Here is a 71,111-nt window from a genome sequence, read left to right as displayed (position 1 = left end):
GAGTCCAATTTTTGAATCCATAAACTTTAAGGTCAATGTTGGACAATAACAGATTTTAACTAAAAATTTTGGAGGGATCCAAATATTATATTCAAAATTATATATTTAATCATTATATTAAAGTAATAAAATTACATAATTTAATATTTAAATCTATTTGGATATTTATTTTTTAAATTTTAACTCTTCAATTTATTGGATATTTCTTTCCATATTTGATTATGTTTTTTTATTATGATACAAATAATTAATATTTTTTTATTATGATACAAATAATTAATATTAAATTTCTCACTTGGTCAAATTTAAAGAAATGATTCTCCTACTGAAATCATTAGATTATTATTATCATGCTTACAAATATACAAAGAATTGAATCTATTTTATTTTCATCTTCAAATATGTAAATTTAGTTTTATCACTTTTAACAAATAATATATTTCTTTATTCTTTATTAATATACCTCTTTCTAAAAAATAAAATTAAAAATAATTTATAATATTTATCTATTTGGTCCTATGTAAAAAGATAAGAAATTGAATCACTTAAATGATTGAGCTGTTTGTTTGGGTCTATCTGGAGTTTTGAAATTATTATAAGCAAGTCATAAGCAAAGGGCTGAGAAACAAATTTATTTGTGTTTGTTTGAGCTTTGATAGTAAATATGAAGTTTTGAAATTATTATAAATCTTACATTTAACTAACAATTCTAAATAGTAAAATTTAGTGGTTAAAATATTTCAATATAAGAAAATATTATATTAATTTTCAAATACATAAAAGAAATGTTTTTTATTTATATATAATTTTTTTTATTAAAAAAAATGGGAAGCCAAGGTTCCTAGAATTTAAATTAAGTCAGGTTGGACCTCGATGACCATACAAAAACTTACTTAAAATAATTAATTTAAGAATAAAAACAATCAAATAATACGTATTTAATAAATAATACGTATTTAATGAATAATAATTTTTAGATATAGCCATGTCAGCTTTACATTTAATTTTCCCTTTAAAATGTTATTTCTAAAATATATTGTAGTAAAATATATTAATTAGATTTAATTAATGTTCCTACATAAATTGAAATTAACGTTAATTACACTCTACTATTTCCTTAAAATAGATGCGACTTTTCTGCAATGAGCAATAATCATATACCAGTTAATTAGTAATGGATATCTACATGATTACTACCTGGTAACTAATCGTTTATCTACATGATTTAACCTTAGAAAACTACACGGTGTTTCGAGAGTTGTATTTTAAGACTCTAGGAACACATGTATTATTTAAATATCCAACTTTGTACGATCACAAATGAAATTTAATACTTTATTCAACATCTTCAAGGAATCATCTGTTGCTTAATCATTTCCCCTTTCTCAAATGTCAACCCATTCATCAACCTAACAACATAATTTACCCACTCAGAGGCACCACTATTTAATATTGATAGAAAAATTAAGGAGAGATTAAAAATAAAAATGTGAAATAATTATAGAGAAAAACTTATTTAATTAATTAATTAATTTATTTATTTATTTATTTATCGCGAGCATAGTTAGTGGGAGGTATGAGGGAGAAACGTTAACAGCGGGACAAGAAAAAATAGCAGAAATAAACAAATGAAAAGAAGAGCATGATGGGACATTTTCTGATTCATTACGATTAAGAAGAAAAAGAAGCCTAAACGACGACGTTCGGAATCCCCTCCGTAGGCAGAGACCGCGCTAGTGAGAGCCAAAAGGGGAGGGAAACGGACCAGTGACCGGTTCATACCCATCGGATCCGAACATACCGACAACCCGGTCACTATCACCCCTCCCCCGAAACGATGTCGTTCGCTCACCACCGTCGAACCCAATCGGAGATGCTTTTCCGGATCAACGACGACTTTGACCTCGAGGTCGATCTCTCTCCTCCGCATTTCCAAGATCCCACCCCGCCCAACCAATCCGGACCCAAACCCGAATCTCCGCCGCATGAGACCGCCCGCTCGGGTCACCGGAGGAGTAATTCCGCGGACACCTCTTCCTCCTCGCAGCTCGAAGGCATTGAGGCCAAGAAGGCCTTGTCCCCCGATAAGCTCGCCGAACTCTGGACCGTTGATCCCAAACGTGCCAAGAGGTTCCTTTCTCTCCTTCACATTGTGATGTCGTTTCGATTTCAATTCCTGGTTTCAATTGTCACTTTCTTGCGTTGTGACTTAAGGGAATGGGGCATGTGATGCAGGATTCTCGCTAACCGTCAATCCGCGGCGCGCTCCAAAGAGAGGAAAGCTTGTTACGTGTCGGAGCTTGAAAGGAAATTTCAATCCCTTCAAACGGAAGCAACCACTCTCTCTGCTCAATTAAGTCTTTTCCAGGTTCCTCTTCCTCTTAAATTTTAAATCTGCATTGCTTCATTCATAAGTAACCACGTTGGATAGATCTTGTCATCTGGATTATGTCCAATTTAGGTTGTGTGTTTGTTTGGGGATACAGCATAGTTAAAACACTTACAGTTCAATTCATATTTGCTATGGTTAAGTATAACATTTTGTGTTCGAATATACTCTATGGTCACGTCATCTTTTTCATTAACGTGATGTGACATTACCTGAATTTTCTTTTTCGAAACATATTGAAAAATCAATTCACTTATCAGGCATATCAAATAAACTTTTAAGTATGTATGGAAAATATTTATTGAGAGATGTCAAAAAAACCTTAAATGAATCTCATTGTATCAAAAATTTAGTCCTTTGTTCCAGTTGGGAATACCTAGATTCAGCTAAAAGGTACATTTGACCAAAGATATAATCTAATTTTGATAAGCTAAACCATCAAGCTTACCGAAATAAGTTAAAAGGAAACTATGATACTCTTAACTATTTTCATAAGCTCAGATAAACTTTCCATAAGTTCTTCAAAATGCCCCCTTAGTTGTTTCTAGTAATGCATGTTCTTTTCAGTTGTCCTTGTGTTTTGCAGCCAGAATTTATTGTATTTTAAGTTATGAAAGTGATTATGCGTAGAAGTAACTCTTACGTATTTGCATGAGAAGTGTTTTTATACACAGTCACTCGTATATAACATAGTCAACCAACAAGTAATGCTTTAAATATTAGACTCCCTTTCTTTAAAGTCGGGGAGGGAGAATCGATGCATATGATTACTGATAACTCTGTCATAAGAAATGCTAGTGACGCTTTCTCCCATGCACCCGAGTGAAATTCATGCGGGATCAATCTTTGAAAAGTGTGCATTTAGCATTCTTCTCGTGTTATTTATTATTCCAGTATCCAACATTTAGTTGCACACATGACACATAAATCACATTAGCATCTACACAGTACTTAGCTAGTCATACACAGTTTGATCGCTTCGTGCAGTAATTCAATCGCTTTCGCTCCAAACAAACTGCATGTGGTGCAGTTTGCATTTCGACAATTTAGATTTGATTAAATATAGTTGAGATTGTTTATAGATGTAAAATGAATGATTTGGATGAACGGCACTATGTCTAGTGTAAACACTGCTAATGATATTGATCCCTTCGCACATATGTAAGCCATTGTGTCCAGTTTTAATGATCACCAAGCATTGTTCTGTGTATGTCTATATTTAAGGAATGCTAGTAATACATTCTTTATGCTTTTTTTACACTACTTTTTGGGAGAAATCTTGCATGGGTAAAAGGAGTGTTGCTAATATTTCTTATATATGTAAAATACCTTTTTTTTTTCAAATTGAAAGACGGGGCTTTTAGATGTCTGTTCTGAATCATTGTCTCTGTGACATGATGATCAGGTGCTATGATAGGATTCATTTCCTGTTGGATTTGCTTTATTTGCTTTTTTAAATTTTGAGTAGGCTGCTTTGTCAATGTCAGGCATGAATAGTAACTTACCCCAATGTTAGGTGATTTTGTCTTCGCTTATTAATTTGCTTTTGTTTCCTTTACTGCACTTTATTTCAAATTCATTAAACTCAATTTAATGTTATGGTGGCTTTCATGTTATGCCACCTGAGACTAGTTCTTTCTAAAACATCTTTTTCAGAGAGATACAACTGGTCTGAGTTCTGAAAATACGGAGTTGAAGCTTAGGTTACAAGCCATGGAACAACAAGCTAAGTTGTGTGATGGTACGTTTCATCCATACAAAAGCTATCCTGTTTCCACTTGCTACTCGGTAGTCACTGTACACGTTTATATTTGAAATGTGTTACATATATCTTGGTTATCTTTGATATCCCACTGATAGTGTTTGTGTTATGTTAAATTTTCAGCTAATACTGTTATTTATAACTCACATTCCTGCTTCCAAAAATTGTAAAATGCACAGCTCTAAATGAAGCACTGAAGAAAGAACTTGATAGGCTGAGGATTGCAACTGGAGAGATAGCAATGCCCGCTGATAACTATGGCTTGGGAATGCATCAGCTTACATATTCTCAAGGACCGTTTTTCTCACATCAGCCACAACATGGGCAGAGTGCATTTCAGGCCACGCAAATGCCGCAGATGCATTCACTCTCATCTAATGTGTCTACTTCCAATGAGCCTCTGTTTGATCTAGACATTCCCTATGATATGTCCGAAATGTTGTCGAATGAATCTATCGGACAGTTTCAGGGGCTGGACATAGGCAACGGGGTTTCTCAGGTTCTGATCCCAGATTATCCCTCCAATTTCTGTTAATAAAAATCAGCAATGCCTTTTGGCTCAAAATGACTGACCAACATGTCACCAGCCTTTTTATTGGAGTGGTCATAGACTGGCTTGAGTGGGATCTAAAGGTATTAATTTTTTTTTTCTATTTAATTATTTATTTTTTATTTATTATGTGTTTGGGTTAGTTTATCTTCAAAAAATAATCACCCTTTTGTTTTTCAATTTTAGAACGAAAAACGTAATTGTTTTCCTAAAGTAAGTTAAAACAATAAATATCAGTGTTGCCTCCCCCCCATTCCAATTAGGCTCAATTTATAGAGATCAAAATTCTGAGATTTTTTTTTTTGAAGTTATATGATTCATTCTAGTCTCTCCTTTCATTTTTTTTTACATTAATTTGTATATGGGAAAAATTGTATTTACTTGCACCTTCCCGACAATGTATACACGTTTTTTCGCTTAGCAGAGAGTAGGTGTTTGTGAGAGTTTTCATTTTCTACCATGTTGCAGAAAGAAGCATTTGTCATAAATTTTAATTGGGACTATTCATACATGGATGGACCATCTTGTTTATATTTTTGTGGAAACATAAGTTAGACATGTTTTGTTGGTTTACTCTACTGCCAATTTTAAAGAAGCTATTTGAATGAGCGCCTCAAGTGTCCACATAATTTTTGCTTTTGGTATTGTGTTAGGCACGAAATAAATGGCAAGCCCTTTTTTTTATCATAAAGGTGATGCTCCCTTTTATCTTTTATCTTCTCTGTTGTCTTCGTTCGTTTTTTCATTAAATTTTCCCCTTCTCAGGCATTTTATGTGGCACGTTTGCTGATATTTGCAGAAAGAGTTGTATTGTTAAAATCATTGACATTCTCAAAATTGGACTGGTAATAGAATCGATTAGTTCATTACTTTGATCTTAGTTGAACTATTGGCAGTTAAAAATAAATATCCTAAAAGTTGCATTACATTGAGTGATGAAATGCGATAAATGTCTGGTAAAATTTTAAATGAATTTAAAATGGTCAGATTATACATTAAGTATGCTAAAAAGGAAGCCAAATAATAAGTAGTTGAATAATTTGTAAATGAACTTCCGTATAGTAGACCTTTCTTTCTTGACTCTGGGTCTTTTATTGACTGAAAAATATTTTTTAAATGAAAAATTAGTGAACTAGAACACTTAGTTTCCCTCGTTAATTTTGCAATAGTTTTCATCAGATTCAAAACCAACCTTCTTTTTTTCGGGTTAAGTATATGGAACGTCTTATTAGTTCATCAATTTTTCTGGCATAATAATTGGCTGACCGGATTCAAGTTTTCAAAAAAAAAAAAAAATATATATATATATATATATATATATATATATATTACTTTTAACTTGTGAATAAGCTAATTTTAGTTAATGAAAAAAATTATTTTTATTTTCCATTTTTTTTTTCAAATGAGCGTTTAGGGGAACTCGAATCAGATGGTCTTTCAGAGGCTGTTAATTTTATCACATACTTTATTGAAAAGAACTGAATGAGTAAATATAAACAAGTAGTTTTTAAAACATGTATTGAACTAAATGCACTCTTTTACATAATGTTATTCTTTATTTTAGGATAATGGTTAATTGGCGCTGAGATATTCTCAATTTAGTCATTAAAATAATTTGATCGAGCTAACATGTGTAAGATGTGATCTTTGAATATGATAATTTATTGACAAAATTATCATTAAAGTATTGTTTTGAATTAAAAAGTAAATAAAAGAAATCATCAAAAAAAATTGAGTTGTATTAACAGAGTCTTCGGTCACAAATGATCAGAGATAAAATTGGTGGTGTGTTGATGGTTGACAGAGATGCCTTCAAACTATTAGTCTCCTTGCTAAGACTGTCAGAGAATTTAAAATTTAAAGTAATAATATATTTTTTGGGTTAAACATGTTTTTGGTTTTTTAAATTTTATTAAAAATTAAAATTAGTTAAATGTGAGACTGTTGGACATGATAGAAACATATGTAATTAATTTTTTTCTCTTCAAAAAATTATGGTGCTATGTTTACTCAATAACAGGAAAAGGTTTGTCTAGTAATAAATTTTCTGTCATTTTCACTGAGTTAACGAGTATCTTGGATTGGTAATAAGAATTTTGTAGAAGTTCAGTAGCATTTCATCACATCCAATCAGCAAAATTAATGCATCTATTCTTTTTTACCTAACTTGAACTTCACAACAACCTATACCTAACCGATTGAGCTCTGGAGCTACGTGCAACTAATATGATCCAAAGCAGTTAACCCTACATCAGATTCTATCATCTAAGAAACCTTGTGCTGCATATAATTTCAATGGAGATACCTAACTTGCAGTTTTGTGACCAAATAGTTTCACCTCTTATGGTTATGAATGGCCTACTGTGCTTCAGCCACCAGAACCAAAAATTAAATGCACATGGTGGGGTTTGGAACATGTTTTCAACATATGTGCAATTTGAACAACACAGGAAACTAACCATTTCAAACACTCTTCATATCTTCCACATATGACCATTGCAGTTATTAGTTAACTACCACTGGAAAGAGACCCTTCAAAACCTTTGTTAGTGGATCAACTTCAATCCATTTTCTGTGTTTTGCATTTTGTCCAAGTGGAATTAGGGGACAGCCCTTGTGGAGGACGCTTTCATATGGCCTAGACAAACATGTATGGATCTCATTTCTACTTTCATTAACACAAGATTCTTTCAATTTTCTTTGCTTTCAAGAATTCACAACAATTTCATATTGATATTCTCATTATTTGTCTTTGAAGGTTTATAAAGAATAAACCCATCATTATAATTATCCTTCTTTTGCTCTTTAGATAGACTTAGTTTTAAGACATGGTGGAATGTTGCGTGGTCATAAATTCTCAAGCAAGGAACTTTATTGTTTTCCCTTTTGGTCTTTTGCTTTTTGGACACAAGTTTTTGCAGTCCTCTATCAAAGACCAACACTGGTTTTTCTTGGCATGCCCTTTTGATGTTACCTTCTACTTTTTTTTTGTTTTGTGGGAAGGCCATTGATACCCAAAATCGGTGCACTCAAATGACATTGCTTCTTTTTTGCTTTTAATTTTTGGTTAATTGCTTTTACATTTACATCTACGGAAACTACCCTGAAAGGACAATAATGAGAAAGGCTAAAAGGTAACAAAAAACCTTCACGGGGGGGCCTCATTAATTCATCAAAACCATATATTATTTCATCTTTAACCAGACAAATTAGCTGGCTTCATCAAAAGATGTTCCTACGGTGATTTAAAAGGGACGTTTAATTATAAAAGATTGTCACAATGGAACCTTAAGATTTGATATCTTACATTTTACTTTTCCAAATACTTATTTGTGTTATAAATATTCCATATATGCAATGTTTATTTATATCAGACAATATAAGCCTCGAACTAATCAATCCTTAGTGAAGTAAAATAAAACCGAAGCACCATATCTCAGTCTGATTCCTCTCTGACTCAGATTAAACATGTTCTTGGCGTATATTTTTCTGATGTCCACAACAAAAACATGTTCTTAAAGTTCATATTTTTCATACAAATTTTCCACCCCATATAATAATCAAAGTAGCTTCCAGTTGTAAGCAAACTAAATAACAAAAATATATATATAGTCTGCGTCTCATAACTGATATAGATGATTAATTCATTTGTTTATTTATACAAGTCATTATCCAAATTTCTTGTAATTGCTTTTCAGTTTTCTTTCGTGGATATCCACAGAACAAAACCACCCAATTTTATTTCTTTCTTTTTTCCCTGAAAATGACAGTTGAATGAATTGGGCCGTAAAGAACGGGACGGGCATGTGGTGGTAACGTGGTAGGGCCAAGATGAGATCTTCCCACTGCTTTTTTCCCACAACACCGTCAAAATTAACGTACACAAAAAAGTAGCACCGTAAAATGGTGGTTGGAAGCATCGAAAGCTTAGTTTCATATATAACGTTAAACGAAAAATTAACCTTCCTCATTATCTTTGTTTAAACTTAAAAGTCCTTTCATTAAATGCTTTGAAATAGTTTACTATGTGTTTTTTTGTTTAAGCCGCAACAAGGTCTTTGATTAAACGCAACCACGCTTCCTTTTGGCATGTTCCAAATGGTATACTAGGTTAACTGTGTCCCTGTAATGCTTATATATCAGTTTAATTAACACCAACACTAAGTTGTTGTTGTTATTCTTGATGTAGCCTTCTAACCTCAGAGATTGAATCTCTTCTTACCAAACTTGCTTTTTCATCTGAGCAAGGTGATGTAGTTTTATCCCAACCATGCTTTAAGTTAGTAAAAGTGATTTATCAGTGAGAAATTTATTGGAAAAAAAGATTGTGTGACTAGGGTATTTGCCTCCTAATATGGAATGTGATGCTAGTGATTCAAGGAAATTAAAATCTTCATGATAAGAAAAAGTATCCCTTTAATAAGATTAGGAAAATGGTTGGGTAAAACTTTTGCAACACTTGATGTTGCAGAAAAATGGTACACGACAAAATGTTTAGCTATACTTACTTACCACTTAGACAAAAATTTCCCAGATTTCATTGAACTGTTAAAATAAAACTACACATGTCACTAGCATATGCAACTAATTGAACTAACGTGAGGAAGTGCTCTTCCATGCTTAAGATGTTTCGTCATTTTGCAAAACCCACGATGGATTAACAGGTGAAAGAAGAAATAAATTTCCTAAAAAACAGTTTTAAAAATAGTTTTGCATATTATAACGTTAAATATACTGACTTAATTGATGACTTTAGTGTGTATCATGGAAGGCTAGATATAGACTCAGATGATATATGAAAGTGAAGATGTTAACTTATTAATGTATATAATTTAAATTTATGAGTGCAGTGTAGTAGAAAGAGTGGGTTACTAAACTTTGATTTTACCATATAAGTGGGATTAGGGTAATTAATTTTGATTGTGGTTAAATCATAGTACAGTTTTGCTTAATTAGGGCATGACTTGTCATTGTGGCCGACGAATAAAATATAGGATTCTTTACAAGTATTAGTCATCTGAAGTGACTAATATATGACAGGATTGTAATTAAAAAAGTTAGGCAACAGAAAGAAAATGACAGAAAATGTGTAGTTCTCTTCTTTTTAGTCTTTGTTATGATTGCAAAATTCAAGCACAATCGATTTTTCAAATCTCGTTAACTTGAGCATGCCACACGTGTAATCAAAATACTTGAGCTCTTGCTTTTGGTGAAATGCTACAGTTTCATGTCGGTTATTTGCTCAGATCCTCTCTAATATTATATCCTTTTGTAAAAACTTGTTTGTCCTTTTCATATGTATTAAGTTAAGACAGAACCCAAACCTAACTTAGAAAGAGCAAGTATCTCTCTACAGAACCACTCATTTAGAACCCTATCAGTAATCTTAATATCACAAACAAATTTTTTTTGTTTTTCCTCTAACAAAACCAAAGTTGGACACAAAAAATATAAAACCATGATTCTCCTTGTATAGTAATGTTTAGTCTTTTTTTCACTACATGTATATCCTCTTTGTATAGAATTACATTACATCAAAGACTGAATAGTAGGACCTAAAATGATATGAAGCTTAGGGTACCAAACCTCTTGCATTAGATGAAGCCCAATATTGTTAAATAAAGTAAGAATGAGAAGTGAAAAAGGGGTTATAGCAGTGGCAGTGTAGGGTACCCTAACAAAGGTCATTAATTCTACTCGGTTTGGTGCGGCTCTCAGCAGCAGCACACCATGTTGGACGTATCTGAAAGGGTAGATGACCCAAAAATGGTGGCCGTGATTCAAGGGAAAATTTAAGAAGAGAATACCACACTTTCATACGTAACGACCGCATGAAATATATATAAACATAAAATTACAAGAGAACAGTTGAGAAATGCATGTGCCAAGTGGGTCCGTAGATTAAGAAGTTGGTAGTGTAACCGAAACATTTGCATGTGCGCCTTGATTCTTGTTCGACGTTGTTTTTTTTGGCTTTGTCTCTCTCTTTAGACCTCACAAAGGCTATGTTGTCTGATTCGGGCATGGACCCCATTTCTCACTCTTTCCTCCCTCTCCACCTTTTCCTATATAAACCAAACCACCCTTAGCTAACCATTAAGCACCAACAACAAAACTTCTCCTATCTTAAATCCTCTGCACCACACAATGGCCATTGCAGCAACCTCTACCATCTCTCTTCTCTTCTTTCTTCTTAATCTATGCCTCCAAGGCACTTTTGCTGACTATGGAGGTGGATGGCAAGGTGGTCATGCCACATTCTATGGTGGGGGAGATGCCTCAGGCACAATGGGTATGTTCAAACTTTTTGCTTTAGTTTTAGTCTCACATGGTGTATATGCTTAAGAATTAGAGTCTAACTTAACCTTAAAAGTTGAGATGCAACATTTATGTACTAAACTCAGTTCCAAGAAATGTATTGCCTTTTTGGCACATATGAGGAGTTAAAAGGGAAAAGCATAAACTTTGTGGTATTGTGGTGCCCCCACATAAGCTTGTGTCACGGGCACTTACATGTACATTACATTTTCGCACAGAAAATGTGTGGTTATTGATGAATTTGTATTTTGACAGGAGGGGCTTGTGGTTATGGCAATCTGTACAGCCAAGGTTATGGTACTAACACTGCAGCACTGAGCACTGCTCTGTTCAACAATGGGTTGAGTTGTGGGTCTTGCTATGAGATGAGATGTGACAGTGACCCCAGATGGTGCCTCCCTGGTAGCATAATAGTCACTGCCACAAACTTCTGCCCCCCTAACTTTGCATTGGCTAATAACAATGGTGGCTGGTGCAACCCTCCTTTGCAACACTTTGATCTTGCCGAGCCTGCTTTCTTACAAATTGCTCAATACAAAGCTGGAATTGTCCCTGTTTCCTTCAGAAGGTAAATCAAAAATATCAAACTTCTTTGTGGTTTCCATAATAAACTACGACAACATACATTAACACAGGTTTCTTGTTTTTGGCTTAAAACAGAGTGTCCTGTGTGAAGAAAGGAGGGATCAGGTTCACCATCAATGGTCACTCATACTTCAACTTGGTTCTGGTGACAAATGTCGGTGGAGCTGGTGATGTTCATTCTGTGTCCATCAAGGGGTCTAAGACTGGGTGGCAAACCATGTCTAGAAACTGGGGACAGAATTGGCAGAGCAACTCTTACCTGAATGGTCAAAGCCTCTCTTTTCAGGTGACCACAAGTGATGGTAGAACTCTCACCAGCAACAACATTGTGCCTGCTAACTGGGCATTTGGTCAAACATTTGAAGGGCAACAGTTTTAGGAACCTTAAAAAGGTTGAGAATTTGTGTGTAATATATGATGCCATTTTTCATTGTTGGTTTGGTTTGTTATAGTTGGAAAGGGTTGGGGAAGAGAAAAAGAAAAAGGTAGATTAGAAGGAGGAGTTGTGGCCAACATGGCCCCTAATGCTGTGGTGGCTATATGGCACCCGCTAGGACTAATATAATATAAAAGTCTTCTATTTTCAGAGACATCATATTGATCAACACCTTTTCATCAACCAAAAGGTGTTCATCATCTCAATTACTTTGTATATCTGATCCCCACTATGGTACAAAACCAATTTCGGGGCCGATTAATATCAATTTCATCATGCTTTTTTTTGTTGCAAGTCTTTTCCAACTTTTGCATCTTCTGTCACTAAATTAGATTTCACCACTTACTAATAAATCCAGAAGGTAATACAGAAAATTGCACCGACTATTTCAGTATGTGTCACACATGTGAAAAACTAAACAAGTTTTTTTTTCTTCCATAAATTCATATTTAATATTGAATGAGGTTGGTGCCTCTGTGTATACAAAGACTACATTTATGATTCTTAAAATGAAGAATTTGGAGAAGTAGAAACATTTCTTTTTGCACTGGGAAGAGGGCACTGGGTTGACTTGGACCAACTATAAATAATAGAAATGCAACGTTTTTCCCATCCAAAAAGGTAAAGAACCGAAGAGAATATGTAGTATCAAACAGAGTTGAAGGTTATGTACAATCTCAAACACTTTGATTCCAACAACCTCAACTAATTTACAATAAATATGAAAATCATCAAACATGATCGAAGACCTACATAAATTTTTAAATTGAGAAATTTAGTTTTAACTTCTTGAAAATCTGAGATTGGGAAAGTATGTTTTTAACGTTTGGTTTACCTTTAAAACATAAAATTCCAAAGAAATCAATTTTTTTTTCTGAAAAGGTTTTTAGCAAGTTTCCAAGAAATAATTATCCGATGAGAATATTATGTTATACATCATGGATCTACGTGATAAAAAAAAAAAAGTGCTAAGTTATATGGAATAAATACTTTTAAAAACTGTAAACTAATTATAAAAAAGAAAGAAAAAAAAACATTTGAAATGACTCTCGAAAGGCCCATTCTATTATTGCTTGATTTTAACTAGTTTGACCAGCTCTTTACTTCATCAATTTTTTGTGATGTTTGAACCAGGTTTAAACTACCCAACTCAACAAACTTTTTAACACTGATAAATCAATAATAAAAACAATTCAATCAAAATATATTGATATTTAGGAATATGCAGCTTCTTTGCATTAATATGTAATTACATATTATAGATGGCCATGTGGGATAATATTATTAAAATTTATAATTACTTCGAAAGTCGTGTTTAAAATAATTTTCAAATGATTCTCTCAGTATAAACAAAAATGCAGGTAGCGTGCAAAAATAAAAGTTATAGAAAATCATGAGTGTGGTGTTAATTTTAGTAAAGTAAATATAAAAAGTGATTAAAATAATGAATAGTCGCCGAAGGGAGTTTAGAACATAGTATAATAGGGTATGGTGAGAGATTAAACATAAATATTTGTAATGTGCACAGGCTTTTTTTATCCTATCATCTAATTATAAAATAACATATGATAAAATTGATTGACTTTCAATATTAGTACTTATATATGAAACAATTTCTCGTTGACACAGTAAAACATTATATTATTCATAACATATGATATTTAAATCATTATTATTATTATATAGTTAGTGATCGTGACGATGGTGGTGTTGGTGGCGTCTAAATGGCTGTGCTTAATTTTTTTAATGGCGAGGAACTGTTGTAGAACATGGCATGTGCATAGAGACGTTCAAGGTCAAAATTTGATACCATTTAAAAGTTTAGTGATGCTTTGAAATGAAGCCCTAGTTTTAAATCAAATCTAAGCCAAAAATAATGATTTGTAACTACTACCAATGATTGAATTTGATTATAAGATCTTAAATTCATTTCTAAGATAAAGCTTTAAATTGCTTTTCTTAGCTCTCATTTTGACTCTTTCACAAGATTCTTCTAATTTCATAGTTGAACGGTCGATACCAAAATGTTTTTTTTAAGACCGTCATATTATACATTACTTTTCTAGGTAGGATGACGGTTTAAATTTTTTAATTTCTGTATTAGCTATTTTAATTTAGTAATGTTCGCAAATTTTAATTTTTGCATTTATTTTGCAAAATTGAATAGCTAATTTGTATTAGCTGGTTGTGAAAAATAATTACCATACATAAGTAAACATTATGAAAATATTTGTTAAAATTCATAGAAATGTATAACATGGTTTTGTCTAAAATCATTCCAAGTTTTTAATATAATTTTCTCCTAATTAATAGTTTAAAAATTAATTTACCTCATAACAATTATAAATTATATATTTTGTGGTGAACAAACAAAATAATGCATAAATGGTGAGAATCTCTATTTATTCAAAACAATCATTTTCTCTCTAAAATCAATTTTCTCTTATCGTCTCTTTTCTTGAATTTCTAATTCAATTTTTCTTTTTTGAAGAACTAATTTCAAAGGAGTGATTTATCTCAAGGACTCCACAAAGACCCTTAATCATTACTCTTTTAAGTGAGTTTGAATTTATGTTTTCTTTCACATGCAAACTTTATTTGTGATTGCATATTGCTTCCTTCGTTGATGAAATTTCCTTTGGGTGAGACCTTAAGATTGTATCTTGATCTTCATTTGGACTTTTTGTTATGTAAATAAAGTGCTTCAACGTATGGAGTTATTTAGGGGGAAAATAGTCTCTAAGGCAAAAAAAGCTAATTTCTTCGAAAACTTTAATGTGTTATAGTAGAATTTAGAAGAAAAAAAATTTATGGTACAAATGGTGTGGCTTCGTGTTTATTTAAAGCTAAGAATTTTTGTGGGATGAGTGAGTTTAAATAATAGTGTGATAATATTTTACGAATAGAGAAGGTTATAAAAATTTAAGTAAATGTATTTTATCTCAACACTGGAAGTATAAATATGTGGTGGTGGGAAACTATTAAGTAGAGAAACTAGTTGTGAAAGAAAGATTGGATAATGAAATCGTACAAAGGGGTTATAAAAGAACTGGTATATACCAAAAGTGAGGAATGGTTGTGACATTGATGATGTTATAGTGAAGTTATTGCTGGTGTTTGAAGGATGGAATGTATTTGATGTGTTATTGTGATTCTTTTAAAACCTGTTTGATTAATGAATTAATTAGGAACATGCTTAAACCGTTAATCCTTGAAGCGTATAAAGAGTAGACATGGAAAAATGCATTGAATAATGTAGTATTGAATGTGGCATGACTTTTACATTTTAAAAGAATGTATTATGTTTATGTGAGTGTCATAACATGTGAATTACAATTGGTTTATACATTGCTAAATAATTTTACTTGTGTGTTATATGATGTTTCACTTGAGGTACCGTTGTAGAGAAGGAGGAGAGAATGAGTAGTATGACAAGTCATGAGCCTGATGAGTTGACCAATTCCTCTACCCCGATTTCTCCCTCTTGAAACTGAAAACATATAAATTAGCAAATGACCACATTGAACACCAATCCAATCTCGAAGAGAGTCAGTAAACAAAACTACATATTCATGATCTATATGTCGTGATATGAACAACGACTTTCAATGAGACTTAGTTTGATGATCGAACATTTTTTCATAACACAATTATGTTTTTTCATCGATATAAGAAAGACAAATAAAAAATTTAGAAATTTTCCTATTTTATTTTTAAGATTTTGGTAAAAGTTATAATATCTTTCAATTGAGGATTATCTTCATGATAATTAGCTCACCCTTATATTTTGTTTCTTTTATTCTTATAATGATCATATATTATATAAGAACATAAGACTAGAGTTAGAGACTAATGGAGATAGTAACACTGGAAGTGGAGAAATACTTTAGATGATGTATGTTAATCTTTTGTAAAATTGTATTAAATTCTTAATCATATTTTGAAATAACTTATGAATTGTATTAATTATATTTTGAGATATAATGCTTTCTATTAAGAACGTAAATCTAACCCAATTTAATTATAATTATTAAGGCTATTAATAAGTTATAATATTATTTATAAATAACTATTAATGCTACTAATAAGTTATAATATTATTTATAAGTATTATAATATTATTTATAACAAAATTGTACTTTAATTTAAGCTCATTGTTTACTCTCTTTTCCCTAATCCCAACCTTATATAAAGATATAACATTGTTATTAATCGTCATTACATGATTAGTATATTTACTTACATTCAATCAACGAACAAAATATGTATCATTTTGAAATACGTATGGTAAAATTGGTAAAATTTAAAACTTAATTATAAATTTGATAAATTAAAAGTTTTTTAAAAAAAATCACAAAATTAAAATTTTAATAAGAAAATTACACAAATTCAATGATAAAATGTCATCAGATAGTTACATAAATTCAATGATAAAATGTGATCAGGTAGCTAGAAATTATGCATGCTTTTGAAATTGAAATTTAAGTTGAATGACAATTTTGGAAGATGTACAAGATTAGTGGTAGAATATCTAACTGGGCCACTTTTAAATTTTCTTGAATAGATGTTGGGAAATAGTAATTATAGTTTTAACATACTAGCGCTTTAATTATCAAAAACAATGTGTAAACCCTGGGTTTTTTGGACTATCAAAGCATTTAACTCAGCCCACTTGAAGAAAACAGAAAACAATGGGAGCAGCAAGTTGCAAACAAGGGATCATTAAGGGTTGCCCGTCGCAGAAGGTCGCCGTCATCAAGAATGCTTCTATGCACATTGTCAAGGGTAAGTGTAATGGAGTGAATTGCTACGCTTTCTAATAAACACATTTTAATTAAAAGTCCTTAATTCCTTTCCATACCTCTATGCGTAGGTAACAGAATAACGCCGTGGTCACTTGGATCTAAAGACAAGATATTCAAGACATGTCCTTAGATTGCAGAACTTACAGGACCCAGTATTACTGTGTAGTACTATTAAGCAACCATACGACAATTCTGGTAATCACAAAACCAACAGCCACACCTTCTAATAAATCATCTAACTGTGTTTCACTGAATCTACATAAATTAAGACTCATGTTAAACCTTGTACAATCCATTGTGTTTCATTGTAGCCTCTGTCTTCGCAACCTCTCTAATTCCTTCACCATCTGCCAATGCTCTAGTGACAGGCTGGTCTCACCATAGCTCAATGACATGAGACGCCCCATTGTTAACAATCTGTCGGACAAAGAAAAAAAAACGGCGTCAAAGGATACTATCAATACATCTAGAATAGTCATAGTCACTCGCTAACCTGCTTAAATCTTGGGGACCCAAGCTCCTGTCTTCTTGTCTTGCTGCAACTAAATCCCTTTCTACCTCCTGAAAACAAAAATGACCAAGGTTCCGTTGTGCATTCCCGTCATAACATTTAATTATTTTAAGCAAAAGATGGGGTTTGCAGCAGATAACAATGAAGGACCTAAAGAAATTAGTAAAGAAATTAGTAAAGAGAAACTACTAATAATAATGTCCACATTAAGACTGCCCCTGGTATGTATTCTCGTAAATATCGGTAGCGAGTTAAATATATTTATTGTTTGATGTGGAAAATGACAGAATCAGCCCAAAATGACTTTTGCCTAGCTTTGAAATTTGTTAGCTGCAGAGAATGCTATGTAAAGGATAACGGCTAAATGAATTATTCAACTAGTTTGAGCCAGAAGAGCACTTGATCGTGATTACTGGTGCCAAAGTCACAAATACCTTCTGCATTTCTTGTTCAATAGAGTGCGGTAGCTGTCTAACAGTGGCGAGATACCACCTCCAAGCTTCCAAAACTTCCGCAGTAACAGCTTCGGGGCAACTGCTTGAAGAAGGATGAAAAGGTACAATTACATCAGCTGGCAAGATATTTGATTTTCCCTCCGACAAAATTAGCAGCTGGGTATCAGTTTTCATATCCATTTTATAGTACTTGAAATCATATTCCACCTGAAATACATAAGAATCATGCAAATTTTAACCGTAACTCAAAAATTAACTGTAAACAATCAACTGTAAATAGATAGTGTTTCTATATATTAGAAGGTTGGTTCATGTAACACTTCGTGAGCGTGTAAGATAAGCAAGCTAGACAACCAAATGCAACTACCTGTTGCAACTCCATTAAATTTTTTAGCAGCCTGCAATTCTCTACCCCTACAGAGTTGAGAGTTCCAGCGTCTAGTTTGGTCTCATCAACAATCAAGTGTGAACCTTCAGCTAGTTGCAAGACACCAGTTTCCAGTCTGGAGAATTATCGCAAAGATGTAAATATATTTGTGCGCTGGTAAGAGGTCCATGTTCAGAAGGATTATAAAATCTGATTACCTGTTAGTATCATAATTCTTTTTTGGCGCAAGTGAAACAGTGTTCAAGTATTCAACTGTAAGGGGTATGCAAAATGTGAATGGCAGGAGGTTCTTCAGAACAAGGGTTAATTGCTTTCCAAAAACAGAGACGGCTTCTTTTTTAAAGCAAGTAAGATTTAATGAGAGTTTCCCCACCGCAAGATCATTATCTCTAGCATGCACCTATTCAACAACAATCTGCATATAAATACTCTAAAGAATGGAAGGTTGGGGAATTAGGAAGCACGGAATGAACAGTAGGAGCAAGATGGGTAATAGGCAATACGAACAATATAACAAGAATATTGATAGTGCATGAACTAAAGAAACTGATCTTTTAAGAACTGCATACCTTGGATAGAAGATGTAGCAACATGAAATGAGAAGTGACATCATCATTGCCAAGAATAGCCGTGAGATGTCTTAGCAATGCTTCCCTGATTCCTTTGACCAAGTCGGGCTTTGGCTGTGAGATCAAACACGTGCATAGCAAGGCGTTGTCAAGTAGAATGATCCAACTCAAGATGATAAACAGAACTACCAATCTTGTGAGAAGAATAAACTTCATTTAGGTTGATAAAATAGTTTACCTCCACAGTAGGGTTATTCTGTAGGAAGTCTCGAATCCCTAGTTTCCTGTGAATAAAACAATGAAGTCGTGGCACCTGTAGCAGAGAAGGAAAATACAAATTTTAAAACCAGATGCTGAGTCGTCACAGACATGAAACACATGCATTTATAATTTGTGGTTATTCCCAAGAGAGCAGCATAGCCTCCTATTATAGTCCATTGAGCAAGTGGTCATTAAGGAGGGCTTCAAATGGACGCCAAAATCCTCAGATAAATATCAATGTGCATACCTGATTAGGTGGGAAATGGCGCAAAGGATCTTCAGAAAATCCATTTGATAAATCACTATCTTCATTGTCCTCCTGAAGCTCTGGAGATGTCAGGATACCCACAAACTCAAAAATATCATTCAGTTTCATTTCGGACTCTGGAGAATCATAAACCTGACATAATACAGAGGAAAATGAGGAATCAAGTTTGTTAAAATCCCAAAAAAATAGAAACAACTATAAATCATCTTAAATATCAATGAAATGTATCCCATACGAAATTAAAAGTACAAGAGATAAACTTTTACCTTTACAAGACATGGAGGTGAATTGCTACCAATGTCATACCCCGAACGTGTAGCAGAGCTGGCAATATCAGTTGCAGCTCCCGAGGAATGAGGAGAAGTGGAAGAGTCTTCACCTTCTCTCTGCAATACAAGAATAATTCTCCGAAAAATCATAATAGAGATATGCAAGGAGAAACAGCAACTAGATCTTCAGTAAACACACATTCACGTGATAAATTGAAAAAATACAACTGCACCTATGTATCCGTGTAACTTATAAACTTCTCATGACATCATATTTTGTCATCTAAATAGGATACTGACTAATTGTATGTCAGCTTCACTCAGATTTGGATCACAAATATCTTGGTTTGAATTTAATTGAAATTGAAAATAAAAAAGCAAACCACAATGAAACAACCCCAATCAACTGCATTTTGACAAGCTACTTCAAACCAAATATTTATAAAGCAAACAATTGGATGGTGAGCAAAATTCATTAACACAAAAAGGCAGGGTCGTATGAAAGTTCAGTGTACCATTCTTTTGGAATTGGGAGAATCTTGAACCTCGTCATAAGAGACCTGTTAAAATACAGAGCAGTTAGAAAAAAATAAAAAACGCATTACCCTGTATCAAGCATTCCAAAATTTATAAAAAAAAACAAATATCTTCCGAAGTATAACAGTTACCTAGAAGCTTTAAATAAAACAACCAACTCGACATTCAAAATCAATAACCATTCGGACCTAAACGGCCAAACTATACAAATACAGGGCAATAAATATTTGAGGGTTCACACACTCTTGGAATGATAATTTAATACAAGCAATAAACCAATAAAGGCAGTAACTCAAAGTCAGAAATTACAGGCGCATCGGAAGACTCTTCATCTCTCCTCCGCTTTTCTCTACTGTCCGACATCCAATCCATAGATAGATTGCCAAATTCTTCAGCAGAAACTTCAGTCCATGGACTCAGTCCCGGAACCTAAGTAAATAAACAAAATTAATCCTTCAAAATTCTACTGTTTAAGCAGATCATCAATCGTTTGTATAACAAAAAAATTAATATGGGAAAATTGAACGCTGTGAGAAAACAAACAGAGAACACGGTAAACCGGAAACGAACATCTTACCGGGACACAATAAAGCAGTCTACGTTCCCAGATTCTCGTATCCGCCGAAGAACAAATAGGATATTGCGAAACATCCATAAACTTGTTTGTCCTCCACACCGAACCATCCTTCAATAATCATCCACCCAAAACGAAATATTACACTTTCCACTAAATTAAACCTGACCCTCGAGGTAAACTATTCCTCAAATATATCCCATATATTAAATAACGAGAGAAAGAAATAAAAGAAAACCTTATAAGCGCCAACATAAAATTCATTCCCGGGCATGTCTTGTATCATTCCTCGATACCGTACAAGAGTATGGGGCCTCAAAAATCTGATGGAGGTAGGCGTGAGAAGGGGAACCTGTTTAGTTAATTAATCGAAAATTGAGAATTAATATAACTGCATAGTCAAAAAATAGGGTTCCGTTGTTCTTGTATTTGAAGATAAGAGTGTCGGGTTTAAGATTGAACCTGAGAGATTCCGGACTGGTCGAAGAGGAAGCGGCGGAAGAGGGGTAGAGCGCCCCAGTCGCGGCCTTCGAAGGAGGACGGATCGGTACCGGAGGCTATGGCGGTGTCGAAGGTGGATCTGACGGCGCCCAGAGGGTTGGACAGAAAATCGTACTGTGGGCCCACCATGACTGAGTCGTGACTCGTGGATGCTCACTCGCGCGCAAACTAACACTCTGCAACGATGGATGGATGGAATTGAAATGAGGAACGGTTGGGACTCTATGAACCACTTTATATCGTCCTTTCCCGCCAAATCTTCTTCGGCCGTTCCTTCCCGCCAATTTTATATTCCATTTTTTTATTTATTCAATAATATGAAAAATCTTCTCTCTTTTTTTTTTTATTAGTAAGTAATATACTTCTCCAATTGTAATAATCAATGAGTTTGGTCGTTGACTAGTAATTGTTACGAGACCCTCATTCACTATTCCTTCACTTACGAGACTCTCTTTTTTTCTATTAGTAAGTAATATTTTCATTTTTTTCTCTTTTACTCTTCATAATATTCTCAATTTTATTTATTTCATGTTTCATTTCTTTCGAGATTTGATTGCATCTTATAATAGTTTAACATTTTTACTTTATAAGATTTTCTATTTGAGGGGAGAATTTCTTATGTGTAGATGTTAAATTATAATAAATTTATGATTAATTATTCTTAAGTTTAGTTGTAAATCTAAGTATTAATTTTGATTACAGATATATTTAATACGAATCTTTCATCAATTAATATTTTGCTTATTAAATATATTAATGTATAAACTTATTTGTGGTCTTTATGTATATTAGTGTTTTAGTGACATTTAATATATTTTTTAATTAAAAATTTATTTTAAGGTTAAATATGTTTTTAGTCTTTAAATTATATTACAAAATTGAATTTTGTTCTTATCCAAAATTTTAATACAGTTTCTATTTGTAGGCCGAGGAGGGAACACTTCGACCAAAACATCGACATTGTTTCACATGTCATCATGCATCCGTAGTAGCATACTCACCTTAAGTTATAATTCATATTAGATAAAAGAGGATTAAAAATAATTAATCATATAGAAAAATCCTAAAAACATAATAAGTCTACGTATTCTAGGCCTATAAAACTCAAGATCCATGCAAGTACTATAAATAGTCATTGGGCACAAAGTATCTGAGTAGATTCATCTATAATAATATATGAACTAGTTACACCTCTTTTGTATCTACATTGCCTTTTTTCTGCTTTGCCCTTTATAATACCAAAATATCCTAGTTTTGTGCTAAAATATCCTATAATAACTTGACAGTTATTTTGTTGACCGTTTATCTATTATGTATTTAATAATGTTTTGATGCATATTGGTATTTAGTTCCAAGCTCCTATACATTATGGTTAACAAGGTATACCATCTTCAATCTTTTTAAATTTTCTATATTGTTATTTCATAATAACTTTTTGTTTCTTGTTGTAATAAATCTGTCTAATAGTCAAAATTTGTACGTTGAATTTCAATATGAATAGAAAATAATGACTGGTGGATACTTTCATGATTAACTTTCATGTACCAGATATGTTTTCCATTTAATACATATTTTATTGGAAAAAATTTCAAACACTAAGATATATAAAAGTTCCAATAAAAAAACATAACTATGAAACATAAACTAAAGTTACATTTCATTATGTTCCCATTTTTTGAATTTGAATTTAATGGATGAAAATAATTTTAAATATTGAAGAATACAGTTTTACTTGACAAAACAAATAATATAAATTAATTATATAATATTATTTTTTTATTTTTAGAATAATAAAAAAAGAAACATAAGTTATCAAAAATCAACAGAACAATAAAAAACAAATAAAAACTAAATGTTGTAGACAAATGAGGAAGAATTATAATAGAGCAAACACAAAATGAATTATCTAGAAAAAAAAACTTATAAAGAGAAAGAAGAATTAACATCATTCCAATGAAAAATATTGTTTGAAGGATGAGATTGACATAAATTCAACACATGACTTACTCGATAAATAATGCAAGTAGTATACAAATTTCATATATCATAACAAATATTGTGCTCATATGCACATGTTTTGTGTTAAGCTTAGATAGGCATTTCAAGAGGAATCTACATGTTTTAGCTTTGGATAACAAAGAAAGTAGTACTCATCACAAAAGGAGTACTGAGTGATCTTTTGCAACAAGAGGGATCTAGATGAGTTTATTTAGGAATTATATTTTAATCATTTTGCATATTAGAAATGTTGTTTGGTTGGTGCACTTATATGTTGCAATTATTGTCTTTATTTCTTTGTTTATGTTTTATAAGTTTCTATGTTCATTTTTCTCTTTATTCTATGTTTATGTTTTTCCATTTTCAATTCCCAAATATTTTCTTGTAAGAAGTTCATTGGGCTAACTTGTTTGTTGGAGTATCTTTTGTATTTTTGTGAGTAAGAGTTATTTATCAAAAGGAAGAAGAATACGCAAGGAGACAGAAGGTATTGGTTCAACAAGTGCCCCCCAAAAAAGAGTTTGTTTTTCTTTTTTTTCTTTTTGCTTTGAACTTATTGTTTTTGTTGATAATCAGAGTGTGACCTGGTTGGTCTCACAAATATTATACATTTGGTCGTATGACTTTGAGTGAGTTTTGCATGACTTTGAGTGAGTTTTGCATGACTTTGAAGAGAACCGTTTCTCATAAGTTGATTTTGAAATATATTGTGTTGTGATGTTGTGAAAACTTATGCTTGTGGTTGTTCTCATGTTTGTATACCGAGAGTGTTATTATTGTTTATACTAAGATTATCAATCATGGCAAATTGTATGACAACCTTTGGAAACCAAACTGAGTGATATTTTATGGTTGAGTGTTGCCACTTTTTGACATACAATTAACTTTGCTTTATTTTCATTGTTAGTTATTCTTCATATGCACGTTTACATATAAACAAGGCCCTTTTTCTTTCCTTCCTTGCACCATAAACACAATAACCAATTGTGTTTTCAAAGATTGTAACCCTTGTGCAACTCTTTGAGCATTTACATAATTATTTTTCATCTTTGAACCATTGAGCTTTATTGAAAATGATTGACAAGCTCACCTTAAGTGGAGAGAGCAAACATATCATGGTCTTTAGTGTGATATAAGTGTGGAGGAAGTTATCAAAAGAGGGAAGCATGAGCAATAATTTTGAATTGGTTGTGGTTGATACGGTGTAGTATTATAAATTTGCCATTTATAAAAGAAAAAGAAAAGAGAAAAAGAATAACAATATGGAAATATTGTGGCTATAATGTGGTGATTATTGTGTTATAGTTTTCAGATAAAAAAGAGTAGAATGTTTAAGATTGTGATGTCATAATTCACCAAATAAAATCATTGTTGTTGTTTGCATGTTTTGAAAACTCTTGACTCTTAAAATGAAAAGGCAAAAGTCAAATTGTGTGCAATTAATGGCATAAGAGAGATAACAAACACCCCAGTACATTAGAGTGCTTGAGTGAAACATTTTTTTCTAGTGAGAATTTGTTCTTTTGGTTGATGAATGAAAACATTTTTGTCATGGTTGTTAGTCACTTATAAAGCATGTGTATTCATTCTCATAATATTTGCATTATGAGTGCCATAGTTAAGGAATTGGAAGGTTACACATATGCTCATTGAACTGGATTTGAAAAGAAATCATTCATGAATGTTATCTTAATTGTATGTGTAGACTTGCTTTTTAGTTGTTTGACCATTGTTGAGTAGGTGTCTTTTTTAGCCAAGTTATAAGTTAGAACTTGATTATTATTTAAAGGATTATAAATTATATGATTCAGATGGAAAATTTGACATATTAGTTTGGTGAAAGGCTAATGTGTTATAACATCCGATCATGCAAATGATTAAAAAGCTTTTCTAGCAATTCCTAACTCAATGGTTGCTTTTTGAGAAGTATTGATGGTCAGTTTCTCACTCCAAATCACAATATATTACACTTTAGAGACATTGATGTGTGCTCAAGATTGGTTATGGACTTACATATAAGATAATTAAATTAGTACTTCAAATTATGTATTAACATTCATTCAAATTATTTGTTACATTGACTAAATTGATTTTCCTTTTTACGTTATTCAAAATTGAAAATGGACAAAATAAAACTTAATACAATATTAGAAAAAACAAATTGATAATGACGATAGTAATTTTCTTTTTAAAGTGGCCAAAAACTCTTTTTTTTCTTTTGTATCCATTCTTCTTCTAACATTAAATTTCAAATTAATAAATGCAAGATGATATACTATTCTTTATTCAATTATCATACAAGAATGGAGTTCAAAAAGAGAAAAACAAACAGGAACAAGAATAGGCCATTTTTCTTTCACTTAATATTTTTATTAATAATTTTATTTTATATATTACTATATTTATTCAATTAATTATTAGTCTTTTATTATTTTTTATTTAAATTTTTTATTCTTTTTTATTGTTAAAACACATAAAAACTAAGACTAAAAACACTCAACACTCAAGTCCCCTATTCTTTCCTACAACGTCTTCCTCAACCAAACCTTAATCCTTCTACCATGACTTTCCAACAACCCCCACGGCCACTAGCAATGATTTTGGCCACCGTCGAAGGCCTTTGTCCCGTCGAGACCACGAAGGCGAGCCACTATCTAGTTTAAACCATGATCCCTCCGCTTCACTCCAGCCACCATCAACCGCCAAAGACGATTCCAGTCACCTTCGAGGGCCTTTGTTAGTGACCATGGGAGCACCATCAAGACAGAAACAAATCACGACTCTCCCCTTCAAAGCCGTGAAGGTGAGCCATGGTGTGGTATGAACCATGACCCCTCCGCTTCACTCCAACTATCGTCAACCACCAACTATAATTCTCTGATTATGTCCTTTTTTGGTGCCCTCCCAAACATCTCGCTCTAATGGATCGAAATTGGAAACCCTACTTTGAGGGACGAAGTGAAAATCACATACTATATAGCTTAATAGTCATACTATGTGTTTTTCACATTGAATGATTATCATACAAAAACATGTATGAAAAGTCACGACATTAATTTAAGTTTTGTCATTACAACCACCCCTGAGCATGTCATCAATAAACACCAAAAGTATTACCAGTGCTTATGTTTGTTTATGCCATGTTGTCCAAAACAATAATCAAAATGAATCATTCCATTGAAATCACTATGTTTTGCAAAAAAAATAATGCATGATTAAAGCAATGTATTTTGTCCTACATGAATGCCTAAAACACTACAAATAATTTTCATTATAAGTTATAACTTAACCTTTTTTAAATATAATATAATTGAAACTAAACATCACATACCTTTGTATCACCGTGCTTATGACCATTGCAATCACTAACGTCACTATAGTCACTCATTATCCAATGCAACTAAACTATGCATTTGAATGGCCTAAATGAAATTTATGACACCAAAAAGGCTCGAAGGAAAAATGACATCTATATCGTTTCACATGTACATCACTGACCACATAATGGAAAAAACAGTTTACTCAAACAATAAATATCACACATGGTCAACATACAAATAACATGGATATGTATTGTGAAATTTTTATACCATGGATCGACACTTATTGACTGAAGTTTTGCCACACACATCTCTTCATAAGTTACCAAATAAGCCGAGCAATAAAAGTAATCCCTGCTGAATTTGGTAAATTTAACTCACAACCATATGAAAAGTGTGAAAATTATATCATGGGTTCGCACTTATAAAGTATTAACAATCTAAATAAGTCATAGTCAACTTTAAATAAGATGAATATGTAATGTTCAAATACTATAACATGGGTTCACAATAAAAAACTCCTACTTAACCACATATTTCAATTACTATTTACTCATTAAGTAAATCAATGAATATCATCTCGACTCTACAACCATATTAATCTCTTATAAAAAAACCTATTTAAAATACTGATGAACACCATTGACAACTACAAGCAAAACAACAATAAAAAAGATGACTTCAAGCACATGACAATTCGTAAAATTATCACAAACAACAACAACCAAATACCACTTTTACAATACCAAACATAAAATTCCCTAACAGATACATAAATACCAACGACGACTTCAACCAAATAAATCCACCATTAGTAGCCCATTTCAAAACAAACCATTAAATAAATACCCCAATTACAAATATAGCATCACATTTCAGTTAGATTTTAGGTTTTCAAAAGCTACATCCACTATCGCATGCACTGGGTATAAGAAGCTTTGGAGAAAAAGGATTCCAAGATGAACACGACTTTCCATAACAAAGCCATCTACAACACCAACAAAAATCAAGCTTTTGTGCAAATACAACATGAGTTCGTAGTTACCAAATCCAATTTAAGCACATTCTTTCATTTCCACTTTCATCAATAATGCAAAGAATGAATAAAATCATTGCACAACCATCACAAAAATCAACTTTAACACACCATAATAGTATCAACAACCATGACAAAAAACAAAAAATCTCATAAAAACCACAACAATCACAAATTAACAAAGCAAATCATTCAACCAATATCACTCTTGTCCTACGAACGACACAAAAATAATGACGAAAAAAAAAACTCAATTCAAATAAGACATAATTCATAAAAACAGGGGTTTTGCACTTTCTGCATAGGACAAGTTAAAGGAATGGAATAAGGCAGTTGAACAACGAAGCTTTCCACAAAATCGCTTTTGTTTGAACTTTTTTGGAAGAAGAGAAATGAAGTTCAAACTACAAAGCTTTCCACAACAACCGCTTTTATTCAAACATTTTTTGGTTTCAAACCATTTCCTTAGCCAATGTTTAGTTTCATTAAAAATTAAATAAAAAAAAGCACTATCACGTTGTAAAATAAGTTGTCATGTTTTATATGTCAGCATATCATTTTCCTTAAATTAATTATGTACACTAGGACGCATATGTTTCTAGTCGTATCAAATAACATTGTTTAAAAACCAAACCAAAATAGTAGCCCATATAGGTTTTGTAGATAAATTCTTTGTCTCATATTCTCTCACTTTCATTCAACTCTTTAAGATAAATACAAAAGGCCTTCATTCAGTACTTTGGTATTTCTTTTCCTTTAGCTACACAATTTTTTTTCTCTCTCAATCTTTCGATTAGTTTACTCAGATTTTAAAGGTAATTTCTTTCAAACATCAATTTTACATCTCACCTTTTGCACGCAGTTTTATCCTATTGCATAATAGTCTTGTTGCTTTGGTAGTTCTTTGTAAGGTTTTAAAGTGTTCATTTTCATCTTGTGTTGTATTTTCTTTTACCTTTTAGGGCCTGCAATTTTTTTTTAGGATTTTACTTATATTATTTATGTTTATAAATAATTTATTAATTTTTTTAAATATGTACAATGTAGTAAAAAGGTTTAGAAAATTGATTTAACTATTATTTAAAAAATGTTTAATTATTTTTTAATCAAATAAAACTATTCAAATATTTATTTTATCAGGTAAATAAAGAATTTTTTATATTTATAATAATATATAAAGAGATATCTCTTTTGTGTCCACATTTCGTTATTCCAGTTTTGTGTTTAATTATTATCGTTCACCATTATTCTAAAAACTTCTTTTTGTTATAAAATAAAAATAATAATAGAGAGAAGAAGTAAAGGAAGAATAAAGAATGAGAGTATGGAAAACGACTTTTCTGTATATCTTATTACTGATACGAAGAGTCATATTTATAGATACAACATTGTAACCCATAAATGATACAAATGAAATAGTTAATACAAAATATTTACAAAAAGATTAATGAATCACATTAGTACCAATGATATCAATTATATGAGTAACTATATCAAATCAATGGACTACCATTAATTCATAACAATAATATTATACATGGGCTTTTTTCCTACGCCTCCAAGATTTTTTTTTGCATCCCCAAAAAATTTTAAAATCCTAAAAATACCCTTTGACCCATAAATGATACAAATGATACAAATCAAATAATGAATACAAAATATTTACATAAAAAGTAATGAATCATATAAGTATCAATCATATCAATCATATGAGTAAATGTATCAAATCAAATCAATGGGCAATCATTAATTCATAACACTTCCCATTAATAAAAGAATGTGCCTCGTTAAAACTTTATTATGAAAAATCCTTTGAGATACAAACTTAGTGAAGGAAAAAGAGTACAACATTTTGTACTCTTTAATACAATATTGTTCACCACATGTTCTATTTCTATCCCTCATGTAAACTTACATCATTAAGATGACGAAGTCCAAAGTGTGAATCATTTGCTCAAAATTTCTTCTTAATAAAGACTTTATAAATAGACCTACCGAATTTTCACATGAATGAATCTTTTGGATATCTATATCATCATTTCAATTAAACAATACACTATTGTTTTCATATGTGGTTGTTAATTCCATCTTTTTTGGGGATAGCCACAAGTTTCTTAATCATGTTGAATTATAGACCTTAACCAAACACATTCACAATTTACCTCATGTAATTACAAAAATTTTGTATGATTAGACGATGTTGCTATTGTGGTTTGTTTCATATACCGTCATGAAATCATTGTGCTACCACACGTGAACAAATATTCTATTTGTGATCAACCATTGTGGCATTGTGAGAATATGATAAATAACATGCATATGCATAACCAATTAGATCTTATTTTGAATCATTCAGATAGAATAAGTTCATATTCACAGTACCCTTGAGGTAACAAAGTATATATTTTACTCTAATTCAATGTCTTATTGTAGGTGAAAGAACTATATCTTGCTCATAAATTTACATCAAATGTTGTATCAGGTCGAGTGTAATTAACAAGATACATTAGTGTTCCTATAACACTAAGATATGATACTTCAAGACTAAGAAGTTCTTCATCTTTTTCTTGAGGTCTAAAAAGAGGCTTTATCAACATCTAATGAACTCACCACCATTGAAATGCATAATGGATATGATTTATTCATATAGAACCTTTTAAACACTCTCATTATATAAGCTTCTTGATGTACCAAAAATCTTTTGTTTAAATACTCAATTTATAATCCCAAACAAAACGTCCTTCCAAGATCCTACATCTCAAATTCTTTTTTTAAACAATCAATTGCATTTGTGAGCTCATTAGGAGTTCCAACGATGTTTATGTCGTATACATAAACAACAATTATGGAAAATTCATTTTCGGATCTTTTCATATTAATATAAGGATAAATAGGGTCATTTTTATACCATTCTTTTAACAAGTACTCAATAAGACGGATATACTACACACATCCTGATTGCTTTAATCAATAAAAGGGCTTGTTCAATTTTATTGAATAACCCTCTTTAAAATTTGTTTTGTTGGGAAAATTAAACCCTCTAGGGATTTTCATATAGGTTGTAACATCATTCATTAGATGTAAATGCAGACCTTGTTGTGCAACTAGGATAATCAAATATTGCAAGACCCTATAATGAATATGTCTTTTCACAAATAAATACTAGGTTTTTGTGAAAAACATTAGGCAACCAACCATGTTTTGTATCTAACAATTTCATCATTCTTATTTTGTTTTTTCGCAAAAATTCATATGTACACAATGGGTTTCACACCATCAGGTGTGCGAACTTAGGTCCAAAAACCTTTTGTTTAGCAAGCAAATATAATTATGCTTCTTTGCATATTTTCATTTTGGCCAATCATTTCTTTGTCGATAATCTTCAATGATCATTGGTTATTGATCTTCATTGTCATTCATAACATTCATCGTTATATTATATGTAAAAGTTTCGTCAATGTTGACTTCATTTTTGTTCCATATTATATTATTCATGACATGATTTATTGAGGTATCATCATTTTCAACAATTTCAGGTACCTGAGGTTCTTCCGGAACCGAATCATTAATTATGTCAAATGAATCTTTATGGATTTTTACTTTTTTGATTAGGTCATATTCCATTTTAGCTCCCTTTTACATTCAAGAGTTTTTATCTATATAACCAATAGGCCTACCACGCTTCAAGCGTGTCTTTGGAACTAATAGGCTTACCACGCTTTAGGCGTGTTATGAATTAATATCAATTATCTTTGGAGTATTAACAACTGATATTAGTTACCTTTTTTCTGTTAATAAAACATAAGGTAATTGATTGACTAATTTTGTAAATGAATTATTCTTTGAACTTCTAGTTCACATTATTTTGTACGAGGATCAAAACAAGATAATGATAATTCATTCCAACTAATATCTTTTTCCAATTGTTTTTTTCTCCTCCTAATGTTGGAAAAACTTATTCATCAAAGTGAAAGTCGAAAAGTTGAACTATAAATAAGTTTCCTATTGGTAGTTCAAGGTATTTTATTATTGAGGGAGAATCATATCCAACATATATTTTCAATCGTTTCTGAGGACCCATCATAATCCCTTTTGGTGGGGAAATTGGAACATATACACCACACCCAAAAATTCTTACATGAGAATATTAGATCACTAACCAAAAACTAATTGTATAATAGAATATTTGTGATAATTTATTGGCTTGATGCGAATCAATAATGCAACATGCAAATTTGCATATCCCTAAGTAGCCATTGGAAGATTAGCTCTACAAGTCTATTTTGAGTATGAACATGTGCTACTAAATGCTCAACTTCAATTCCAATTGATATACAATACTCATGAAAATCATGAGATATAATTTCCCTAGTATTATCAAACTGTACTAATAACTTTGCAAATACTTGATTGTGAGTAGATAATAAATAAATATGTGACAATCTAGTTGATGTATCAATTAAAACCATGAAATATCTAAATGATCAACATGATAGATGTATTGGACCACGAATATCACCCTGTATTTATTCTGAAAATGGGATTGACTCATTTTTAATTTTTTTGGTAATGGTTTTAATATCAACTTTCCTTTGTGAACATAGAGTAAATGAGAACTCATTGGTCCGAAGAAGATTTTTTTTCCTTTTTGACTCTTAAGTGGATGTCCACATGAGTTTTCAACTATTTTTCGCATCATGATATATCTAGGATGACCCAACCGATCACGCCAAATAAGAAATTCAATTATATTTGTAAGCTTCTGGCTTACAATAGCATGTGTCTCAATTGCATTGATATATGTGCAATACAAGCCATAAGGGAAGGCTGATAATTTCTCCAATGCACATTTTTTATTCGACTCAATTCGAGTGATAGAAAGATATTCAATATCTCCTTCATTGTTTGTCTTAATATGATATCCATTTAGACGAATATCCTTAACACTTAATAAGTTTCTATAATACTTAGGAGAATAAAATGCATTTTTAATATGCAATCTTGTACCTCTTGGTAGAAGTACATTATCTCTTTTATAACCTTCAATTATATTTGTAGTACTAGAAATAATACTAACATTGACTTCTCACATTACCAAACAAGAGAAAACTTTAACACTCTTAAGAATTGTATGAGTTGTTACACTATCAATAAGACACATATCCTCATCATTGGTGTTGGTATCAACATTCACTCTACATATAAACATAAATATCAATATAAGAAATCATTTTTTTAACACTCTCATTACCAATGAGGTGATCAATGATTTCATTTGGTTTAACAAAGAAATATTGTCTCAGAGAGAAAATGCTTCCACCAGCGCTTAGTTGGTCATCGTGTGCATCTTGCTGATAATATGTTATGACATAAAGCTAATAATAGAAATAAAAGAAGATTAGAGGATGAAAAAAATAAGAAACAACTTTTTTGTGTGTTTTACTACTAATAAGAGGAGTCCATTTATAAACACAATATGTAAATCATTAATGATGCAAATAATCATCAAATAGTTAATACAAAATATTTACATAAAAAGTAATTAATATATGACTAATATGAGTATCCCATCAATCGTATAAGTAACACATAACTTAACAAATGAATGTACAACTAGTGATTTATAACAGTTTTATTTTTAAGAATCATTTAATTTTTTTTATAAATATTTTATTTTTCTAATTTTACATTTAACCAATATTTTAAAAGTTAATTATGTATTTTTTATTATTCATTATTTAAATTTTTATAAAAATTAAAAAATAACAACATATACATATATATACATCAAAAGATTACATTGTTTAGTTAAAAAATATTCCATAATACATATATATTAGGTTAAATTTATATGTTTAGTTGACAACTAATCATAAATCCCTCAGATTTTCAAAACTTTTGGTTTTAACAATCTCCTTCAACTGCTTACCCTCAGCTACCTCCACAGTGGTACTGCTACCCGCTGCCGCCGCTTGCCTGAACCTGCGCCCTGCTTCCTGTTCTTCTGTTAGGCGCTAGGGGAAAAATTCAGGAGAATAAACTTTTTGTCTCACACGCTAGCATCTTCTTCCTTGCAACGTACAAACAGCGTCCATATAAACAAGGATCACCTACGAAGCAATCTTCTTCTCTGCCAACATGCTCCACAACAAGTCCTTTGTCAAGAAAACCAGGGCAGGCAAAGTCATGAAGGTGCACCCTTCTTCCTCTCTAGCCCTAACTGACTCTACCCCTTTTTTGTTTTTTTCTTGTGCCTAATTTTTGTTTACAAATAAATAATTTTTCTGTTTGTTTTTTGGTTGGGAGTAGCAAGTGCGGGAGCACTACCTGCGCGACGACATATACTGCGGGGCACCGTTTTGCACCGTTTGCGATACTTCGGGTGCTCGCCTCAACGCTTCCCCTTCCACCACCATTCTCGTCGTGGATACCAATGTCGTGCTCAATCAGGTCTGCTTCCTTCTCCGTCTTAATTTTAAGTTAAATTGCTTTTTGCTATGCCGAGGAATACTTGTTTTGTGTGAATTAAATGAAAGTGTGTTGTGGTGGTAGATTGATTTGCTGGAGAATCAAGCATTGGATAACATTGTGGTGTTGTCCATTGTGTTGGAAGAGGTTAAAAACAAGAATATGGCTGTTTACAACCGTTTAAGAGCTCTCTGTAGCAATGCCACGAAGAAGTTCTATGTTTTTTCCAATGAGTACCACAGGTATGCTTTTTTGTGGCCCTTTTTTAACGACTCACTACTAACTAGTTTGGTGAGATTATATTAGACCATTATTATTATTATAAAGGAGAGGAAGGAAGAAGTTAAGAATGCAACATGGCTGATGGATTTTTTTTTTGCACATCCAACAATAAACTCTATCTTAAGTCCCAAACAAGTGTGATTACATTACAGTAGCATCGCATTTGAGCATTACATTATAGCTTGTCTAATTTACTGTTCTCTAAATCTCTAAAATGACACGTAAGGAAGTTGTATAAACAAACTTCACATGGCCACCTATAGGCTTCTCTTTATTAGTATTTTAGCAGGTGGACAGTGTAAAATTAAATGGTTAGTATTCTAAAATCTAAAATTAGCAAGAAAGTCTGGGATATAACTTTGAAAGTGGTCTGTAGACTGGAAAGAAAACCATTTCATGGTAAATTGACTAAATATTTGCTCAACTAAATTGATTAAGTATTAATCATTGCTGTCGGAATGAAAGACATCTCTGTAGAATAGACCTTTGTAAGTGGCTTAGCTTGAGGGCTTCGTTTCTTTTATTGAGTTAATATTTTTTATTTGTATTTAGTGAAGTGGGTCTAATTTTCACACATGTGAATTTGTTTCATGGCATGTTGCCTATATTTTTTTTTTGCGTGTGGATGAGTGCATATAGACCTCATTCGATTTGATATTTTGTTTCTGGGTGCAGGGATACATATGTTAAGGAAATGAGTGGGGAAACTAAAAATGATAGGAATGATAGAGGTTGGTTTTTCTGATGAGCTTTGGATTTATTCTTTATTTCTTATACTTTTATTTGTTTTTGTGGTTCACTTGGATGGTTTGCAACACGATTTTGGCAATGGAGACAAAACAGTTTTGAGGTTTTAACTATAAATAATGGTAATGCAGCTATCCGAGTGGCTACTCAGTGGTATCAGAACCATCTTGGTGGTGGAGTAAAGGTTTTGCTTATAACTAATGATAGAGAGAACAAAAGGAAGGCCAGTGAAGAGGGCATTTTTGCTGAAACAGGTAGTTATATCTCTTGGCATTTGAAATGTATGCCAAATACCATTGCACTTCATCTATGTCTACGAGGAATATCATAACTAATTTTTTGAATATCAAAACTAAAGTTTTGGTGAATATCCAATTTGTCTTTTGTTTCAGTTGAGTCATACGTCAAGTCTTTAGACCAACCTGATCTACTTGATCTGCTTGTGCGGCCTGCATCAGAAGATGTGAACATGGAAGAGGTTGAAGATCATAGACCATCCAAGAGGAAAGTGATCTATTCAGAGGTATCAAGTTAATGTCATTTCTATCTGGGAGTTTGTGTCTGTATATTTGGTTAAAATGACAAGATGGAGTGTTTGCTGTGTTAATTTTCAGCATAAGCCAATGTCAGAAATCACTTCTGGTTTGCATCGTGGAATATATCATCAAGGGAAGCTTCGTGTAAACCGTTACAATCCATTTGAAGCATATGTTGGGAGGGAGAGCATTGGTGATGAAATAGTTATTTATGGGCGCTCAAACATGAACCGAGCTTTTGATGGAGATATTGTGGCAGCTGAACTTCTGCCACAGGACCAGTGGCAAGAAGTCTCATCTCTATCTATAGCCGGTGAAGGTACTTTAATTGTTAGGTTATTGGTAGTCTGCCATAGGTCAGAGTTGTCACTTGCAAGAGTTTATTCTTTGCAAAGTTAATATTATTACTTAATTTAACTTAGAAAGGGAAGTCTTTGAAACATGACTGAGGTTAGCAAGTCCTGGGCTTCTAGTTTCGTTCATAGATCTGGAAATTTTATTTTAAAAAGTGTCTGTAATAAACTTGGTCAGTTCTTAAGGAAATTTCTATCTTAGATGTTATTCATAATGTTCAAAAATTTAAAATTTTTGGATGAGAGACATTTAATTGAAAGTTAATACAAACTCTTTATTGTTAAATCTCAGTCAGTCAAAAGGTTCAAGGAACAAACTCTACATATATGGCCATTTGGTAATTTGGTGGGGAAGACAACCTCTCCTTCCCTATAAATTAAGACATCCATATTGTTAAACTTTCTAAAGCTTTTTGCCAGCAACATTTTCAATTCTTCTTTAGCCGATTGAGCTTGAGTGACATACTAAATCATATGATTGGTTTGTTTACAAGAGATTAATTTTTGTACAATCATGAAGCCATTGAATACCATTTACTAAGATACTTTGGGGCCTTCTTACAAAATGAGTTACTAGTTTTGAAGGTCATTAGAGTTTCTAATTTGTTTGGTTACACACATTGCCACATGACACATTTTTGTAAATCAAGCTTCTTCTATTTAATGTTACTTGTTTGGTTACAACTTGTTTTTTAACTTCAATGTCCCCATCAAGTAATATTATTTGCTTGCAGAAGATGAGAATGAGGACGAAGATGTTCATCTAGCTCCTAATAGTGCTGATGTTGCACCTAGGACTATTCCTCCGCAGGGTTCTTCTGGACAAGTAAATGCTGTACCCAGTCGTCCTTCTGGTCGCATTGTTGGTATTATAAAGAGGAATTGGCATTCGTAAGTATCTTTTTAATTGTGTCGAGCATGTTGGATATATGTATAGTGTCTAAAGTTCTATTTATATAGGCTAATGAAATCATTAATTATGTTAATTAGAGGAACTAATTTATATTTAATATCTTAGTTTTTTAATTTGGCTCTGCAGTATAGTTTAGACTTTAGGTACATGGAATTCATTGAACAAGCATTGTTAACTGATCGGAATGTTTTGTTTGTAGAAATGTTAACCATTAAGTGTGGGTCTGTGTATTTAATTTTTTAGGTGTATATGTTCTGTTGTTTGACAGTTGGTATATTTAAATTGTTTTTCTCAGGTATTGTGGATCTTTAGAGCCAATGCCTTTGCCTGCAGGCAGTGGTGGAATTGCCCATGCCTTGTTTGTCTCCAAAGATCGCAGAATTCCCAAGATTCGAATTCAAACACGCCAACTTGAGAACCTTTTGGATAAGAGGATTATTGTTGCAGTTGATTCTTGGGATCGTCAATCTAGATATCCATCAGGCCATTATGTGCGAACTATAGGGGACATAGGTGATAGGGATACTGAAAGTGAGGTATAGCACCTTCTGCTTGATTGCTATTATGTTTTTGATGAAGCTGATTCATATTGTCTAGGAAGTTATGTCTTTTCCCTTCATCTAATTGTCTTTTGATGATTAAAATGTGAAATTTTTAACCTAAGTTGTGAAAACAAATATAATCATACGTCAAGGGAAGAAATAATGAAGAGTCTGCTTACATGCTTGTGGTCTCTGCAACTTACTCAGCTTGTTCCATTTTGTTGATGATTTCATTAACTGGAAAGGAAACAGAATTGTGATACCCCTTAAATACATGCAAGGAAACTCATAATTGAAAATAACTTTTGTGCAAGCAAGGAAACATTTAACATGTTTGCCACTCTGTAGGATGATATTTATCGGATGCTGTGGACTGCAGAGTGCAGACATCATTAGATGCTTCCTGCATTGTTGTCTGTAATTTTCATTCATTTTGATTTGGTTTTTATTTCAATATTGTTTGGTACACAAGAATTTGATAAATTCTAGCTTACATTGTGTCTGTAATGACTAATACCAAGTAATAAGACCTCACACTTTCCCACCTATGGAATGACCTATTCATATTTTTCTATGTTTTCTGATACATTATGATTGTTTACTTGGTGTTTCATGATTTATTGTTATTGTTTTAAATCCTGCAGTACCTGAATTCTAATGCTTTACCAAATGTCAAACTTGTGTGTTGCTAGTTGTCAATTATGTGTTTTTTTACCTGTACTTCTGTGATCCATGCATCATAGAGTACTCACTAATATATTTTCATATATCTGAATGCTGAATGTGATAAGGCAACTATTTGTTATATGGTTAACCAACTAAACCAAATTAATGATGTGGCGCCTCTTTTTTTTATTTCAAATTAGGTGGTTTTGATAGAAAATGATATAAATACTCGACCATTCTCTTCGCAAGTGCTGGCATGCTTGCCACCATTACCGTGGTTGGTCTCTTCTGAAGATTTGTCCAATCCTATCAGGCAGGACTTGCGTCATCTGCTTGTGTTCAGTGTCGATCCTCCAGGTATGGTTTTATTTAATTTCCATTTGTATAAGCAAAGGGTGAAATGTTATTAGTCATCAACTATTGAACCTTTGATGTTGAATATTATTGTTAAATATAGGAAAGAGAGAGACATTGAGCTGAAATAATGTGTTACCTTATATTGGGAAAACCAAATCAATAAGATAAGTGGAGAAACTTTGAAATCTCTAGTTATTATGATACGAGAGTAAATGAAAACGTTCCTAGTAATAATACATATATAATCTAGATATTACTTATTATATAGGATCTGCCTTTTATTTATATAATTATAAAACTCTTCCCTCAAGCTGGAGCATATATGTCATATGTGCTCCTCTTAGAGGCTTGGTGAATATGTTTGTTATGTGTTTACTAGAATTGACAAATCTAGTTCAAAGGAAGATTTTAGATACCATCCTAAACTATAGGCAAGAGAGAGATATTGAGTTGAAATCATTTGTTTTTGAGATAGCACGAATGCTTTATTTATATTGAGAAAACGAAATGAATTACAATAAATGGAGGAAATTTGATATTCTTTGATAATAAATATGATACAAAAATAAATAAAAGCGTCCCTATAATACATGTATAAATCTAAATAGGGTAAATAGTCGATTTAGTACAAGTATTGACATATTTCGTTTTTAGTGCAATAAGGAAAAAAATTACCGCCTTAATACAACAACTTTGATTATGTTAATTTTGTTTGAACACCCTTAATATTTAAGGTAGAAAACATAGATTTGGAATTTACAAAGCAAAAGCAAAGCGTGAGCGACTTAAATTGCATATTAATGTTAATTTTTCCTTCACAAACACACGTGACATAAAACTGGAATTCTTTTTCTAATTTTACAAAAAATGAAATATGCTAATTCTTGTTGTACTGAATTGATTCTTTACCAATCTAAATATTCTTGATTTTTATCGGATCTGCTCTTTATTTTTATAATTATGACAATTATATTTCAAAGATTCATGGTAAACAAGGGGGTTTGGAACACCATTGATGGATCAGAGGCAGCTATTATTTGGACGACATGCAATACGAAATAACTTATCTTTTCTTAATAATTCTGCACTAGTTTTGTATAAAAAGCTGCATGATGTCAGTTATTCATAGAAAATAATTGATGGCAGTTATGTATTAATTAGGATTATATATAATGTAGAATGTTACTTGCAGTTGGTGGGCAGAGAATTCACTCTGAGGAAATTTGTCTTTAGGACATGAAGTGTATTGCTGTATTACGTATGATTTTTGTGTTCTGGATTGTATGTTATCAGTTTATCATTTGGTGTTCTCTATCAAAGATTTATTCTAAGAACATTGTTTTGAAAAATTCATTAATTAGTTAATAGCTTAATGTTCATTCCAGCTTCCAATCATTTGATAATATGACATTATGGTAGTTTCTATGATTACTTTTTTTAATGAAAAATATACTTCCAATTTCAACATGCTTGAGATGATGCTATTGAAACCTGTGACATTCCTTGTGGCAATCTGATCCTTTACCTCCAACCTTCTACTGAAAACAAAAATCTTTAATAGATTATGAAATGCTAACAATCGAATAGTGATGAGGTATGCAAAAACATAATATTCAAAATGTAGAGAAGGAAGTCTTTTAAATGGAATAAAATGATTATGGTGAATCACCAAAGCTCTTATATGAAGCAAGAGATTGGAATGGTTTTTAAACCGTATAATCTTGTATACAATGGCTTTTGCTCTGGCTTATTATTGCTTTCTTCTTGATTGATTAAACTCGTTATTGATAATAAAAATTGAAGTGCTTGTGCCTCTCCTGCTGTTAAAAGTGGACACATTGGAATACTGTTTGTGTTTCTATTTTTTCTTTTTCCTTTTTTCTGACATGTAACATTTGCATCATGAAAGAACCTTACTTTTATGTTTACTGACTTCTGTCATTAGTAGTGTTACTTAACTTGATACTGAACCATTTGAAGTAGCTGCTTTACTTTGTTTTAGAAGAAAATATGGCAATGTTATATAAGGCTTCTGTTGTATTTCTACTGCTTGTATGCAGGCTGCAAGGATATTGATGATGCACTCCATTGTCACGCTCTTCCAAATGGAAACTTTGAAGTTGGAGTTCGTATCCTTTGTTTGAGGACATACATTTTACTGACGATGCTTGTGTTAATAGGCTTACATGTATTCAAATTAGAATTTGTGTTACTACAATTGGATGGATGTGATGGTTTATTAATTTATTTGCATACCATGGGATCTTTAGTTCTGCATGTGGGAGTTTTAATTAGTTTGTATGCTTACTATTTTACTTCTTCTACTATCCTTTCAAAATTTGCTAATGCTTTATTCTAGTATGCTTGTATTGTATACTCACGTATGAAGTATCATGTGAACTTTGGCTCCTCAAAAGTAAAGGAGGGTAAACTAACTAATCTAAGTCCTGCATATTCATATAATATCAGACATTGGTATTCTCATGAACAAGTGAGTGCTTACTTTGACTCTCAAGTGAATTGCTCACTTTAGAGGAGCCAGATCCTATTATATGATACTGCTTTATTGGTTCAATTTAGACAACCTGAATGCTGTTTTGCAAGGGTTTCTTTTCTGAACACATTTACCATGTCTCAACCGAAGTTATCTTAGGATTCAGTTAGGTGCTTGCATCTCTAAACAATTCATTAATGTCCTTCCTTTATGGATGCTGCTTTATCCTCTGGTTCTCTTTGCTTCATTAGTTTTTCCACCCTTTTCCCATGTCTCCTCATTCTCCCCCTAGCTCTTGCTATGTAGTCCCTTTATATTGTTCATCTTTAATGGATTTCTGTCAGATATTGCTGATGTTACTAATTTTGTTCATCCTGGTACTCCACTTGATGATGAGGCTTCCCAGAGGGGTACATCTGTCTACCTTGTGGAGCGGCGAATAGACATGCTTCCCAAACCTCTTACGGAGGGTAATATCATTTAACCTTCTTTTAACTCGTTTATTAATTTCTTTTGCCTTATTGATAAACCTTTATCTGGCAGACATATGTTCTCTTCGTTCCGATGTGGAAAGGCTCGCATTCTCTGTCATTTGGGTATGTGCACTGACATAGTTTTACCATGATTAAATTTACTGTCATGTATATATTTTTGTACACACCTGTGCATAAGTATGGGGTAAGCATCATTATCTGGTTGTTGAATCGTCTAAATATTTACAAAAGAATCACAAACATCACTTAAATATTTCAAGTTCCTTCTTTTCTATTCAAAGTTTCGGTACTCCGCATGGTACTTATGCTATGCTTTTTTTACCTCATTGTTGCAACATTACTTCCCTTCTCACTGAATCTCCACAATAAAGCTCATTTACAAAACATGCAACCACCACATGACTTTTTTTTGCTTTCTTGTCTACATTGAACACTAAAATTTAGATTTGCAAGTGCCACTTCACCCATTTTTTTTTTAGATTATCTGCGCCATCTTTGTTGGTCGCATTGTGTTGTGTAATATTCCTTTTATTCCAGCTTCTATTACTACCTTACCCATCCACACTTCATTATTATCACACTATCACTACTATTACCATCATGTGCTATATCACATTATCACAGCCATAGTTCACCATTTCATTTTTATGTTAGTTGACAATGTGTTAGTTGAAAGTTTGAAACTAATATGTATATACATGTCGTGTCCTGTGTCCTATGTTTTTTTCAATTTAGTCATATCTCTGTGTTCGTGTTGTTTCCGTGTCCGTATCCGAGCTTCATAGATGTTAACTGAAGCAATTTATATTTAACTACTCTCCATTTTCTTCGCTGTATTGAACTTAAAAATGAATTACTTGTGTTCAGGAAATGACACCTGAAGCAGACGTAATTTCCACCAGATATACAAAAAGTGTCATAAAATCTTCTGCAGCATTGTCTTATGTTGAAGCACAAGCAAGGATGGATGATAGGTGTGCTTTTTTTTCTCTCATATCCTTTCCAGTATTGATGGTCAGTTTCTCACTCCAAATCACAATATATTACACTTTATAGACATTGATGTGTGCTCAAGATTGGTTATGGACTTACATATAAGATAATTAAATTAGTACTTCAAATTATGTATTAACATTCATTCAAATTATTTGTTACATTGACTAAATTGATTTTCCTTTTTACTTTATTCAAAATTGAAAATGGACAAAATAAAACTTAATACAATATTAGAAAAAACAAATTGATAATGACGATAGTAATTTTCTTTTTAAAGTGGCCAAAAACTCTTTTTTTTCTTTTGTATCCATTCTTCTTCTAACATTAAATTTCAAATTAATAAATGCAAGATGATATACTATTCTTTATTCAATTATCATGCAAGAATGGAGTTCAAAAAGAGAAAAACAAACAGGAACAAGAATAGGCCATTTTTCTTTCACTTAATATTTTTATTAATAATTTTATTTTATATATTACTATCTTTATTCAATTAATTATTAGTATTTTATTATTTTTTATTTAAATTTTTTATTCTTTTTTATTGTTAAAACACATAAAAACTAAGACTAAAAACACTCAACACTCAAGTCCCCTATTCTTTCCTACAACGTCTTCCTCAACCAAACCTTAATCCTTCTACCATGACTTTCCAACAACCCCCACGGCCACTAGCAATGATTTTGGCCACCGTCGAAGGCCTTTGTTGCTGACGATGACAACACCTTCAATATAGAAATGGTTTGGTGTGTCTTTAATTAGCATTCGGTCATGAGATACTGTTGTTTCTTTTCTGCGATTCTGTTATTTCAGCGTGTATTTGTGTTCTTATGAAATGTGAATCTTGTAAAATAGACAAGTTCACGAGTTAGAAGGAGTGTATTCTTCATATCAAACCAAAGCTGACATTCATGTTGTTCAAACTGTTTGTTGATTGATACTTTGTCGTTCAATTTTTTATGTGGAATGCTAAATGTTTTGTCTACTGTATTACATTGTTTGAGGCAATATTATTTTCATCAAGTAATTTAGTCACTGTGTTTTATGTCCTCCTTGTACAGTCGACTGAAGGATCCCATCACTACAGGTTTGAGGAATATGAATAGTTTAGCTAAGGTATGGATTCTGAGGACGCAAGCTTATTGTTTTACTCTTGCAATTATAAGTAAGGCTATATTTGCTCCTTATTATATAAGTACCTGTCTGAAAGTATAGCTTTATGTATTATCTATCAGAAAATGAGATTGAGGCGCATTGAGAGAGGAGCTTTGACTCTTGCATCTGCTGAAGTCAAATTTCAAATTGACACAGAGACTCATGACCCTCTTGATATTGGTACCATATTCTTGATTTTTATTAGTATTTATTATTTCTTTCCAAAGTTGTAGAAGGTGGGGAATTGTGTATACCTATTGACTATAAAGTTCTGCTGGTGTCATTAAATTATTCATTCTATGAGGATTAAATCATTTGTCTATGATTAAACCATTCTTATTAGCAGAATTTGAATAAATGATCTGTAATTATGAATTTGCTGAAGGTTGTTAGATCACTTTCAATATATGTTCTCCATTCTGATCCATGCTTATACTTTTACTTTAAAGCTGCTGTCTAGGTCCTTGTTTTGGAATAATGTTTTGTGAACCCATTTTAGTACATACTGGTGAGACCTCATGAATATAGATTTTTTAATTTTTTATGTCTCAATTAACTTTACTGCTTGACGATGTAATTTGTAATTCCACACACAACGTTAGCGTGATGGAAACTGGTTCTGATAGTAACGAAGAAATGGATTTTATTAAGAACACCCGTGGAGTATTGGGAGGTTCAAGTCTCCTCAACTGCTATACTAATTCCCTCACAATGAATGACTCCCCTCTCTGCCCTTCTTCCTATTTGTATACATCATTCGTAACCCACTAAGGCCCGTAACTAACAGACTTATTAGAGTGACATGTAAATAGTATATTGTCTTTAAATTATATTTTTGTTGGTATGTTGTTGCCATTATTGATTTATAGTTTTGAATAACAATTCAAACCCTAATTTTATTGTGTTGAAATATATTTCTCTTTTTCTCATTTCTTCTAATCTGTTAAATGTCAACAGTAATTGATTTGGTTTTTTAAAGTATGTTTCGTTGTCCCCACAGTTAATTAATTATTTTATAAGGAGGATTGGGTGAGCCTATTCCTTCATGGAAGGATAGGGAGAGAGCAGTTTTTTTCCTCACTTTCTGTTTCTTAAAATTATTTTTTGTTTGAATTTATCTGCAGGAATGTACCAGATCCGGGAGGCCAACCAAATGGTGGAGGAATTTATGCTTGCTGCTAATGTTTCCGTTGCACAACAAATTCTTAAAAGTTTTTCGTTATGCTCATTATTAAGGTTTTTTTATTCTTACTTTTTACTTTAGTTGTTTACTATATATCTAAATCCTAATCTCTCTTTTGTGTTTTTTTGCGTGTTTTTTGTCCTGCTTTTTTTTTGTTTGTGTTTTTCCATGTCAATTATTGGAATTCAATTTTTGAACTGAGGATTACAAGTACAGTTCAATATGCAATTAGAACCATAAATAGTTTTTATTGCATGCCAAAAAATATCTTCTATATGAGAGACACAATTACTCCAGAATTGACCAATATTGGCTGGATGAACGGTCTCGGACGTGAATGTTGTTAGAGATTGGTTGATTACTTTGCCAAATATTTCTCATTAATATATATTGATTTTGTTCCTTATTATTCTATTTCTTCTGTATTATAAATAAGAAACTCGTGTGTATGCAATACACGAAATCTCAGCGGTTTCAGTCTTGATATTGGGCTGCCTTTCAATGTCTAGGCCTGAAAACTCCTTGCTCTATATATGTAGTCGTGAGAATGATGGATGTGTCTTGATACTCGTCCTAAGATTTAGGCAAACCTCGCTTTTTGAGCTAGCTTTTCAGGTTGAGTTAGACTTATGCATTTCAAATACCAAGCTTGCAAGATTATTTATTAGGAAGTGTTGAATTGAACGCTTCTACATGATTGAAACTGTTAAAAGCAACTTCATGTGGCAAGATGGTGTAATAGTTATTCTGGTAATTGTTTGTTGGTTCCTGTTTAGGCGTCATCCAACACCAACCAGAGAGATGCTTGAACCCTTATTACAGACCGCTGCTGCAGTTGGCTTGCACTTGGATGTTTCGTCATCAAAAGCATTGGCCGATTCTCTTGACCATGCTGTGGTAAATATTGTCTTACATTTTTATTAATTATCTGCATTTTTGTTGTTTTTTAATAATTTTCCATCAAACATAATTTATATTTTTCATGCATGATTATTAGCTTAGCAATGAGATGCTACAATGATTTCCAGCAGCGGTATCTTTAACGGTTTACTTTCTTAAGCTTACATACACATTGTGCTAGCTTAAGCATATGGTCTTATTTGGTTTCACTCTTGTACAAAATGCCTTTTTCAGGGTGATGATCCATACTTCAATAAGTTAATCCGTATACTGGCAACTAGGTGCATGAGTCAGGTAAATTGAATTTGAATGAGAATCCCTATCTAAGATTTCACAAAGTAAAATTGAGTTCTTGTTATTTTTTAGGCGGTTTATTTCTGCAGTGGGGATCTTAGCCCTCCAGAATATCATCATTATGGGCTTGCAGCTCCTTTATATACCCATTTCACATCACCTATTAGAAGATATGCAGGTAGTTATGCTATAATTTTAATAAAATGTTTACTTTGTCAATTGTGCACAATGTGAGATGAAACATTTTTTCTTTTGTAGATGTCATTGTGCACAGGCTACTTGCTGCTTCTCTTGGAATATCAAAGTTACCGTCTGTATTTCAAGACAGACTCCAGCTCAGTAGTATTGCTGACAGTATGAAATCTCCTTCATGCTTAGAGCTTGATCATTTACGTTTCTGTTTTCAATTGTGTTCAATGCCTTGAGTGAACTTTTGTCTGTGTTAACTTTATTCATTGTGAATCAAATAATAACTTCATGATTCATATTCTTTTGTTGGGCATGTATGGTTCAGATTTAAATTATCGGCACAGGAATGCCCAGTATGCAGGGCGAGCATCTGTAGAATTGCATACTCTAATTTATTTCAGGAATAGGTATGCAGCATAGCTTCTGCTTGCTGTTGCTGTTATTTTTATCTATACACAGTTTGCAGCCTATTCTTACATATTTATCTTTGCTTATGCAGGCCTACAGACACGGAGGCTAGAATAGTGAAAATAAGATCTAATGGCTTTTTTGTGTTTGTTCCCAAGTAAAGTATCTTATTCGTGCCTTACTGCTTTCCTTTTTAGTTTCCTTTGTGATAGTTGTAAAGGTGAACCACAAAAAAGAGGGGAAGAATGTTTTTTATTTAATCTGAGCAGGAGATGGTCCTGTCAATAATGTTAACCACTGAAGAAGCTATATGTTATCTCTACTTTCAGCTAGTTTGCATTTATAGTTTGCCTGATCTTTTCCCGTTCACAGATATGGCATAGAAGGACCTATATCTTTGACAAAAGCCGGAAAGGGAAATGGAGAATGGTATGTAGATGAGCAACAGCAGAAAATAAAAAAGATGGATGGTAGCCTTTCATACAGCGTTTTGCAGACAGTCCAAATTCACATGGAGGTTGTGGAGCCTCAACCTAACCGTCCCAAACTTCAGCTTACTCTCATCTAGAGGTATAAGATCACTGAACAACAGGCATGACTCAAATATAACTGCTATTTTCTTTTGCCATTTGCTTCTGAGCACTATTAAGGAAGGAGTTAACTGCCATGAAAAAGTTGTGTAAGGAATGAGACGTACATGAGAGATTTTGGTTGGAGAAATTTTTGTTAGATGGAACTCAAGGTTTATATGGTTGATGAGGTGGGCAGTTTTAGTTTTTACAACTATTTACATTTAAATTGGAAGGGAAATTTTTATACTTGATGCTGCAAACGAGAACACTCCAAGTGAAAAGGATGTGTTTAGCTTACATACGGTGACAATGTATTTGTAGAGAATATCAGAACTATTACATGAAAAAGTGTGGAATCATTCAAGAGACTTCGGAGTTTAGTTCTTGTAGAGAATTTTCCAACATTATTTTCTCACCAGCTATACATTTACCCATTTTGCTTTTGCTATATATTATCATCAACTGGATCCGGAAGTCATGGTTGTCTGTGATGTACTGCTCTTAGGTGTGTGCGAATTATTACACATAGTGAGAGTTATATGCAGGGATACTGGTATTATGAGCAAGTAACTTATATTTTATATAGGGCTGTAGCAATGTTGATTTCTAATTGATAGACATTGATGTTTTGAAATTGAAATGAGTTGCGATTCTTGAAATGTTCTTGAAAATTATAGTGTGCTTGAAACAGGATAAACAAGTGGTGTATGTAAAGAAACTGCTGTATAATTCTTATATTGGAAGTATGAACACAGATCACATACGGAGACAGCACTCAAATTTCTAATGATTTGATTGTTTAGAGGAGAAAGTGGAAATACTGGGGATGAAAGAGTGAAAATCATGTAATAGTTTTACATACTATTTTTTTACCTTTTTATTAATATTTTTCTACTTTTTTTTTCTTAAACCAAACGTCTTTATGTTTTACTAAGTCTGTATTATATTTCTGATTTTTATTTCTTATTCACCATTGTTTATTCTCACTAAACAGACCTAGACATCAACATTTGTCATGCTATTCCTTTTCCTTCCTGTTAATTTTGTTTTGTTAATATTGTGATCAACATAAAAACAAGGACTCTGTTTTCATTTCGATTCGGTTTATTTTTGTTTTACTCGATGGTAATTTGTTCTGGTCCTACATTGAACAGGTTTAACGTGAGAAGTCATGCATTTGTAAATCTGGGCTGTTGAATGAAGATGGCGGATGGTTTTTATTTAAAATCTTGTATTTTAGCCTTTGATTTATGGAAATGATATAAAGTCAATTAAGATATGTTTGGAGAAGATTTATGCAAACAAAAAATTGTGATTAAGTTTTTTTTTCCTCCATGAGTTAATTTTAATGTATTCACAAGTTAAAAATTAAATGTTAAAGAAGTAAATAGAAAATAATTTCTAGCTCTTACGCAAGTTAACTTCAAATTACGAAAAAAGTAGTCGATCGTGTGAACACGTATATTCTGATTGGAAAATTCAGTTTCGATTTTATTACGCTTATAAAGTAGGAACTTTTACTATCTGATGACACCTTTTATTTGAGAAGTTTTAGAATATATAACCACTGGAGAGATTCACTATATGTGATTTTGTATAAACTATTAAATTTCTCTTTCACTAAGAGTGTGCAACTAAGCTAACGGACTTAAACTTTCAAACAAATAAATACATAAGGTTAAAATATTATAAAAATTAATAAATAACGATACATATGTAAGTAAGTCAACGTGTTTGTAATAGAATATTTTCAAAATAACTTACAGTGGAGTTTTTTTAATTATACATTTTTTAAAATGGATTAATTTTTTAGTATGCAGTATTACTTCAGATATAAAACTAGTGATGGTTTGATTATTCTTACTCCAAAACTATTCATGTTTACACACTTCAAGTGTCATAATAGTTTTTTTTGGTATAAACATTTACTTGAGGTAATCCTATTTGATCTTCACGAAAATGACTCTACTAACAACTTATTTTAAAAAGTACTTCAATGACAACCAACATTTGTATTAATACGAGTATTTTAAATTAAATGCATTGTATACATGTTAAATATTCCTTAAACTACACAAACTGAGCTATATATTATTAGTTTTAAATCGGATGTAGTAGGTAAAACCTTTGTTAAATATCATACAAATCCAACTCTTGCGTGCTTTTAAACTATATATTAATTAAATCAGATGTAGTAGCTTGTTAGTTTCTTGAAGACTGATTCAATTGCAGCTCTTAGTCACAATCAGATAAATACATTTTTTTTGTTTCAGCAAGTTCAGAGCTTCAAATTTGTAAACTTCTTTTTTCACCCCAAAAGAAAGTTAAAATTTGAAAAAAATACACAATCTGTTGAAGAGGCAATGATATTAATCTTTGTTTTGCTGTGATGATAAAGCCCTGAGATAGATAGAAGCTGAATATCTAATGTGATGATTGGATGAATAACAGAAAGTTTATAATAGTATATGAGAAAATGTGTTGTTTAAGAAGAGAACAATCTGGTAAAAAAGTTCCCTGATTTGGACTTCTCTAAACATGCAACATGAGCATATCTTCCAAAGTTGTCCACTTGCCTTTCCTCTCCTCTGGTGTCCTTTTTGCAAACCTTGCATGTTTTGTCAACCCACCCTTCTTCAACATATGCTCCATCCACTGTTCAATGCCAAATATGAGTTTTCTGATATTAACCCATCACAAAATGAAAAAAAAAAATGCAACTTGGTGGTAGGATTCAGTAATTTGAGTCAGACAAACATTTATTGGGACATGAATTATGGTAAGAAGAGTATGAAAAAACATTTAGTAGCCAAAGAAGAAAATGAAGATTGAAGAATGTTGGCCATGATAACTATATTGTACCTTCAACATAGGACTTGAAAAAATCCTTGTATGTGCCACCAATTTTCCTTCTAAGAGCTCCATACTGAATTAAACAAAAGAAAGACAGTGTTAGAGGGATCATGAAAGGATTAAAGAGTTGAAAGAGTAGAATATACCTGTTCTCTGCTCATCCTTTCTCCTGATCTTGTGGCTTCTCTGGCCTCTTCTATGAGCTGAGCATCCTCTGCAGATCTCACTTGGGAAAAATCAAGAGCCTCAGTCACACTGCTGAACAAAGATTGCTTTTTCTTACTGGGTTCTTGCTTCTCTTGTTTGGCTGAAACTCTGAACTTTATGCTTCTGTTCACTCTGCTGCAATCAACAGTGTCATGGATAAGTCCTGAGTTTGGAGAAAAACTGGTATAAGAAGGGGTCAATGGCAGAGTCCCTAGTCCCATTTTAGGTTCTTTTGATTCTCAACCATGCTCCTGCACTTATTATTTATATGCAAAGAAGTGTTTGTTTTTCTAAGTTTTGGTGCCACGAAATTGTAGCCACACAGGGTTGTCAATTTGTCCACAGCACTCTTGCCACTCATAAGACCTGGTGGTTAATAGAAGACTATGTGGCCCCTTAGGGAACTCAAATATGATAGGTTCTCTTATTTTTGTGTGTTGGGCCACGTAACCGTGTAATTTGTGTTCATAATTATTAACTAAAATATCTCGCTAAAGACCACGTAGGAATACTAATGCTTGATGCCTCTTATTTTATGAATTTTAATCCACTCTCACAAAATTCAATTTATAAAACTTTAAAGTTTGGAGTGTGTTTAGAAATATTACTTCGTTTCACTTTTGTTATTTTACGTATAAATATGAAACTGAATTGTCAATAATGAGATTTTTTTTAATTGATTATATACTCATATGGGTTAATTCGATTTTTATTTAATTTATGTTTTTGCACTTATTTGCTTGAAATTGTGCCTAAAACATAATTTTTATTTTTCATCGTTTTAAATTTAAATAATTTAGAATTTGTATATTTACCTTATTTTTAAATTTAAAGAGATTTAAATAATTTTCAAACTTTGTGTTATGCATTCTAAGCTTCTATGTAAACTGCTCTAGGAAAGAGAAAAAAAGAAAAGAATGAAAGCATTCTATATAAATTACGTTAAATTTGAAGGGTCTCATTCACAAAATCCTTGAGAAACTGCACACTGGTATGGCATTGAAGCCTGTGTCTCTATAAGAAAGACAACAGAAAAAGACTAATTACAAGTTAGATATTTCTACACAATGTAAACCATGCCAACCTCCAAAAGAGAAACTGGGGGAACCTTAAGAGCTACATCAGGGCCTCTACAATTCCTTCTCAAGAAATTGTAGCCGTAGTTAAGTGCCAATTTCTTTAGCACGGATGAGCCTTGCTTTGCTCTTACATGAGAATGTCCAAGAATGAAGGCAATTCCAGCTTCTTGAGCAGCATAAAGATCTTCCAGTTCTTCCTGCATCTGCACTCCTACCTCAGACCTTGCATCACTCTCAGGCTCATAATCAATAGCAAACCTCACTCTCCTCTCACTCACTGTTGGTTCCATCTCAATAACATCACTCACACTTTGAACTGTAGGGAACCCAACAGAGACACTTGCTTGTTGCAAACTCTCACCACCACTCTCATATCCTGGTTGGATAGAGAAACCAGTTGTTCCAATCACAGTTAGTCTGTGACTTGATGATTCATTAGAGTTTGAGACATCATCCTCAACGCTCATGCTGCTCCTCCTACTCCTGTACCAATCATATTGGATGAAATCTGCAAGCCTTGCTACTAGCTCAGACTCAAAGGAATCAACATCTTGATGAACATCGCGGTATCCGTATCTCACTATACACCTGTAGGACCGATGAGCAGAAGGTCCTACACGCCCCACAAGATACCTCTCGGCAGCAGGAACATGAGGGACAGGCACTGATTTCACACACACAAAAACAAGGATCCGATGATATGCAGGGAGGTTCGTCACAAAGCGGGAGAAGTTTGCTGGGATGCCAGCTGTGAGGTCAGTGAACACTAGTCCTATTCCTGGAACTCTAGCAATTCCCAAGCTAGGACCTAAGGCTAGAAGCCAATCTAGTGATACCTTGTTGTGAAGGTCATATTCATATTTTCTGATGGTTGCATAGTGCCAAAGGAACATTATAATCATGAGGAAGAGTGCAAGAAGGATTGGTAACCATGCACCCTCACAAAACTTTGTGAGTGAAGCCGAGAAATACAGCAGTTCAATAGAGCCGAAGAACAACAGGAAGCAGAGTGCTACTATGGGGGGTTTGTGCCAGCAAACTACGATTACCAGCGAAGTAAGGCATGTCGTTACCAGCATCACAGTCATCACTGCTAATCCTGCAATGAATAAAGATTGATTTAAATGAAGCATCTAGCATAAAAACTATGATAGTGCAAAGAAAATTTCAAGCTTTGTAAAAGGGGAAAAAAGTATGATTAAGTCAGCGATGCATAAATGTATTGGTTACCTGAAGCATTTCCCATGTGTTTTGTGTCCCTAAATCCAATGGTCACAGCAATACAGAGGATCATGAGTAACCAATTAATCTCAGGAATGTAGACCTGACCATGTATCTTGTCAGATGTATGAACAACCTTGACTCTTGGGAAGCAACCCAGAGATTGGCTCTGGTTTATGATAGAAAATGTTCCGCTGATGATTGCTTGGCTTCCCACAACTGAAGCTAGAATGGCTAAGATAAGCACTGGCCACCTCACACTTTCTGCAGCCAAAACATTGTATAAAGTTTTCTATAATATGCTCCCATAACAGGCAAGAACATTCATACACACTCTTCCAGGAAACTAACAAAGCCATTACAGATAAGTTCATTTTATTCCATCTAGCTATTTATGTGGCTTCCTTCAAATTTTACTGCTTTCAGACTAGTAAGAAATTGTGAAGTGAGCTTGGCCAAGGAATACCTGGAACTGAGACATAGAAACTGATTTGGAGATCAGAATCATGATGATGTGACAAATACGCAGCTTGTCCCATATATGCCAATATAAGCGCAGGATATACCAGAAAGGTGAATGCAACCTGAATGGCCATATATGAGAAATGTTAAGATCTGTCAATGTTTCAGGAAAGAAGTAGGGAAATAGAAAATGTGAAAATATAATTAACCAACCTGAATGGCCATATATGAGAAATGGCCAAGATCAGCAAACATAGCTTCTGAGCCTGCACACAAGGTCAAAATAAGAAGTTTTTAATGTTCTTAGCAACACCATGTCGAAACAACCATATATATTTTACAATGCTCCGAGAAAAAAATCAAATGTATTGGGGTCAAAATCTCTTGCTTGATTATAGTGAAATTAAACTTAATTTGTTTATGTAAATAACACCATGCCGTTGAACAATTTTTGGGGAACAACATTGGAGGAGCATTCCGAATCTATTCAAAAGTCTTACTAAAATAGTAAGAGAAGAGTTGATTCAAAAGTAAATGTTCACACAGAAATTAATCTGAATCTCTTCTGACAAACTTCTCCATGAGTATTTGTAGAAGAAAAGAAAAAGAAAAATTAAAAGGAGTTTCTCCACAAAATAAAAGTAACTTATGCATAAACTAATTTGTAGAATGTCCATTCTTATATTATACTTGTATAGAAGTTAATTTCAACTCACAGATAAACTTATTTCACTGTTTATCTTAAGTTTTTTCTCCTAGAAGTACTTATGCAGAAGTTCCTCTATACATACTCTATCTCTTAATTTAATCATAATTTGGACCTGAAGGTTGCAGAAAAGACAACTACACAAAGTATATATTTTTGTAGATAGGCACAGTTTGGAATTTAATGAATATGTTATGCAGAAGTACCGTCCAAGATATTATATTTAACCATATGCATGAATTTTCTATATTTACCTGTTATGCACAGCAATATTCCCCCCAAAGACATCCATCCACTTATCCTTGTCTTCTTCAAGAACTTGAACATATAATATGGCGAAAGAGCTTTATATACATGTGGATTCCATTTGAATATATTATATAAACCAAGTGTGCTGATGCACAACAGCCATGCTAACACAATTGGAGCAAAAAGGAATCCAACCCTATGTGTACCATAGTGTTGCAGTGCAAACAGACAAACCAGTATGAAGCAAGTGATGGGAATCACAGCATCTGCAAACGCATATCAATAGGTTCAAATACAAAAACAAGGAAGAAATCCAGCAAACTAACCATTTCAACAATTATGATAGGCTATGAGTGAAACCTTTGAATATTTTATTCTAAACAGATACATACTACTTCAATTTTTTTCAACAGGGTTACCTTCTTGTGACTAAGAAACAAACTTCAATAGAAATACAGAGAATGACATCAGTGAAACTTACACTGGTGGTGTTTCTTGGACATAGATACCTCAAGACCAGATACTGCCGAGAAAACTACACAAATGGATTCCCAGTCAACAAATTGATAAGAAAACATTTGTACAAAATATGGTGTCAATAAGGTGGAATCTTACCAGAAATAGCTGGGGTAAGAAGTCCATCCCCAATTACCATACAAGTGCCAAGAAGAACAACGATTAGGAGAGCCGTATGCAAACCCTTATATTTCTCAAGTACCATCTTAACTCTAGACGTATCTTTCTCTGGAGGCTCCTCCATCTTATATGTGGAAAGCGCTTCATCCGCATGTTGTCGATTTGGTAGGAGACTGACTTTGGCATGCCTACAAATCAAGGAATATAGAGCAAATGTACCACCTGCAGAACCATGCAAGAAAACCATCAACAAGAGCTGAAGCAGCATATGGCTTCCCTCATGTTCATTCAAATGCTTACCTTCTCCGTTATCATCAGCTCTAAGAACTACAAAAACGTATTTGAAAAGTGGCACCAGTGTCAGAGTCCAGAATACAAAAGAGAGGGCACCGAAAATCTCTTCATTGGTCTCTGAATGTTCAATATCTTCCGCAAATGTGCTCGTGTAAACATACAAAGGAGAAATGCTCAAATCCCCATATACCACACCAAGGCTTTGGTAGGCCAAGAGCATAATAGTCTTCCAAGACTCCTTCTGAAATGCAATTTAGCACTCTTTTAGTATCCATTTTGAACTAAAATTTTATGTCCCACCAATCCTTTATCAGACAATGAAGAAACCACAAACAGTGCGAAACGACATTTTTCATGCTTCGTTTTTGCATAGCTTTTCCAAGTTAATGCACTAACCTTTGAGGTATCCCAACACTTCCTGGATTCAAGATCCATTAGCTTCACTTGTGAATGGTCTCCACGCAGAAAGTATCAGCTTAAGCACACTTGTAGTTGCAGATCTGCCCTGTTCGACAGCACCACCTATGTTGCACAAACCGAAGGAACATGCACTCTGAAACAAGAGAATAAAGGAATCTCAGACCAAAAATTACAGCCACCCATCTTGTGTGCCCACAATCAGAGGTGATTAGAAGAAGGAAGACATTCACTCACTTTTGGATAAACTCACATGACATCCATATCTCTGTCAAATCTTCCCCAACAGTGGACACAATTTTTTATTTCCTCAAAACTAAAGAAGGGCACAAGAAACCCAAAAAGCAGTATTCCTAAGGTGATATTTTTTCATTAAATCACAATTTCGTATAATATATTCAAAGGAAATGGTGCAGAAGAAAAAAGGTAAGATACTGAAAAAATAGCATTATAAAAAAGATCTGTGGGGAAAGAATCCACAGGTTGTGTTAGTCAGATACAATAGAGCTAGAACCAGCAGACAAAGAAAGAAGCAAATGCATTTCATTCATCCCACACAAAATCATTCAAAGAACCAATTGTATCATGTGCCACCTCATTTTATCATCTGGCTTTTTGCTTTTTCTTTCAATTTTTACCTTCTAGTCATTTAATTTTCATTGGTCTGGCTGGACCATGGAGAGATAATAAAACAAACACCTCACTATTAGTTGGTAAGTCCAACAGAATGATTAAGCCTTAGAGAGAAAGGAAGGACCTTTGAAAATTATATCTCTAACAGAACTAGCGAGTTGGGACAATGATGGAGATGAAGACAGAACAAAAAGAAGATAATTTTGGGGTCAGTTATTATGATGAATGGGACGCATAGTCACATAGCAGCAGCAGGAAAAAAAAAAAGATAAACAAAAATATAATGGGCCAACCGTCCTCATGATGTTGACACAAAGCATGATCACGTGATTCAACGACAGTTACAAGTTCACTCGTCCAAACCCCTACCCCAAATGAACCCAATTTGGAGGATCAGTTTTCGTTTTTGATTTCCCTTCCCTTCTCTTCTCCCACACATAATTTATGCACCACAACTCTCTTGTCTTCACGTTAGGTTTTTGCGTCATTTTATTTATCTACTACACATCTTTTTGTATCCATGCCCAACCAAACTTTCAAAATTCATCCTTCCCCACCCACCTACCCACCCTTTGAAATTCTCTTCAGTCCGTTACTAGTAAAAGCAGCCACACTAGTGGATGACTCAGTTAGAAAAATGAATATATAAAAAAATTAAGTTTTTTTAACTGATGAATTATATAGTGCGCTTGAATTTCCGTTTTGTAAGTTAAATTGACGTTTCTTTTGAATTTCCTTGTTATCTGATTCAACTGATATGCAGACCCACATCTCGATGGTAACAGTAAGAATCAGAATTTCATCTGATATTGAGGTTTTTATATATCAGCCAAATGGGGTTAAAAAGAGAGTAAAATAGTGTCTTTTGGAAAAAATGAGGGAATGAAGTTAAAAAGCAAAGGCATGTGCAGGACTATAAATGCCACATTTTGAAAGGTGATGGTACCTGAACAAGTGAACGTGCTACTCACTTTCTCCACCACCCAAGTCCAAGATTTTCATAATTCCTTTATTGCGACATTAATGCCAATCTTTTCCATCGTAACAGCAAACCAACCAAGATGGCTATCTGCTATGCTCTTTTGGAGTGACTTTATCTTTTTTGGCATTCACCCAACTCAACTTTTTTGACCCTCATAGCTTTGTTTCAATCACTCGAGAAGGGAACAGAGTGAGATGAAGCAGCATCTAGCACCGTCCCAAATTCGTAAGCTTTGCTCGTGAAAGTCACTACTTCACTCAACACCTTCTCTAATGTGTGAAAAGGAGTTATGAATGTATCACATATTTATATCATGGTACAATGCATGTGCCACGTGGGAATTTGGAGAGGTAGATCCTAATGAATCCGTGAAACGAATCAAACCTTACATTCATACACATTTACCTGTGTATGTGCATAATGGTGGCAGAGAATTTCTTTTGTTATTTTTTAAGGGTGAAGGATGAGACAATGGTGTAGAGACACTGTTATGTTGTAGATTAAACGAACAGGAGTGGAGATTGAGGCTGTTAATTTTCTCTACCAACCGACACTGACGAATGTCGCTAAATAAATTAAGGTGCACAAAACAAATAATTACTATTATTTTTGGGATTGTAAAGAGAGTAGAACGTGAATACAATCAAAGGAGGGATGTACACTGCATAATGACACTGTCCTTCACAGCTTGTGAACATAGCTCTTCAAAAAATTAAAAAAAGAGAGTTGTTTTTAGTACTAATATAAAAGGTTTTTAAAACTTATCTTCAGTTCTAACATTTCTTTATTAAATCAATTATTATAAATTTATATTTAAATATAAAATTTAATTAAATTATTACTGATATTAAAAATATATTTAATGAGTTAAAATATTTCTTTAATAAAATTATAATTTTGTTTACAAATAAAAAATAATAAGTTATCTTTTCTTTTTTATAATTAATTTTGATTACTTTTTTTTCTTGTATTCTCTTCCAATTCTCTTAGTCTCTCCCTTATTTTTTTTTATTCTGAAGTTTTTTTGGGATTTTAGCAATTACATTCTTTGAATAGTTTACCAATTTTTTTAATTCTTGTTTAGTATGTTTTTTCTTTTTATATGTATTGATATTGTTTTTATTCTATTTGTTGGATTTGTATTAAAATTAAAAATAGATTTCTTTTGTCCGATTTTGTTTTTCTATAATTTTTAATTTATAGATTTTGAGAGTTTTTTTTTTTTTATGAAAAACTAAAATTTTTCTATAAAACTATTGATTAAATTATGGTTTAGTATTTTGTGGTTAATAGATTAAGTGAAGTATAAGAATTAAAATATCATAAACAATAAAATGATCTCTACATTCAAAGAAGTCGGGTTTTATGAAAAAAATAATTGAAGTTTAAGAAAAAAAAAATATTTACCTTCTTTTGCAACAAAAAATCATAAAGAAGAATTCTCTTCAACTTTAAAACTCTCATTATCTTCATCCTTTATTTGTTTTGGTCTCATCCTTGGGCCACTACTCAATTCAATCATTGATGATTTAGGTTTTGTCATAATTCTCGTTTAGATTGATTTTTAGCTTATCATTATTTTCAATTTTACAATATTTTTTAAATTCTCATTTAAGATAATATTTCAAAAAAAATTAAATGAATTAATTTCATTATAAAAATGTTAAATAAAATTATTTATACAATTTAATAAATAATTTTATATAAAAAGTGTTAAAAAATAAATTTTAAATAAAAACTTATCTTTTAAGTATCTTCTGGGTTTTCCAAAACTTTTAACCGTCCCTTAAAATGTTTTGCTTTTAACATTAACTAGTTAAAATATTGAACTGCAGAATGAATAGCACAAGAGTAAAAAGAATGTCTTTGCTTGTTATTAGAACTTCATTTGTTTCATTGGGTTGGTTGAAATAATTAAAGAAAATATAAAGTATGAAAATAGTGTTTCTCCAAAAAATAAATATCTTTTATTATAAGCTAAATCCAAGCATAAATATCTAATTTGGCTTTATGGCAAAAAGTGGAAAAAGGGACACACTAGTCCCTGAAGAAAAGACATGGTATGTTGTTAACAAGTTACATCATGCATAGGTCACTTTCAACTGTGAACTGAGTTTCCATGCTTATTAAGTTGTCTGGTTAGAAAAGATTTTTGCAGCATCAAAGAAGATATTCATGAAAACAACTTCAACTAATAAGGTTTCACCATTTTTAGCTCTCTCATTGGCCCTTTATTTCCATCTCTTCCTTTTCTGCAAGGACTTCCTAGGAAGAAAAAATGAAGTGATAGTGATTTTCACATGCAGCATTAAAATTAGAATTATTGAATGGTAATTAAGAGTGATTAATGATAGATTAGAGATAACATTGCTAAGAGTGCAGTATACAGTAATTTTTTGTTGTGTCCTTTATTGATTCATTCATTATCGGTGCAGCATACAGAGATTGATTTGCTCAAGATATCACACAGTTCGAGAACTCAAGATCAAACAACTGTTATACTCGAGGGTATTGTGCTGGAACGCGTTTTGAATCTGCACTATTCGGTGCTTTTGGGACCAAGCAATTCATTGGGTTAACCATTTATGATGCAGATTATGTTGCATCTTCAATGTAATGTTTGGTTAAGAAAATGGAAGAAAAAAAAAAACTTGTGACAAATTTACGGAGAATAAGTAAATTTACATAGTTTTTTACATTTTTTCTTTTTCTTTTTTGGATTTCCTTCTTGTACTGAGAAAGGAAAAAATGTTCAAAACTGGTTTCATGTCATTTATTTAAGTAGTAGAGAAGGTATAACTAAGGCTAACGAGACTATTTTGTTAAAGAAAAGAAAGTCAAGAGAAGAAAAAAATAACCTACTTATTTACCTAACTGTCACATTAAAATTAATTGCAACCAAAGATCAAAATATTTAGCATAATTGGTTTCTGGGTTTTAAGATTGGATAACTAATTAGAGGTTTAGAGTGAGAAGTAATTTGGTAGTAGCAGCAATCTCTTATTTCTCATTTGAAAGTATTTAGTGTTTGATTGCTTAGCCTAATTTGATTATAATGAGGTTGGGAGACTATTGTATACATATTTGTTTGTTGATGAACCATTGTTAAATGAAAAAAATGACGATTACATTAATTATTTAGCCTTCTCATATAAGAAAAATTAACAATACTGAAGTTTATTGCATTTTGAATTTTCCTCTATGTTTACTTTTCTGATGCTACGTAAGTATGGTACAATTTTGAAAACACACCACTTTTAATGCAATACTTTGATCGGTAAAAGCATGGTGTCCCAAAAAGACTTTTCCAATACTGAAAACAAGTTTAAAAATTACTAATTATGACTAATCAATAATTATTTGGTGTAGAAAATTAATTATACTAATGCTGCACATAATGAACTACAAAATAAAGGATAGAAGGTTACAAGAATTATTGAATCAACTCTATTTTTAACACTTAGATTGTTAATCATTATAATTCAAATACAAAATTAAATAATGTTTTTGGACAAAATTCATAGAAAAATTAATATTAAAAGCATAATAGAAATTCAATTTAGATACAAAAAATCTAGAAAATAATAAAGATTTTATGCTTTGAAATTCTATTGCAACATCTCTGTTGGAAGGTGATATATAGGATCATAAATTTAAGACACTGAGTCTTGTAAAAATTTTAATTTAGAATATGTTGATATTTATAAAAGCTAAGATTGTGTGTTGTTAACAAAACCTTCCGTTGTAAGAATAGAGATATATTTTTCTGTTTTTGAAAAAATATTTCTGGTAAAAACCAAATAAAATATTAATTGGAGTATGAGTTTACTATAAAAGTCTCGCATTGATTCAAGTAAAAGTTGAAAAAAAAAAAAAAACCCTTAAATGTAGTGGTTATGTAACACAACGTAAAGAGTAAATTAAGACATTGTATAATGATTTTTGTTATAGATATTACTTTACATCCAAAATTTAGCAATCCTTAGTCACAAAGAAATATAAAATCTAACATGAATAAAGAAGATCTATCAAAATGTCTGAAAACGAGAAAATTATAACGTTGTCATCTCATATCCAACTAATTGTACTAATTAAAAATTAGTTTTGTCACTCAAAAATGTTACTTTAAGATTGTATGTTGTTAAAACTATTGGAAATTGTATTACTTAAATAAGATTAACCTTTCATGCAAAATTTAACATAACTTTCTTAAACCCATTGTTAGAATGACAAAAGTTGTTATTTGATAAATACTTTATATTGACCTGTAGAACATTTTTCACTTAAAATGAATCCTGACTTGAACTTCTACACTAAGGTTTTGACTTATACTATATATGTACGAATAAACATATGAAATCATATAAAAGCCATTAATAATAACGCATTAATTATACAATGAAAATATGAATTATATATTCTATGTGTGGCAATTATGATCATGTCTATCTATTTGATAACAATAATTTATAAGCATTGAAAGAAAATTGAGTTTATATATATATATATATATATGGATGTTTTTCTTACTCATTGTAAATATAATCAAAATGAATAAATTCATTTACAGATAAACTAAAATATGCAAATAAATAATTATAGTTCAGTAGCTTGATTTAGTTCACCGTGGTTTGATTTTCACAAGGTTCGGTTTGGACCCATGTGACAAAAAAAATCTATTGGGGCAAAAAATCCTCATTAAAAAAGTTCACATAGCTAAAAAAACTCACTAAAAGTTTTTATGAGACAAGGTTATTTTTTTGGTTTTCTTTTTAAACGTGAAAAAATATCATTTTCTTGAAATATATTAAAATTTTGATTTAAGTCAACCTATCTCATTTTTCAGTTCAGGTCGGTCCATTTCGACCTTCGACCCAAACCAACACATTTTGAAATTTAGTTCACGTTGACTTGAGTTAATCTTTGGCCGAAGTCAGCCAACCAATCTCTACCTTCAGTATCGGATGCACAAGTCTTGACCTTCAACGTCTGCCACCCGTGTCGACATTCAGTCAGGTTCGGCAAGTCCTAACCATCAACCTGATTCGATCGGTTCAGATATTCGACGCGAGCAAACTCGTCTTCGACCTTTGGCTAAGGGTTGGGACCGACTGAGCAGTATTCAGTCAAATTTTGATCAGGGGCGTCTTGACCGAATTTCAGTCAAGACCAACTCGACTAAATTTGGTTGAATTTTGACTAGAGCGGATTCATTAGAGACCAAATCTCCGAAATTCGACAAAAAATTGGTTGGGGTCGACTCGACCTAATTGATCAAATATCGGTCAAGGTCGACTTTGGCCGAAATTCGGTCAGGATTGACTTTGCCAAAAGTTGGTCGGATTCGACTCAGTCGTGAATAAAGATGGCAAATAAACTTGCCCTCGTGGGTATTGTCCGAACCCGTCTCCGTTGGGTATGGGTAAGGGGAATCCCCAACTTTTTCAATTGGGTATGGGGATGGATATCGGGATGTACATATCCCCACCATAATACCCGTCCCCGCCATATCTTCGTCCTCATTTAAATTATTAAAATATTCATAATTAATTAAGTAATCTTATATACATATATATATATATATATATATATATATGTATGTATATTTTATTTTTTCTAATTATTTGGTTTGACATAAAACGCATTCGCATCTTGAATATATTTTTGGGTTAAATATGTTTTTGGTCCCTTAACTTTTAGTAAATTTTGGAATTAGTCCATTTTGAAACTTTGAACCAATTTAGTCCTTGATCTTTCGAAATACGTAAATTTAGTCCTTTTAATCAAATTTTGGTTGGTTTATTGGATGTTTCGTACGCATTTCAGGATTGTATTTGAGTTGTTTATACTGTTTGACACATTTTTGCTTTAATGTTAAGTCAAATACTATTATAAAACGCGTTTGAAATGTCAAATAAACTTAACAAAATTTGATTAAAAGGACTAAATCCACGCATTTCAAAAGATGGAAGACTAAATTGGTCCAAAATTTTAAAATGGACTAATTCCAAAATTCACTGAAAGTTAAGGGACCAAAAACATATTTAACCCTATATTTTTCATCTTATCATAAGATTTAAATAATTATGTTAAAATGATGTATGTTAATTAAAATGTTTTTATGTCTCATATTTGAATATTTCTATTTTTTTAATATTTTTATTTATTATATATTTTCCTTTCACATGAATATGTTTAATATTCTCAATTTAAGTGTTTAATAGCATAAACCTTTCATTTACTATATAATATAAAAACAAATTCTTTACTTATTATTATTAATTTTTGTTTCATTTAAAGAACTCTTTTTTTTTTCGCTAAAACAATTTTCGTTATTTCTCAATCATTTAGAATATATATTGATATTTAAAAAGTTTTCTTAGATCTCTAAGGTATTTTTCATCTTATCATATCCTTAATTATACATTATTTTTCCTTTGTGCGATTTCTTTCAATAGTCTTTCAAATTGTTTCTCAAACACACATTTGTTAATTTTTTAATATTTTTACTTGTTGTTTATGTTCATAATGTAGAATACTATTTCGATATATTTTATCTAATTTATTTTCTAACTCATTATCAATCATAGTGTAATTTTTTTACTATAATTGTATAAATAACTTTTATTTACTATAATAAAAAAATTTAATGTAATTGCCATGAATTTCTTTTTATCACCATCCAACATATATTAGAGTTCAAAAGATACAATATCTATGTCAAAATTTTATTATTATGTTTATTATTTGTTCTTTGCGTCATTTTGATTAAGTGATGTATTATCATTTTTGTTAGTGCATAAAAAAGAGATTCATTAGAATTTAAAAAATTAAAGTAAACAAAAATTTAAAATATATTTTAATTTCAATATTTGTTTTCCTTTTATATTTTTTTTAAAATATTTTAAAATTTTATCAACTAGGTTTCATTAATGTTTGTAGTTTGCAAATTTAATAAATGTTTTAGTTCTCATAAAATTTTATTTGGTATTCTAATCTAAAATGTAAACAATTATAATTTATTTCAAAGTATTTGATATCGAAAAAACAACCATCCTCCTAATATTGAATATTTGATAATATTATGTTTCCTTTACTGTAATTTTTTATTATTTTATAAAAATTAATTAAAATTAATATTGAAGTAGTAAGAAACGGGTATGGGCATGTGTACGACATTATACCCGTTACTCGGTGGGAATGGGGATGGGACAAAAGTTTGATACCCGTTGGGTTTGGGTATGGGGATGTGGATGAATTTTTTTTACGGGAATGAGTATGGGATAGCGAAACCCGTCCCCACCCCGCCCCGTTGCCATCCCTAGTCGTGAACGACACGGCCAAATTTGGCCAAAATTTAGTCAAGGATGACTACGTCGTATTGGGCAAAATTTCGACTAAGACCAAGTCCACCAAATTGAGGCAAAAGCTAATTCGACCAAATTTCGGCCTCGACTGACTCGATTGAATTCGGCCCAATATCGGATGAGACTAGGGATGTCAACAGGACATGTAGGGTACGTGTATTAGCTCCCTTGTACCCTACCCGCAAGATAAATATTTGTCTTGTATCAGTATATTGTTTTGACATCCACAAGTACCCGCAAAACCGTACCCTACCTGCGAGATAAATATTTGTCCTGTATCCGTACTTATATTTGTGAGGGTACCTGCATATTTTTTTCATATCCATGGGTACCTGCAGGTTACAAAAGAAAAATTTAATACTTAAAAACACATTTTAACCGTAAATTCAAATAAAAATACAATGTATAACATTTATAAATTTCAAACGAAAAGTAAATAACCCATTTAAATAATGTTGAATGACAGTTTACAAATAAATGGAGATTTTTTGAAACCAATTGATAAAAAATAACTCATTCAAAATCAATGTGTTAATATTTTAATCATTTTTAAAAATTTAAATTAGAGTGTAGCGGGTATGGTATCCACGAGTACATATACTATTATACCCGTACCCGTCCCATAAACACGTGGGTATAAAAAATACCCGTAACTCTTACCCGTAGGTATCCATTTCCTATTTGTTGCAGGCTTTATCCGCGGATACCCGCGGGTATGAATTTTCTTAACATTCCTAGATGGGACAGATTCGTTTGAATTTGGTCGGGGCCAACATAGTCGCAATTCAGTCTAGTTAGGCTTAGTTGAAATTCATCTGGGGTTGTCTTCGCCAAATTTTGACTGAGTTCGAGTTGACCAAATTTCAGTCAGGGACGACTTAGCCAAATTTCGGTCAGGGACGACTCAACCAAATTTCAGTAGGAGTTCTCCTGGCATATTTGGTCGGACACGTCTCGACTTTTGTCTTGGGCAAGCTCATCTCGATCATTGGCGTCAACCTTTAATTTCGTCCGAAATGATTTGTCTCAACTTTCGACTTAGGCTGATTGGTGTTGACTTTCGGCCCGAGACAAATCAACTCAATATATGACATAGGCTGAATGAATTATTTTTAAAATTTAATTAAATTCTTATAGTGAGGCCAAAACCCACCTTAGCCCTAATTTTTTCCCACTTGAGAGGGGCTTTGAGGGTTGAGACAATTTTTTTCCCTCAATTGGACCCCAAAAAAGTTTTTGTTTTTAAGGATTGATCTAGCCATGGGCCATGTATAAGTTGGACCAAGTTGGTAACTCAAATAATACTATGCACGGTCCAAAGTAACTTTAAGAAAAAGAAAAAATCTATCTCAATGTTCTACTTTGCATTTATACTTGTAATTTTGTTTTGGATGTTTTCTTTGTTAGTGACATCTCATAATACAAGGGAAAAAGAGTATGCATGAGAGTGGGTTTGTCCAACGTGGGATTTTTCAATTAAGGGAAACAGAAAGAAAGGAAAGGAATGTAGGATTATACTTTAATCATAGTTAAATAACCCAATTTGAGGATGTTATTTTAATTAAGAAGTATTCACGTTTTTATTTAGAGGTCTCTTCCTTTATTTTCTTTTTTGCATAGATGAATATATTATAAATAAAAGAAAGTTAGTCATTAGCACTGTGATATTCTTTATATTATTTTTAGAAAATTAACTAATGATTCCTTCGTTGTCTAGATGTTGAAGGCTAGATATTTTCCTTTTCTTTATCATTCATCTTGTCTCAATTCCATCTATTGTGACTTCCCAAAAGTTCTTACATAAATGATGAAGTTAGATCTTTGAATGATTTTAAAACTTTAATATATAGCATTCACTATTCATGTAAAATTTTTAATATTTTGCTCATAAATTAAAAATTATTATATGTTTTACCTAAAAACTTTAAGAAAAGTGTTCTTAAAAGCATTTATATATTTTGAAAACTTATTTTACAAAGATTATTTTAGAAAATTTGTTTTGGTTGCTTCGAAAATTTTGTTCCAGCAACCTTGTTTTTTTGTGAAAATTTTCAAAATAGATAATCCAAAAGATATTATTATTTTTAAAATTTGAGAGGTGTAGTTAATAACTAAAGGAGTGCAGGAAGTAAAAGCTTGTTTTTAAATGCTCTATCGTTAGATTTGTACTTTGGATTTACAACTTATGCTTTCTTCCCACACCTCCCATTTTTCTTCCAGCACCCCGAAAGAGTTGACAAAATAATCATTTCACTCTCTTCATGCATACCAGAATATGTTAAACAAATGCATTCTGAAAGGTATTTTGGTTTATCAATTTTTCTTAACAAGAGTAAAATGAGTTTATAAAATTTTATGGAGGTATAGAAAGAAAAATGGTGTGCAGAAAGAAACAGCCTTTACAGCTTAGCATTTTAAAGAGTTGGGCCTTTGTTTTTTGCAGCCCTTAAGACCAAAATACTAGCTTTTGCAATATTTAATTCACAAATTTAACTGCTACAACATAGAAAATCTTTTTTTTTCTTTGAATAAGTTTTAAAATTTAATGTTTAAGTTAGCTCTATTTTTTTAATTTTATTTTTCAGATTTAAAAATTATCATTTAAATACACAAGCAAACTTATTTTTAGCATTTTAACATATGTATATACAAATACACATGCGTAAATCTAAACTCTTTTCATTGCAAGAACAAAGTGATATTTTAAATCATTCTTGTCAAGTGAGATTGAGTCTCATAATTTTTTCTTCTTCTTATATGTTGTGAAGCTGTTTAATATTAAAAAAGTGGTGTCATTCTCTATTTTTTTACTCGAATACTTATTTCAATTGCACGCATATTCTTTCAAAAACCTATAATAGAAAGAAAAAAAATGGTTATATCACGAATCCATTTGTCACTTTTTTCAAGTAAAAAAGTCATTTTTTAAATATATGTTAAAGTCTTTTTATGTTTGAAAGTCGTAAATATAAAATAATACTACAAAAATAATAACCATAGCCAACTCTTAAACTAAAAAAAAAAACATTTTTTTTATAATCTTATAAAATTAATAACTTCTGATTTTCATAAAACTTTAACTTAGAACTGATATTTTGTTCTATGCACGATAAAAAGTTATATAAATATATGAGGTAAAGAATTTTAGTGCATAAATTATATTAGTCATGATAAACATATAAATTATATTTCAAATTTAAAACAAACACTTGAACTTAGTTAATCAAGGTTATTTTCGTTACTGAGATGTTTTAAAAAATAAAATATTGAAAAATATCGCAAGTGTGAAATATTTCTGTAGGTGTAGCCATTCTTGCTCTGAACAAACATTTCATGAGTACTTATTTTAGCATTTTGGAAGAAAGGAAGAACTACTGTAACACACAAAACATAGAAGAAACAGTTTCAGTATGCTCCATCACAGAAAGGAAAAAGAAACACAGTGTTTCTAAACTTTACCTGGTATCAAGGAATGGATTCAAATGGTAAAATTAACAAATCTTTATTATTTATTTTAACAGAAATCAAATACACAAACATGGCATAAATTAACAAATCTTTATAAATTCAAAATTATCTGATTCTGAATTTGTATGTCATTATAAACAGTAAAACAGCAACAAAAATATACCCACAATCCATATAAAACAACTCTAGCGTATTTTGACAAAATATGCAAGCTGCTCTGTGAAACCATTACTCCACGATCATATAACTCCATCTACAAGAACAAACACAGGAACAGTATCACAAAATGATCAATTGAACTTTGAAAAAAAGATCAAAAAGGACAACATAGATGAACACTGACCTTAGTGACCAGCACCAGGGCTTGGAATATCACCATGTTTTCTGTAGAAGTCATAATCATAATCATCATGAGGTGGAGAAACATAAGCTTCATCGTATTGGTTCATTTGTGGAGGATCAAATGATGCAGTGAGCTTGGCATGGCATGCAATGCCGGTGGAAGCACAACCCTCCATGTTTCTTAATCTTCCCGTTGCAACAATCTCTTGACACATCAAAGACAGAAGAAGAGGTAGCAGAATGAGCACAAACCTGGTCTTAGATCCCTGCATAACCATGTTTTATGGTCTAAGGAAAGTGCAGAAGATCAGAGAATAGCTTCAAAAGTTGTCAAGGCAGTGCCCCATTTCAATAATTTATAACCCACTATGATCATATCATGTTTGTTTAATCTTTTTCAAAAAGTAGGGTACATAGTATAATTAGTTTCTCATAAAGTAGGGCTTGTTAAGGGCCACAATGATCACAGAGACCATATTGCATATGTCTCTATTCACTGTCGTTATGTACTAGAAATAAATTAAGATGTTTAATTAATGTCAAAAGGCAAATTTGCTCTTCATGTTTATCCCTAATTTCTATATAAACAAGAAATATAGTTGCTTAATACTGAGCCAGACATGATTAATGAGCATTTCTTTTGACCATATATAGTGAAGACATGCATTATCCTCCATGTTCAAATTTAGGTCAATATAATAATGAGGCTACGTGATTATGTGTGTGCAGGCCTCATCCCTTCACATATCGAATACTTTATGCATTATTCGTTCCGATATAGTACATGCTAAATTGCTTCGACAAATATATATAGTTTATTACTAGAAATTTTAACGGAAATAAAACGGTAACTAAAAATCATCCGTAAGTTAAAATTTAAATTATCTACGAAAGATCTGAATTATTTGTTGGTAAATTTTATCGAAATATCTGTTAGTAATATAGAATTATTATTATCGATAATTTTTTTTTTGTCAAAAAATTCTATCAGTAAAATGACATTAATTTTTTTGTTTTAAAATTTGATTATTGCATGATAAAATTCGTTGGTATATTCGTCAATAATTAAATTTTTTGAAATTCGTTTGTAAAATAGAATTTTGATTGTCTATGGATTTTTATGTCATTAAATCCGTTTATAAAATGGACACCAAACTTCTCATCAAATTTGACAAAATATGTTTATAAATTAATTAGATATGTATGAAGAAGAAAAAGAAGGAGGAGTAAGAGGGGAGGAGGAGGAGTAAGAGAGGAGTCAGAGGCGGTGTGGCGACAACAATGGGGTAACGCAACAATGGTGGAAGTGATAGTGGCTATAGAGGAGAAAGAAGAAGAAAGGAGGAGGAGGATAGAAAGGAGAAGGAGGAGGAGGAGCTAATGACAATGACAACTGAGCTAGAGGAATTGATGACAACAGGTGAGCCAAATAAAGAGGAGGAGAGGAGGAAGATAAAGAATAAGAAGAGAAAAAATAAAAAAAAAAAAGAAAAAGATAAGAAGGAAGAAGAATCAAATCATGATATTTATCGATGAGAAATTAGTGTTCTTGAAGACTAGTGGTCACACAATGCTTTTATGGATGAATATCTTTTTTGTGACTGACGTTCATTTTCACATCACTTCATGATCCTCATACATAATCGAGAACTTATGAATGTTTAATTGGGGCATCCAATTAACAACATTGTACTACTAACCTGTAATGCCAACAAACACATTGAGTTCTTGATGTTTGCTTACCACATTGTCTAACCATAGTTGGAGATGGTCTAAGGGTTGTTTTGTAGTAGATTTGGTGGATGATGACTCAATGAAGGAGGAGATTTGAAAGAGGACCTTGAAGAAGACTTATACATGTTTAATATTCATACAAATGGAATTGTGAGTGGGTTGCAGGTTCATTTCAAGTGATTTGTTGTTGTCTAGAGTGTTTTTACTAAAATGTCTTATATTTTTCTCTGAAAATTCATTTGCGAATAATACCTTCTTTTATTGTGCATGGATGCTCTTTTGGTGGTGGTGGTTTGGTTTGGCTTGATTTGGTGTTGTCTCAGTTTGAAGTGTTAGTGTTGTTTGTTTGGTTTGGTGGTGTGTTGGAGTTGTGATTGGTGGTTGCAGCGATGAGATTGGTTTGATTGGTTTGGGTTAGTCGTAGTAATAAATAATCTTTGTGGGGAGTAAATTATATATATATATATATATATATATATATATATATATAAATTTTAACTATAAGGACAAATTGAAATGCTATATTTTAATTTATTAAAATATTTTTTTATTAATCATATCACATCTATCAAATCGTTCACAAACTTATATATTCAAATCTCTTTACTTTTCACCTCCAAATCTCTTAAAACAAACAATACAAATTTTACTTTCAAATCTCTCCAAATTCATCCATTCATTCTCCCTTAAACAATCTTTAGATAGATTGATTAAGATATTTGATAATGGGATGAGATGAAACTTTCAAGAAAATCTAGGAGAGAAACCTTTAATGGATTCTTCACATGGCTTTTATCAAGAGGCTCATCTATTTTTGTATTTAAATGTATACAACAAGTGCCTAGCCGACTACTCTATTTCTTTTCTCATATTTTTTTTGAATGTGTGTTGGGTCTAGGATTAAGAAATTTTGTATTCTTAACAGAGTTTTTCAATATCTAATTTATAGATGTTAAATTGATATCCATTAAACGCGATTCTTTTTATGTATGTTTAATATAATAAATGAATTTGATCATATGTATATAATGTAATGTAAAATTCTTTGACATATGAGTAGTTAACATAGAAAAAATACAAATAATGATTAAAGTAGAAAAATTAATTTTTATTTAAATATTATATAAAAGAATAGTTATGAATTCCCTTATATATTACATTACTTAATGAAATTATACATCCCTTTTCTATGTATACAGTGAGGCCATAAAGTTGGGTGAATTAGGACAATAGAAGTGAAAACAACTAAGTTAGATGAAGAAAGGGAGGTATATTTGAAGTTGGAAAAATATATGGAGGAAGAAAATTTTAACTGAGGTTATAAATTTTTTGTGAGTGTTTTTGACTGCATAATGCTACAGCAGTGCTTGAATTTTATTT

At 32.0% G+C, this 71,111-nt stretch overlaps 6 protein-coding genes and 1 long non-coding RNA gene across 13 annotated transcripts; 3 read left to right on the top strand and 4 right to left on the bottom strand.

The window, feature by feature from the left end:
• The first annotated feature begins 1,590 nt into the window (after nt 1-1,590).
• On the top strand, nt 1,591-5,627 carry LOC114163032 (Basic-leucine zipper (bZIP) transcription factor family protein). Of its 4 annotated transcripts, XR_014984729.1 has the most exons (6): nt 1,591-2,130; nt 2,236-2,368; nt 4,046-4,130; nt 4,331-4,784; nt 5,355-5,393; nt 5,467-5,627. XR_014984729.1 is itself a non-coding variant. In XM_028047076.2 (4 exons), exons 1-4 carry the CDS (start codon nt 1,838-1,840, stop codon nt 4,684-4,686), a joined length of 867 nt encoding a protein of 288 aa, XP_027902877.1. In that variant the 5' UTR covers nt 1,591-1,837; the 3' UTR covers nt 4,687-5,232. The 4 variants fall into 4 exon arrangements, 1 of the variants encoding a protein (XP_027902877.1); XR_014984730.1 differs by lacking the exon at nt 5,355-5,393; XR_014984728.1 differs by having other exon boundaries at nt 5,355-5,627.
• A 5,153-nt stretch (nt 5,628-10,780) lies between these two features.
• Nucleotides 10,781-12,334, top strand: LOC114163033 (expansin-A8-like). The gene is made up of 3 exons (XM_028047078.2): nt 10,781-10,993; nt 11,275-11,587; nt 11,680-12,334. The coding sequence occupies exons 1-3, from the start codon at nt 10,849-10,851 to the stop codon at nt 11,981-11,983; spliced, it is 762 nt and encodes a 253-aa protein (XP_027902879.1). The 5' UTR covers nt 10,781-10,848; the 3' UTR covers nt 11,984-12,334.
• Nucleotides 12,335-16,826: 4,492 nt separating this feature from the next.
• Nucleotides 16,827-21,388, bottom strand: ETG1 (E2F target protein 1 (ETG1)). Its single transcript, XM_028086876.2, has 14 exons — nt 21,140-21,388; nt 20,916-21,029; nt 20,681-20,788; nt 20,413-20,532; nt 20,082-20,126; nt 19,564-19,683; nt 19,277-19,429; nt 19,007-19,081; nt 18,769-18,882; nt 18,397-18,599; nt 18,179-18,314; nt 17,791-18,018; nt 17,339-17,406; nt 16,827-17,262 (listed from the first exon to the last, which is right to left on the bottom strand). The coding sequence occupies exons 1-14, from the start codon at nt 21,305-21,307 to the stop codon at nt 17,148-17,150; spliced, it is 1,767 nt and encodes a 588-aa protein (XP_027942677.2). The 5' UTR covers nt 21,308-21,388; the 3' UTR covers nt 16,827-17,147.
• A 12,018-nt stretch (nt 21,389-33,406) lies between these two features.
• Nucleotides 33,407-48,400, top strand: EMB2763 (ribonuclease II family protein). Of its 3 annotated transcripts, XR_003599396.2 has the most exons (26): nt 33,408-33,724; nt 33,842-33,982; nt 34,085-34,242; nt 34,958-35,013; nt 35,161-35,283; nt 35,422-35,552; nt 35,644-35,884; nt 36,653-36,809; nt 37,127-37,367; nt 38,240-38,396; nt 40,457-40,525; nt 41,235-41,360; nt 41,434-41,486; nt 42,252-42,358; nt 43,442-43,496; nt 43,616-43,715; nt 44,660-44,771; nt 45,495-45,615; nt 45,853-45,912; nt 45,985-46,090; nt 46,171-46,266; nt 46,427-46,508; nt 46,601-46,666; nt 46,882-47,079; nt 47,773-47,926; nt 48,236-48,400. XR_003599396.2 is itself a non-coding variant. In XM_028047496.2 (25 exons), exons 1-24 carry the CDS (start codon nt 33,671-33,673, stop codon nt 47,075-47,077), a joined length of 2,808 nt encoding a protein of 935 aa, XP_027903297.2. In that variant the 5' UTR covers nt 33,407-33,670; the 3' UTR covers nt 47,078-47,079; nt 48,236-48,400. The 3 variants fall into 3 exon arrangements, 2 of the variants coding, with proteins under 2 accessions (XP_027903297.2, XP_027903296.2); XM_028047496.2 differs by lacking the exon at nt 47,773-47,926 and having other exon boundaries at nt 33,407-33,724; XM_028047495.2 differs by lacking the exon at nt 48,236-48,400 and having other exon boundaries at nt 47,773-48,072.
• A 1,031-nt stretch (nt 48,401-49,431) lies between these two features.
• On the bottom strand, nt 49,432-50,479 carry LOC114162928 (potassium transporter). The gene is made up of 3 exons (XM_028046943.2): nt 50,081-50,479; nt 49,944-50,007; nt 49,432-49,736 (listed from the first exon to the last, which is right to left on the bottom strand). Exons 1-3 carry the CDS (start codon nt 50,360-50,362, stop codon nt 49,567-49,569), a joined length of 516 nt encoding a protein of 171 aa, XP_027902744.1. The 5' UTR covers nt 50,363-50,479; the 3' UTR covers nt 49,432-49,566.
• Nucleotides 50,480-51,051: 572 nt separating this feature from the next.
• Nucleotides 51,052-56,803, bottom strand: KT2 (potassium transporter 2). 2 transcript variants are annotated; one of them, XM_028047323.2, is made up of 10 exons: nt 56,785-56,803; nt 55,185-55,341; nt 54,795-55,029; nt 54,474-54,716; nt 54,340-54,393; nt 53,864-54,124; nt 53,117-53,169; nt 52,908-53,025; nt 52,451-52,705; nt 51,052-52,319 (listed from the first exon to the last, which is right to left on the bottom strand). In XM_028047323.2, exons 2-10 carry the CDS (start codon nt 55,221-55,223, stop codon nt 51,202-51,204), a joined length of 2,376 nt encoding a protein of 791 aa, XP_027903124.1. In that variant the 5' UTR covers nt 55,224-55,341; nt 56,785-56,803; the 3' UTR covers nt 51,052-51,201. The 2 variants fall into 2 exon arrangements, with proteins under 2 accessions (XP_027903124.1, XP_027903126.1); XM_028047325.2 differs by lacking the exon at nt 56,785-56,803 and adding an exon at nt 55,443-55,820.
• Nucleotides 56,804-67,664: 10,861 nt separating this feature from the next.
• On the bottom strand, nt 67,665-68,373 carry LOC146883902 (uncharacterized). The gene is made up of 2 exons (XR_014984350.1): nt 67,999-68,373; nt 67,665-67,908 (listed from the first exon to the last, which is right to left on the bottom strand). It is a non-coding gene; the product is annotated as an uncharacterized LOC146883902 (long non-coding RNA).
• Nucleotides 68,374-71,111: the final 2,738 nt, after the last annotated feature.

Source organism: Vigna unguiculata, chromosome 9 (assembly GCF_037176805.1).
Source record: "Vigna unguiculata cultivar grain cowpea cultivar isolate G323 ecotype 2 chromosome 9, ASM3717680v1, whole genome shotgun sequence".
NCBI classification, from domain to species: domain Eukaryota; kingdom Viridiplantae; phylum Streptophyta; class Magnoliopsida; order Fabales; family Fabaceae; genus Vigna; species Vigna unguiculata.
Note: the sequence above shows the minus strand (reverse complement) of the source record. Positions and strands in the feature narration are given on the sequence as shown.

Bases quoted from the DNA above. Each gene is read 5' to 3' on its own strand.
- LOC114163032 (XM_028047076.2), top strand. From the start codon at position 1,838: ATGTCGTTCGCTCACCACCGTCGAACCCAATCGGAGATGCTTTTCCGG. The intron at 2,131-2,235 runs GTTCCTTTCTCT...CATGTGATGCAG, and splicing joins GATCCCAAACGTGCCAAGAG to GATTCTCGCTAACCGTCAAT. The intron at 4,131-4,330 runs GTACGTTTCATC...TAAAATGCACAG, and splicing joins ACAAGCTAAGTTGTGTGATG to CTCTAAATGAAGCACTGAAG.
- LOC114163033 (XM_028047078.2), top strand. From the start codon at position 10,849: ATGGCCATTGCAGCAACCTCTACCATCTCTCTTCTCTTCTTTCTTCTT. The intron at 10,994-11,274 runs GTATGTTCAAAC...GTATTTTGACAG, and splicing joins AGATGCCTCAGGCACAATGG to GAGGGGCTTGTGGTTATGGC. The intron at 11,588-11,679 runs GTAAATCAAAAA...GGCTTAAAACAG, and splicing joins GTCCCTGTTTCCTTCAGAAG to AGTGTCCTGTGTGAAGAAAG.
- ETG1 (XM_028086876.2), bottom strand. From the start codon at position 21,307: ATGGTGGGCCCACAGTACGATTTTCTGTCCAACCCTCTGGGCGCCGTC. The intron at 19,430-19,563 runs GTAAAAGTTTAT...GTATTATGTCAG, and splicing joins CACCTCCATGTCTTGTAAAG to GTTTATGATTCTCCAGAGTC. The intron at 17,263-17,338 runs GTTAGCGAGTGA...TTTGTCCGACAG, and splicing joins GGTCCCCAAGATTTAAGCAG to ATTGTTAACAATGGGGCGTC.
- EMB2763 (XM_028047496.2), top strand. From the start codon at position 33,671: ATGCTCCACAACAAGTCCTTTGTCAAGAAAACCAGGGCAGGCAAAGTC. The intron at 37,368-38,239 runs GTATAGCACCTT...ATTTCAAATTAG, and splicing joins ATAGGGATACTGAAAGTGAG to GTGGTTTTGATAGAAAATGA. The intron at 43,497-43,615 runs GTATGGATTCTG...ATTATCTATCAG, and splicing joins ATATGAATAGTTTAGCTAAG to AAAATGAGATTGAGGCGCAT.
- LOC114162928 (XM_028046943.2), bottom strand. From the start codon at position 50,362: ATGGGACTAGGGACTCTGCCATTGACCCCTTCTTATACCAGTTTTTCT. The intron at 50,008-50,080 runs GTATATTCTACT...TGTTTAATTCAG, and splicing joins AAAGGATGAGCAGAGAACAG to TATGGAGCTCTTAGAAGGAA. The intron at 49,737-49,943 runs GTACAATATAGT...GGCATTGAACAG, and splicing joins TTTCAAGTCCTATGTTGAAG to TGGATGGAGCATATGTTGAA.
- KT2 (XM_028047323.2), bottom strand. From the start codon at position 55,223: ATGGATCTTGAATCCAGGAAGTGTTGGGATACCTCAAAG. The intron at 55,030-55,184 runs GTTAGTGCATTA...ATTGCATTTCAG, and splicing joins AGTGTTGGGATACCTCAAAG to AAGGAGTCTTGGAAGACTAT. The intron at 54,717-54,794 runs GTAAGCATTTGA...ATGGTTCTGCAG, and splicing joins AGCTGATGATAACGGAGAAG to GTGGTACATTTGCTCTATAT.